The sequence below is a fragment of the Scyliorhinus canicula genome, chromosome 4 (assembly GCF_902713615.1).
Source record: "Scyliorhinus canicula chromosome 4, sScyCan1.1, whole genome shotgun sequence".
Classification (NCBI taxonomy): domain Eukaryota; kingdom Metazoa; phylum Chordata; class Chondrichthyes; order Carcharhiniformes; family Scyliorhinidae; genus Scyliorhinus; species Scyliorhinus canicula.
This window is the reverse complement of record NC_052149.1, coordinates 90,439,305-90,511,393: the sequence shown is the minus strand read 5'-3', so window position 1 is coordinate 90,511,393 and position 72,089 is coordinate 90,439,305. Positions and strand designations below refer to the sequence as shown.

The following is a 72,089-nucleotide window of genomic DNA, read 5'->3' as shown; positions in this document are numbered from 1 at the left end:
GGTCCGCCGGATCCAATGCTGACTTTTTGGCACGCTTGAGGGTGCTCGCCGCCTCATGTGAGTTCGGGCCGCCCTGTCTGAATCACCACTGGATCGCTTCGTCTGTGAACTCCAAGATGCCAACCCCCAGAGGAAACTCCTTATGGAGGTCCACTTAACCCTCCAACGGGCGGTAGACACCGCCATTTCCCGGGAAAGCCTGGAGCATGGTGTCCAAGAGTTGCAGGGCCTGGCAGTCCTGAACCTCGGTCGCCAGAGCGACTGCCAACCGGCTGCAACCAGACCTGAAAGCAGGACCGACCACGGGACCCAAGGCCATCGCCATGATGCACCCAGGTGCAACCGAGGCGACTCCCCTGAGCAGGAATACAAGGATGGCGGCAACAGGCAACAGTCTGGGCATCGCTACCAGGGCCGGGGCGCCAGGCGGCCCATGAATGCGCCATTCCCCGTCAACCCCCCAGGTGTTACTGTCCCCTAGGTGCCAAGCATATTATGTTGAGGACCAGGAGGACACATACCTACAGTTGCATTGTATTACAGCCCCCAGGGTCGGGTCCATCCAGATTGCGTTGAACGTGAATGGACACTCCATTGACATGGAGCTCACCGGATCAACAGTCTCAGTGATCAGCCATGTTCACCATGATCCGGGCCAGTCTCCAGACCTTGGACCTTCGGGACAGGAATGCTTGGTTGGCCATATGCACAGGAGAGCCCTTGGCCATTGAGGGCATGGTAGCATTGCGGTTAGCACTGTTGCTTCACAGCACCAAGCACCTGGGTTCGATTCCCGGCTTAGGTCACTGCCTGTTCGGAGTCTACACGTTCTCCCTGTGACTGCGTGGGTTTCCTCAGGGTGCTCCGGTTTCCTCCCGCAAGTCCCGAAAGACGTGCTTGTTAGGTAAATTGGACATTCTGAATTCTCCCTCAGTGTACCCGAGCAGAAGCTGGCGACGAGGGGCTTTTCACAGTAACTTTTTAAAATAATTTTAGAGTACCCAATTATTTTTTTCCAATTAAGGGGCAATTTAGCATGGCCAATCCACCTAACCTGCATATCTTTGGGTTGTGGGGGTGAAATCCATGAAGACATGGGGAGCATGTGCAAACTCCACACGGACAGTGTTTTCACAGTAACTTCATTGCAGTGTTAATGTAAGCCTACTTGTGACACTAATAAAGATTATTATTATTATGTGACTGACATATGGGGACCAGTTGGCATGTTTGCCCCTGTTGGTAGTCTGTGGTGGAGGAACCAGCTTACAGGGCTGCGACTGACTGTGCCAGTTAAAATTGGATTCCCAACAGGTCATACCTCCACGGCCCAGAAGGAGCACTGGCGAAACTTCCTGGAGTCTTCGCCAAAGGTCTTGGCATGATAAAAGGTGCAGTGGCCAAATTCAGTGTGGATGAAAACGCACAACCATATCATTTCCACACTTGCCCAGTACCATAACGCACTATGCCGCAAGGTTGATGCAGAGCTGGATCGCTTCGGCATCATCTACACCATCCACTTCACTGATTGGGCTGCGCCAGTGGTCCCAGTGTTAAAGCCCGGTGTGTCCGTGCATCTCTGCAGGGACTGCAAGATGACAATGAACCAAATTTCTCGCCTCGACCTTTACCCGGTCGCTCGCGTCGAGAACCTTTACGCCAAACTCAGCAGGGAAACAAAACTCAACATGAGCCATGGTCCTAGATCCAGGCTCCTGGTGGTTCATCACAGTCAACACCCTGGAGGGTTGTACAAATACACCCGGCTGCCATTTGGGGTTTCACCAGCCTGTACGATTTTCCAATGGATAATAGAAAACATCCTGTGGGGCCTATCCAGGGTAGCTGTGTACCTGAATGATGATCTCAGCACCTGGACCTCAGACAAAGAGCATTTGAAGAACATGGCGGAAATCTTCTGGTGGTTTGAACAGGCCAGCATCCACGCAGAGAGAAATGTGTTTTTAACGTCCTCCTAGTCATCTATTTTGGTTACCGGATAGACAGGCACAGCCTTCACTTGACAGAAGCCAAAGTGCGAGCTCTCCAGTAGGCTCCCATCCCTCAAGGTCCGACCGAGATCCGCCCTCATAAATTACTCCGGGAAATTCACCCCCAACTTAGCCACGCTGCTTAGCCTGCTCCACCAATTGTTGAAGAAAGGGCACCAGTGGGAATGGGGCCCCTTGATCCAGAAGGCGTTCCAAGAGGTCAAGTGACAGTTGTCCTCTGAGATGTTACTAACGCACTTCGACCCAGAAAAACCACTTCTCCTCACGTGCGCACTTTTGTTTAGGGCGTGGAGGCCATTGTCGCACACCGGGTGCCAGGTGGGTCAAAGCGATCGATCTCTATCTCGTCTCGCCAACTCGCCAACGCCGAGTGGAACTATACCCAGATTGAGAAGGAGGGCCTGGCTGTCGTTTTTGGCATGCAGACGTTCCACCAATATGTCTATGACCTTGCGTTCAGGATCTATATGGCCATAAACCTCTGCTTGGGCTGCTCAAAGAGGATCAGGTGATTCCCCCGATCACATCTGCCAGGGTTCAGCGGTGGGCGTTACTTTGAACAGCATACAAATGTACATTAGAACACCACCCATGCACCTGGATCCCACAAAGCGACGCATTGAGCCGTCTGCCCCTCTCCACGAGGCTTCTGGCACCCGCCTCGGCTGCAGTAGTAATAGCGACCCTCCATGGACTCCTTGTTGGTCATGGCGGCTGGCATCAAAGAGTTGATCCAGACAGACTGAAATTATGCCAGGTCCAGGACATGGTCCAGTATGGGACCCAACACAGAGTCCAGCTTGTCATGGTGGACGCCGACACAAAGATGCTCGAGGTCCACAAGCTGCACGTGCGGACTGCCCCTGATCACCCGGCCTCAAAGGAATTGGAAAACAGGCAGTCCAACCTTCAAGCAGGTCATGAAGAAGCTGACCACAGAGTCTTGGGAGACACACGTGGCCTGGTTCCCATGTCAGTTACAGAACGAATCCTCACCCCACCACGGGAGTGACACCAGCGGAGTTGCTGATGGGATTTCGGCTCAGGACTTGCCTCAGCCTCGTCATCCAGGACATAAGAACATAAGAACTAGGAGCAGGAGTAGGCCATCTGGCCCCTTGAGCCTGCTCTGCCATTCAATGAGATCATGGCTGATCTTTTGTGGACTCAGCTCTACTTTCTGGCCCGAAAACCATAACCCTTAATCCCTTTATTCTTCAAAAAACTATCTATCTTTACCTTAAAAACATTTAATGAAGGAGCCTCAACTGCTTCACTGGGCAAGGAATTCCATAGATTCACAACCCTTTGGGTGAAGAAGTTCCTCATAAACTCAGTCCTAAATCTACTTCCCCTTATTTTGAGGCTATGCCCCCTAGTTCTGCTTTTACCCGCCAGTGGAAACAAACTGCCCACAATGATCCTATCTATTCCCTTCATAATTTTATATGTTTCTAGAAGATCCCCCTCATCCAAAACTCCATTGCACCTGTAAACCAACTTTCTGTGACTCATGCACTAGCACACCCAGGTGTCTCTGCACAGCAGCATGCTGTACATATGTGCATGGATCCGCCAGCGACAGGACCAATCTGCGAGAGATACTGGTTGGCGCACGCAGCTGCATGACGACAAGCCGGGGGACGCTGTACATGTTCGGAATTTCGGCACCGGTGCCACATGGATCCCAGGCATGGTGCTCAGGACAACTAGTCCAGTTTCCTATTTGATCCAGGCACAGGGACATGGAGCCAACCGTCACCTGGACCAGATCAGCTGTTGCACACAGGAACCTTCAGAGCAGGCCCAGGAAGCGCCAATCTGGGTCCACCCGTGGTCTCCATCACCATCTAGATTGCTCCCTAGAGCACTGCCCAGATCCCCACACCGGTCACCGCACCTTTGCCCATCAAAGACCCAAGAGGCTGCGATGCCCAACGCCTCCTGGCAGAACTGGGGCAGCAGGGTAGCATGGTGGTTAGCATAAATGCTTCACAGCTCCAGGGTCCCAGGTTCGATTCCCGGCTGGGTCACTGTCTGTGTGGAGTCTGCACGTCCTCCCCCTGTGTGCGTGGGTTTCCTCCGGGTGCTCCGGTTTCCTCCCACAGTCCAAAGATGTGCGGGTTAGGTGGATTGGCCATGCTAAATTGCCCGTAGTGTCCTAATAAAAGTAAGGTTAAGGGGGGGGGTTGTTGGGTTACAGGTATAGGGTGGATACGTGGGTTGAGTAGGGTGATCATGGCTCGGCACAACATTGAGGGCCGAAGGGCCTGTTCTGTGCTGTACTGTTCTATGTTCTATGTTCTAACTCTTTTGTTTAAATTAAGGGGCAATTTAGCGTGGCCAATCCACTTACCCTGCACATCTTTGGGTCGTGGTTGTGAGACCCACACAAACACGGGGAGAATGTGCAAACTCCACATGGACATTGACCTGGGGCTGGGATCGAACCGAGTCCTTGGCACCGTATCCTTAGAGAATTCTGACACCAGTTCCGACATAGACACTGGCCCACCGGCCATAATTGTCCAGCTACCTTTAATGCTGGCGCCCTTACTAGCCGCACCACTCCTGACTCAAACCTCCGTGCGAAAATGGCGGTCGCAGTGCGTTATTCAACTCCGGGCTCGCCACATCACACTGAATTGCCGTTAACTCCCCGAGCGAACAAGAGGGCGTCTGTCTCGGCCAGCAGATAAGGATGCTTCTCTGGACAGGGGGGCAAGAGGTATTATGACCCCCTCAGGGGCCAAAGATTATGCTCTATACAATTCCCCCCCTTTCCTCTGAGTATGAACACCCCTGGTAATTGAGGGCGGAGTTTCCTCTTCACAAAGGAGGAACCTGTCAGTAAAAAAATCCCGACCTGAGTGCAGGTTGGGGAGGGTGCCCTTTGGGGAGAGGAGTTGTTGCTTTTGTATTTATTGTACATACTCGAATAAATCTTTGTTCATTCCTGTCCTACCGTGCATTCCTGCACCTCTTCTGTTGGATTCTACACTTATCCCTCAATTAGCTTCACTGAAATAGACTATCTGGTCATTATCATATTGCTATTTGTGGGAGTTTGCTGTGCGTAAACTGGCAGCCACATTTCATGCATGACAACAGTGACTACACTTACAGTATGCTTCATTGGCTCTCAAAGTACTTTGAGCTGTCTGGTTGTCCAGAAAAGTGCTATATGAATGCAATTTCTTTCTGAATTAAACTGTAAGAAATGCATGAACATTGGAAATGAACTATATTTGAATTGTGAAACAAAATAAATCAATGATCACAACAAAGAATTAATTAAATTAAATCTGCCACAGGAGTAAATCAGCTCAACAGATTATGTCAATTTTATGACATAGTTAAGCAACAGATCCTATGTTTTGGTATCGCTTAGATGTGGCAATAACAAAATCAATGATTTTCACATCATGGTTAGGATTCTCTGAACCCACACCGGGTCGGAGAATCGGCGGGAGGACACCAGAATCGTGCTACGCCGCTCTGATGCCGGCCCGCCGATTCCCCGGAGCCGTTTCTCCAGCACCCGCGGGGTCGCTCCGCGCCGGTCGGGGGCCAGTCGCCCCCGGCGATTCTCCACGCCTCAACGGGCCGAGTGCCCGCTGAGTCCCGCCAGCGTGGGTTACGTATGGTCCTACTCGGCGGGACCTCGAAATTCTGGCTGCGGGGTCCGTCCTGGTGGGAGGGCGGGGTGATCCGACTCCGGGGGGGGCCTCCTTGGTGGCCTGGCCCGTGATCGGGGCCTACCGATTAGCGGGCGGGCTAATTCCGTGGGGGGCATATGTTCCTCTGCGCCAGGCCCCTTAGGGCTCCGCGCAGAGACGGGAACCCACGTGCATGCGCAGACTCGCGCCGGCCATGGTGCGCATGCGCGGACTGCGTCGGCCGTGGCAAACGGCTTTTGACCGCCGGAGCAGCGGATACCACTCCGGCGCAATACTAGCCCCCTAGGAAGGGGTGAATACCTGGGCCTGGAGGCCCGTTGACACTGGTGTGGCTCGTGACGCTTTTGACGCCGGCGTCAGAACGTGGCCGCGGGATCGGAGAATCCCGGACCATATTCTTGGAAGCAATGGAATGCTCCGCTCAGATATCAGAAACAGTCACTGAGACTTACACAAGTGTTTTGATAATTGTAAATTCAATCGCATATTTTTGCAGAACATTTGCCTTTTGAATTTAACAGTGAGACAGAAAAACAGGAACAGGTGACTGTTTAAATGTAAACAGCCATTCATAATGTTGGACAGTACCAGTCACCAAATTAAGTTAGTAGTTGGGGATGGTATTTTTGAAGCGAATATGTTCAATGATTTTGAAATATTATTAGATAAACATAGAATCTGTACAGCTATTCAGCACCTGACCAAAAATAATTGAAGTTGCGCAAAAATTTAGATTTACAATTGAATAAAATTAGACATGTCTCAGGGTAGACAGACGAGCTTGTTGTTTTGTGAGTATTTGGAGCGGAAACAAAAGAACCACCAGATGTGTCGTGAGCTCAGACAGGATATTGAGTGCTGTACGTAATCATTTTGAAAGACTTTATCTTCATTTCCTTGTTGCTTCAAAATACAAGAAACAACAATTAGTACACAAACCTACCTTTAATGGACTATTGATGAGACAACAGTTTATTTAATCTACCTCCGGTTTAAGAATAATCTGTGGCATTTATAAATTGTATTTGCTTTCAGACTAACCACACAAGCAAGATACTGCACTTAAAAAGGCATAGAAGCTAATAAGACAATATTGTTATGATCCTTGGCCAAACCCCAGGTCATGAAGGGAGATCTAATTAGGAACTAATAACATTTTTTTCAAAGTAGATAAAGTTTGAGATTCAAAATGTTTACTCAGTGAATAAAACCACATGATTCCATGGGTTTGGAACAAACAAAAATAAAATTTACTACACAAGTTTACAAAGATAGAACTAGCAATATTTATCTTACACTCGAACACTCATGCTAAGAATGAGCTACATGGGAATTAACAAGCAAATTGTGGTTGAACACAACAGAATAGAAGACAAATGTGACCAAACCAGTTCCGTGGATTTTTCAATAACCCACCCAGCTGTTTGTCACATTGTCAGCCAACCAATCTCACAAAACCTTCGGCCGGAATCTTTGCCAAAAAGCACAGAGTGTTAGCTCAGGCATGAAAACCATAGCAAAATGATTTGAGTATAGGAATAGGGATGTTTTACTGCAATTATATAGGGCATTGTTGAGGCCATACCTGGAGTATTGTGGGCAATTTTGGAGTCCTTATCTGAGGAAAGGGGTTCTTGCAGTGGAGGGAGTGCTGTGAACGTTTGCCAGGCTGATCCCTGGGAGGGTGGGACTATCATCTGAGGAGAGATTAAGTCGGTTAGGATTATATTCATTGGAGTTTACAAGAGTGAGAGGGGATCGCATAGAATCTTACAAAATTCTAACAGGAGAATGCCCACATTCTCCAATTTGATTGGGGCAGCATGGTAGCATTGTGGATAGCACAATTGCTTCACAGCTCCAGGGTCCCAGTTTCGATTCCGGCTTGGGTCACTGTCTGTGCGGAGTCTGCACATCCTCCCAGTGTCTGCGTGGGTTTCCTCCGGGTGCTCCGGTTTTCTCCCACAGCCCAAAGATGTGTAGGCTAGGTGGATTGGCCATGATAAATTGCCCTTAGTGTCCAAAATTGCCCTTAGTGTTGGGTGGGGTTACTGGGTTATGGGGATAGGGTGGAGGTGTTGACTTTGGGTAGGGTGCTCTTTCCAAGAGCCGGTGCAGACTCGATGGGCCGAATGGCCTCCTTCTGCACTGTAAATTCTATGATAATCTATGATTGGACCGGATAGATTCAGAAAGAATGTTCCCAATGGTGGGGTGTCCAGAACGAGGGCTTATAGTTTGAGGATAAGGGGTAAACCTTTAGGACTGAGGAGAGGAGAAATTTCTTCACCCAAAGAGTGGTGAATCTGTGGAATTCCCTACCACAAAAAAATAGTTGAGGCGAAAACGTTGTGTAATTTCAAGAAGGAATTAGATATAGCCCGTGGGGGTAAAGGGATCAAGGGATATGGGGGGAAGGTTAGATCAGGATATTGAACTTGATGATCAGCCATAATCATAAGGAATGGTGGAGCAGGCTCGAAGGGCCGAATGGCCGTCTCCTGCTTCTATTTTCTATATATGTTTCTATGTATGAAACTTGCAGTCTTCACAGGCGGCTTTTCTCGCCCTATTGAACAGCACTGTGTGCAATTTCAAAGGGGAAACGAGATTCACACAATCAGCTGGGGAACTGGGGCCTAAGAAAGCTGGCAGTGCCAGGAATCCCAAGTTCAGGGCACTTTTTTAAAAGGGCACTCCAGTCTCCAATTTAAATAAAAGGCACCACTCCCCCCGCCTGGACATCAATACTTCCCATATGGAAGAATAACCTCACCCCCACTCCTATGGAAAGAACAATCCCGCCCCCCAGCACTCAGAAGGGCAACAACCCCTTTGGATAAGGACAACCCTCACTCACATGCAAAAGTGCAACCCCCACCTTGATAAGGGGAACCCCCACATTGGATCTCCCCAGAGGGACCCCTCCCCTGGTAGTGTCCTCGGCACTGCCCCAATCAGGGGGAAGTGACAGGGCAGTGCGAGAGGTCATGCCAGAGTGCCAGGAGCAATGCCGGGGCACGTCTCTCACCACCCAGCATGGTCATCTTGATTGGTTTTTGTTTTTGAAAACCACAAATGATTTGCACCAGTGTGATGTGTTATGCTAGCTGGGTAAGGGCAGAACTACCGGTGTCAAACCTGCTAATGTGATGTTAATTTATGCAAATCAGGCTCTCACCCTTCCTGGACACGAACCTGATTATGTCACCGGCGGGGGGAGGGAAGATCTCATTCTGAGATGTCGCCAGTGCACATCCTATTTTAGACATCTGGCAAGATTTAATGGCTATTACGGGACTTGTGCCCACCGTCAATGGGGCCGCTTGATTGCGACCTTTGTCTTTCCTCTATCCTTTCCATTCTCAACCTTTGAAGATCTTGCTTTGGAATTATCTCCAAATGACACTCCTACCCAGACAGCTTCAACAATGACCGACCTGCAAGTGTTTCAAAGTCACCTTCCAGTCCCAAGTTCGCCAATCTATCCATATAATCAAAGTGTCTCATCCTTGGAACCATTCTCGTAAATTTTTTCTGTATCTTTTCTGAAACCTTCACATCCTCGCTGTTGAGCCTCAATCATTGTTCTGTTAAAATTCATAACTTATTTGCATTTGTACTCTTCTGTCCCTATTTATAAAATCCAGGATAGAGATAATTTATTGACTGCTTTCTCAGCCTTCCCTGCCATTGCCAATGGTTTATGCACATATATACACCCAGGTCTCTCGGCTCCTGCATTAGAACTTTATGTATTATTTTATGTCACCACTCCTTGTTCTTCTGACCACACTGCTCTATATTAAATTTCATCTGCTACTTGTCTGCCCATTCCACCAGCTTGTCTATACTCTCTCGATGTCTATCACTATGTTCCTCACACTTCACATCTCCAAGTCTTGCATCATCTTCAAATTTTGAAATTGTATCCTGTTGTAACTTGCCCGGATCCTATTGGCTGGGGACAATTGGTTACCTCATGAACTTTTTTTAAAAAATGTTTATATTCTCCATTTTCACATTTTCCTCCAAAATTCCCACCCCACCCCCAAACAGTAAATGGTAACAAATACAAAATCAATCCCCTTAACAATAACAACGATCCCATCCTCCCACCACCCCAAACAACGGCCCACCTGTCAATATATGCATCCAATAAAACAAACCTTCCCACGGTGGAAACAAAAAACAAAGGAGAAAAAGAAAAAGGAGTCCGGGTCTACCCATGGTCACCATAGAGTCCACTGCCCACCCCCCCCCAAACTCAATGCCGTCCAACCTCTGAAAGAATACCGTACGTGATACCCAAGAGTTGTAAACCCCCCCCCCCCCCTCCCCCGGGTCCCAACTCCTCCCGTCCATTGCCTCTTGTAAAACCCCTCCCCCCAACCTCGGTTCCTTCCCCCCAACTTTCCACCCAGGCTAGACCACTCGGACCCTGTTCTGCCTGGCTCCAATGGCCGTAGCCCCTCCCCCCACCTCACTCCCGTTCACTGGCTGGTTTAAACCGGCTATCGTGGAGGCCCCCGCCCGGGTCCCTTTCCCCCTTGCCCGGCCCTAGGAAAGCCCAGGAATCCCCTTTTAGCACACACACCCCGCATATGCTCCTACACCCCAAAGAGCCCTCACTTTGAGTGAAAGTCCCATCATTTCCTTTGTCCAAATATGTACAACATTGGCTCCTTTAGCCCATACACTCGCACGCAGTGAAACAAAAAAGAAGAAAATACAGTCCTGAGGTTTTATCGGCACATGGCCATTTCTCAATTTCTCAGTTCTGCCACAGTCCTTCTGCCTTCGCAAACTCCTCCGCTGCTTCCGCCATTCCAAAATAAAAGTCCTTGAGCTTATAAGTCACCCTCAGCTTCGCTGGATATACAATGCCGCACTGCACCTTGCTAATGTACAGTGCCCTCTTCACCCGGTTGAAAGCAGCCCGCCTCCTCACCAGCTCCACCGTAAAGTCCTGGTATACACGTATACCAGCTCCAGCCCACTGCACCACCCGCTTCTGCTTGGCTCAGCACAGGACCTGCTCCTTCACACTGTACCTACGGAAGCACAGAGTCACTACCCTTGGCGGCTCACTCGCCTTTGGTACAGGCCTCCACGACCGATGGACCCGATCCAGTTCATATCGGGAGGGATCCTCCCCCTCCCCCAATAGTTTCACCAGCATCGCAGCAAAATACTCAGTCGGCCTCGGCCCTTCAACTCCTTCAGGCAGCCCCACAATCCTCAAATTCTGTTACCTGGATCTGTTTTCCAGGTCTTCCATTTTCCCTCGCAGATCCTTGTTGACCTCCATCACCTTCCGCATCTCCTTCCCTATTGAGGTAAGTTGATCACCGTGCTGCAACAACGTCTCCTCCACTACCTTCAGCGCCTTCCCTTGCGCCCGCACCTCCGCCATTGTACCCGCCACCGCCGTCGTCACCGGGGAAATCGCCTCCTCCACCAGCACACTCAAAACCTCCCTCATCTCCTTCCTCATCGCCTCCAAGTGTTTTGCAAACTGCCTTTTGAATTCTGCAGCCATCACCTTGGTTATTTCTTCAGCCGTAGGCAATGCGGCCTCCCCTGGTGCTCCAGCCTCCTTTTTCCTTGGTGACCCCGTGATGACCTCTCCACTCCCCGACGGGCCCTCAGCTGTTTTTTTAACGGCCGTTTTCTTGCTGATCCTGGACATCTTCTTCTGCTGTACATCCTCTGTGCCTCCTCCGTGCCTTCTCCCTACCTTTGAAGCCCCGAAAATGCCATTCCCGAACGGGAGCCCTCCGTTGCGCGGCTGCCTCCTGCCCGCTGTCACCGGAAGTCCCTCATGAACTTTAATCGGGTCCAATCAACTAAATATACTCACAGGAACAAATTAAAAGAGGCTGCTCCTGGGAGGGGCACAGCCCAAACAAAACAAAGAGCAACGGAAACTTGACCAACATCAAATCTAAATGTGATTAAATGGGTCGATAAAGCAATCCAACCCCTGTGGGGCCCACCGGGCACGGAAGGTGGGTACACCATGAATCTTGAGAAATATGAGCTCCCCCAATGAGGGGGCAAGGCGAATTGCTAACCTTTCAGATGTATAAGTAGAGCTGGCCAGTGTGGTACCAGCTGGAGAGAGAACCAGTCGTATTGTAAATAAAGTTACTTTCTGTTGGACTCTACAAACTTGTGCTGGATTCTTCGTGGCCCTCAGAAAATACTATTTACACCCAGGTCTAAGTTATTAATATAAATCAAGGAAAACATCTGCATACCATCCAGTGAGAAGTAAGTATGTCATGTTTTGATAGACTTGAATAGATTTGCATTGCATAGAATCATAGAATCCCTACAGTGCAGAAGAAGACCATTCAGCCCATTGAATCTGCGCCAACCCTCTGAAAGAGCACCCAGCTGGGACCCAATCACCCACCCTATCCCCGTAAACCCACCTACGGGCAATTTAGCATAGCCAATCCACCTAATCTGCACATCTTCGGATAGTGGGCGGAAACCGGAGTACCCAGAGGAAACCTATACAGACAATCAGGAAGAATGTGCTTTCTCCACACAGACAGTCACCTGAGGTCTGAATTGAACCTGGGTCCCTGGCCCTGTGAGGCAGCAGCGCTAACCACTATGCAACATGCCAACCCGGATAATTAAATTGGATAATTAAATTTTAGCTATGCTACAGACCCGTGATTCAAAATAACACATGGTTTGAAATAAAATGCCTTGAGCACTAATATTTTTCACTTGAAAAGCATAGTTCCACTAATGTTTGAGGACTCAAATTAGGAACATAGGAAAACAATATAACAGTAGGTTTAGAAACGTAAAGGCCAACACATTTTCTTAGAGCTCCTGCACCTCAAAATGTCACACTAGTTGCTGTGATGCATCTTGTAGATAATACACACTGATGCCTCTGTAGGTTGGTGGTGGAGGGAGTGAATGTTTAATGTGGTGCTGTGTCCTGGATGGTGTCAAAATTCTTGTTTTTTGTTGGAATTGCAGTCATCCAGGTAGGTTGAGAGTATGCCATCAAATTTGTAGCTTTTTGGATGGTGGACAGACTTTGGGTAGTCAAGAGATGAGTTACTCACCTCAGTATTTCCAGCCTCTGAAGTGCTTTTGTAGCCACAGTATTTATATGGCTAGTCCAGTTGAGATTCTGGTCAATACTAACCTCCAGGATGTTGATAGTGGGGATTCAGCGATGGTAATGTCATTGAATGTTAGGGTTAGATTTTATCTTGTTGGAGATGGACATTGCCTGGCACTTGTGTGGTATGAATGTTACCTGCCACTTGTCAGTTCAAGCCTGGATATTGTTCAGTACTTGTTGTGTTTGGACATGGACTGCCCATGAGGACTGCCCATGTATTGAGGAGTCGCAAATGATGCTGAACATTGTGCAATCATCAGTCAACAACCCTTATGATGGAAAGAAGATCATTGATGAAGCAGATGGTTGGGCATAGGACATTTCCCTGAGGAACACCCACAGCGATGTCCTGGAACTGAGATGATTATCCTCCAGCAACCACAGCCATCTTCCTTTGTGCAGGTATGACTCTAACCAACAGAGAGTTTCCCTCCTGATTCCCATTAACTCCAGTTTTGCTGGGGCTCCTCAATTGCGCACTGGATCAAATGCTGCCTTGATGTCGGGCGCAGTCATTCACAACTCACCTCTTTGATGCTTTCTCTAAAATGTTGTTCCAGCTTAGATTAAAATATGTATTGAATGATTTTCGAACTTCATCAAATTTATCTGAGGATTTGTTTATTGCTTGCTTTGCAATAATATCGACCATCAGACCTACTAACTAAACTAATGTATTGACTTGTTTAGCCTCTGTCTTTTTATCTAATTCTGAAGCTTTTCCACCGAAGTCTCCAATGTTGTGTTTGGTCTGGCCCTTGGATCAGTCCATATAGATCTGGTAATACTGATTTGTTGGATATGGCTGTTTAAAGTTCAGGTGAGTACAGCTTTAAATGCTGTGCAGGGTTGAAAGATGGCGCCACAGTAACAGTTTTTTCAAAGAGCCTTCTCGCACTTACTATGTTCTGATAGGCTCCACAGTGATAGCAGCCCTGACCTTTTATCTTTAGTTTTGTGTGGTGATTTACTTAATCAACTATTCCGCAATACCAAAGAATTTCTGGATTTCTTACAGTGGATTCCCAGCTTTAGCAGAAGTCTTAAAATGTTCTGACTCATTGTTTTTTTTTACAATGAGCTCAGCTGCCATGTGCTGATTCTATTTATAATAAAAATAGTAATAATCTTTATTAGTGTCACAAGTAGGCTTACATTAACACTGCAATGAAGGTACTGTGAAAATTCCCTAGTCGCCACATTCCGGCACCTGTTCGGGTACACGGAGGGAGAATTCAGAATGTCCAATTCACCTCACAAGCACGTCTTTCGGAACTTGTGGGAGGAAACCGGAGCTCCCTGAGGAAACCCACGCAGACACAGGGAGAACATGCAGACACCGCACATCTTCTTCTCAACCTGCGGTGGCAATAGTGCTTTTGGAAAGGGCCTAATCTTACTTTTTTGTAGTACTGAAGCTGTTTTTAAAAATGTATTTTGTTACAAACATGTGTAAAACAGCAACAAATAAAATACACACTTCACAGTTTGTACAAGTCTTCCCCTTTTATCCCCTCCTCCCGCGATGAACTGTTCCTCAAACATCATCATGAACAACCCCCACCGTGTCTCAAAGCCCTCTGCTGACCCCCTCAACTCAAACTTAATCTTCTCCAACCAGGAAAGTCGTACAGATCCCTCAGCCAAACCCCCCCGGGCACCTCCGACCTTCAATTTAACAGGTCCTTCGCAATTAGAGAGGCACAAGCCACAACATCGGCCCCCTTTCTTTCCAGGAGCCCCAGCACTTCCCAAACCCAAAAATCGCCACCTTTGGGTCCGGCCTGAACTCCACCCCCACAATTTTAGACAACCTCCCAAACACCGCCTCCCAGTAGTTACTGCGAAAAGCCCCGAGCCGCCACATTCATGCCAGTGTTTGGGGAGACTGGGACGGGAACTGAACCCGCGCTGCTGGCCTTGTTCTGCATTACAAGCCAGCTGTTTAACCCTCAAACCAGCTCTGTTGTTTTTAGTGTACATAAACAATTTGGATGAAAATGTAGCCGGTCTGATTAGTAAGTTTGTGGATGACATCAAGGTTGGTGGAGTGGCAGATAGTGTTGAGGATTGTCAGAAGATACAGCAGGACTTAGATAAGTTGGAGACTTGGTCAGAGAAATGGCAAATGGAGTTTAATCCGGACAAAATGTGAGGTAATGCATTTTGGTAGGTCTAACATAGAGGGGAAATATACTGTAAATGGTAAAACTCTTAGGAATATAGAAAGTTAGAGAGATCTAGGCGTGCAGGTCCACAGATCTTTGAAGGTGGCAACACAAGTGGACAAGGTAGTCAAGAAAGCATGCGGAATGCTTGCCTTCATTGGGCAGGACATCGAGTATGGCAAGTCATGCTACAGTTGTATAGAACCTTGGAATATGGCTCACAATTCCAGTCGCCACACTACCAGAAGGATGTGGAGGCTTTGGAGAGTGTGCAGAGGAGGTTTACCAGGATGGTGCCTGGTCTGGAGGGTGTTAGCTATGCGGAGAGGGTGAATAGACTCGGACTGTTTTCATTAGAAAGATGGAGGTTGAGGGGTGACTTGATAGAGGTCTACAAGATTATGAGGGGCATGGATAGAGTGGATGGGCAGGCACTCTTTCCGAGGGTGGAGGGGTCAGTCACCAGGGGTCATAGGTTTAAGGTCCGTGGAGCAAAGTTTAGAGGAGATGTTGTATTTCTAAGCTCAACTTTCATTAAGAATAAAGATATTAATCCTTTCTGAATTACTATATCATCTGCCTTCTTAACTAGTTGGCTACTCTAATGCCTTCTATCCCTTAGACTCTCTTGCTGATACCAGATGGGAACTAATCTATTTCAAACTATATTTCAAGTTATTATAGGATCCCAAATCTTCAAGGAGGAATTTTAACTCACTTACCACTCAATGTCCTTGAAGAGTCTGGATCTGTTGAGGATGTATAGGTGAGTCTTTTGGGTAAACCACGATTTCAGATTTAGATTTTGAATAAACCACTGTTTCAGGTTTAAATTTGGAATAAACTACACTATTTCAGGTTTAGATTTAAAATAAAACTTATTTTTATTTGCTTTTACAAAATCTTAATAAATGACTTTGTTTTTAAAGATCTCTTTTAGTTGATCAGACTTCAAGAACTCTCTTTAACAATTTTCTTTCCGTCTTGATAGCTTGTGGTTGTTCTTATTCTTCGGTCTTCCAGCGTCTTCTGTTGCCATGAACCGATGAGCTGACTCAAATCAAATTTAAGAATAAATTCGAACCGAATGGGGGTATATGCCACTGGCGACTTTAGACTTTAAATTTGCCTCTCCAGCGCATGTCAATCACAAAAGCATTGTCTCATTTTTCTACTTTATAGATATGTCACATAAAAAAAAAACCCGTTATCTCGCACCTGGCTTAAGACTGCCATACATTTAAAACCACTTATAGCATTTTTCACAAAACAGACACGTCCTGTTCTCAAGATTATCACATTTACAAAACCTCATTTGTTCCCTTTTTCTCAAAGGATTAAAAAAAATGTTAACAACTGCTACGCTTCTTAAACTTATTGACAGCTATATCCTGTCTATTTCAGACACTCGCAGTTTTCTTAAACATCCTTTTCCATGATGTGGAGATGCTGGCGTTGGACTGGGGTGAGCACAGTAAGAAGTCTTACAACACCAGGTTAAAGTCCAACATGTTTGTTTCAAACACTAGCTTTCGGAGCACTGCTCCTTCCTCAGGTGCTCCTTCCTCAGTGATGAGCCATCAATTGCACGAGAGACGAGTTGCTTTACAAAAGTTAGGTGGTTGTTTCCAATAAAATGGACGACCGCCGGGCGCTTTGAATATTTATATTTCGGTAAGGAGGCGTGGTTAACTCAGCCTCTCAACCAATTGGAGAGCAGTCACATGACTGGTCTCAACCAATCGGTCGGGAGGCACATGACCGACCAGGGCCAATGGTAAGCCGGTGTTCAGCACCAATGGCAGACACCTATGCAAATCATATCACCACATTCACCCCTTGCGGAGAAAGAAGCCGGGGGGGGGGGGGGGTATCAACGAGAGCCGGGGGGGGGGGGAGGGGGGGGAGAACTGGTGATATGAGTAGCAGCCGGGAGGACAAAAATTTTCTCTCCTTTTTTTATTAAATTTGGGGGCTTTCCACTGGCCCAGACAATAAGCAATATTACACAAAGTCCCAACAAAGTCCATGGAGCTGTTGAAATTTAGATCGATTCGATCAGTCTTTTCGTGGCCCGTGACGTTCTGGCAGACCGCCGCAGTGGAGGAGGAGACGTCGGTTCAGCCGATGGTGGTGGTTCCGCTGATGTCCTGGAGTCCGGGAGCGATGGTCCTTGAATAGTCTCCGTCACCCGAGCTGGCTGTGGAGACGCCATGGATGGGGAAGGGGTGACCTGAGTGGGGCGCTGGGGGGAAAAAAACAGGGAGGGTCTGTGGTGAAGGGGGGGGAAGGCCGCACGCCAGGTGCCAGGTCCCGGAGAGAGACCGTGTCCTGCCGACCGTCGGGGTACTCCACGTACGCATACTGCGGGTTAGCGTGGAGTAACTGGACTTGTTCCACCAACGGCTCGGACTTGTGCACCCGCACATGCTTCCGGAGCAAGATGGGTCCGGGGGCGGCCAGCCATGTCGGGAGAGGGGATCCGGAGGATGACTTCCTGGGGAAAACAAGAAGACGTTCATGAGGTGTCTGATTTGTTGCGGTAGAGAGGAGTGAGCGGATAGAATGTAGGGCATCGGGGATAACTTCTTGCCATCGGGAAATAGGGAGATCTCTGGACCGGAGGGCCAGTAGTATGGTCTTCCAGATGGTACCATTCTCCCGCTCGACCTGTCCGTTACCCCGGGGTTATAGCTGGTCGTCCTGCTAGAGGCAATGCCCCTGTTGAGCAGGAATTGACGCAGCTCGTCACTCATAAAGGAGGACCCCCGATCGCTGTGTATGTACGTGGGGTAGCCGAACAGGGAGAAGACGGAGAGGAGTGCCTTAATGACGGTCGATGTGGTCATGTCGGGGTAGGGAATGGCGAAGGGGAAGCGGGAGAATTCGCCAATTACCGCCAGGAAGTAAATGTTGTGGTTGTTAGAGGGAAGGGGCCCCTTGAAGTCAATGCTGAGACGTTCAAAGGGGCGGGATGCTTTGATCAGGTGTGCGCGCTCGGGGCGGTAGAAGTGCGGTTTGCACTCGGCGCAGATGTGGCAGTCACGGGTTACTGTCCTGACTTCCGCGATAGAGAAAGGCAGGTTGCGGGCCTTAATGAAATGGTAGAGGCGGGTCACCCCTGGATGGCAGAGGTCCGCGTGGAGGGAGCGGAGGCGGTCTATCTGCGCGCTGGCGCAGGTACCGCGGGATAGGGCATCAGGAGGCTCATTGAGCTTCCCAGGACGATACAAGATCTCATAGTTGTACGTGGACAACTCGATCCGCCACCGTAAGATCTTGTTATTCTTGATCTTGCCCCTTTGTGCATTATCAAACATGAAGGCTACTGACCGTTGGTCTGTGAGGAGGGTAAACCTCCTGCCGGCCAAATAGTGCCTCCAACGTCGCACCGCTTCGACTATGGCCTGGGCTTCCTTTTCCACAGAGGGGTGGCGGAGTTCGGAAGCCTGGAGAGTTCTGGAGAAGAAGGCCACGGGTCTGCCCGCTTGGTTCAGGGTGGCCGCCAGAGCAACTTCTGATGCGTCGTTCTCGACCTGGAAGGGTAGGGACTCATCGATGGCACGCATCGTGGCCTTTGTGATGTCCGCTTTGATGCGGCTAAGCCTGGCAGGCCTCTGTCGACGGCAGGAAGGTCGTGGTTTGAATGAGGGGACGGGCCTTGTCAGCGTAGTTGGGAACCCATTAGGCGTAGTATGTGAAGAAACCCAGGCAGCATTTGAGGGATTTGAGGGTATTGGGGAGAGGGAGTTCCATTAGGGGGCGCATACGTTCGGGGTCGGGGCCTATCACTCCTTTACGTAGGAGTACGTAGCCGAGGATGGCTAGACGGTCGGTGCTAAACACGCACTTATCCTTATTGTATGTGAGGTTAAGGAGTTTTGCGGTTTGGAGGAATTTCTGGAGGTTGGTGTCATGGTCCTGCTGATCGTGGCCGCAGATGGTGACATTATCAAGATACGGGAAGGTAGCCCGCAATCCGTACTTGTCGACCATTCGGTCCATCTCCCGTTGGAAGACCGAGACCCCATTTGTGACACCAAATGGAACCCTAAGGCAGTGGTAGAGACACCCACCTGCCTCAAACACGGTGTATTTGCGGTCACTCGCGTGGAGGGGGAGCTGGTGGTAAGCGGACTTAAGGTCCACAGTGGAGAAGACTTTGTATTTCGCGATATCGTTTACCATGGCGGAAATACAGGGGAGTGGATACGCGTCCAGTTGCACAAACCGGTTGATGGTCTGACTATAGTCGATGACCATCCGGTTTTTCTCCCCAGTCCGGACCACCAGCACTTGGGCTCGCCAGGGACTGTTTCTGGCCTCGATGACCCCTTCCGTCAGCAGCCTCTGGACCTTGGACCTGATGAAGGACCGGTCCTGGGCGCTGTACCGTCTGCTCCGTGTCGCGACGGGTTTGCAATCGGGGATGAGATTAGTAAACAAGGAGGGGGGGGTCCACTTTGAGGGATGCGAGGCTGCAGACAGTGAGGGGGGGTATAGGGCCGCCGAATTGGAAGGTTGCATTGGAAGTCCAGTCCTAGGAGTGCCGGTGCGCAAAGGCCAGGGAGGACAAGTAGTTTGCAGCACCCGGTGATGTGGACGGAGTGCGAACCTGAGGCTAACCCGATTTTGTGTTTTACAGGATGGACAGGGAGTGCGCAGCAGCTTACCATGGCAGGGTGAACGAAGCTTTCCGTGCTCCAGGAGTCCAGCAGGCAGCCCGTCTTGTGGCCGTTGAGGTAGATGAGCGTCGTCGATTTGGCGAGCGTGCGTGGACGTGACTGGTCGAGCTGAATGGCCGCGAGCCGTGGAGAAAATCAGTATTCGTCGTCGTCGTCCGAGTAGATGCTGGAAGAACCTTGCGTGCCAGTCCCGGAAGGTGGTGCCCAGGATCCGCACGTGGAGTCGGTGCCCCAAGATGGCGGCGCCCAGGACCCGCACGTGGAGTCGGCGCCCAAAGATGGCGGCATCCGTGGGGCCCTCGTGGTTGCTGGGGGCAGGGTTAGCGGTGCCGGCTGGCCGATCGGAGCAGCTGGGAGCGGGGGCAGCGAGTCGCGCAGGCCAGGCGCGGGGGCCCGGGGGCGGCGAGCTGAGAGGAGCGCGGTGCGCTGGAGGGGCCCCAGAGGAGAGAGGCGCGCAGGCCAGGCGCGGGGGCCCGGGGTGGGGGGAAGAGTTGCGCGGCGTCTAGGAGGGGACCGGGAGGGCCCGGAGGAGAGAGAGAGGCGCACAGGCCGGGCGCAGAGGCCCGGGGGGAGAGAGTTGTGCTGCGTCTAGGAGGGGACCGGGAGGGCCTGGAGGAGAGAGAGAGGTGCACAGGCCGGTCGCAGGGGTCCGGGGGCGATGGGGGGGGGGGGGGGAACAGTGTTGCGTGGCATCCAGAGGAACCGCAGTGACCGTTTTGGCCTGGCAGGCCGTGGAGAAGTGGCCCTTCTTCCCGCAGCTCTTACAGAGGGCGGAGCGGGCTGGGCAGCGCGGGCGAGGGTGTTTCGCGAACCCGCAAAAGTAGCAGCGGGGTCCCGTGGACTTGTCGGGGCATCCCGCAGCGCAGGCCTGAGGGAGGTCGGGAGCGGCGGATGGCGGTGGGGAAGCGTGCCAGGAGGCCCAGGATGGTGCTGCGCGGCTGGGGACATAGGCGCGGGCGTTTAGATCGATGACTTCCAGGGAGGTGGAGAGAGTCCGTGCCTCAGTTAAGCTGAGGTCGTCTCTCTCCAGCATCCGCTGGCGGATAGCGGGGGACTGCATCCCAGCCACGTAAGCGTCTCTGATCAGTAGTTCCATGTGCTCCGTAGCTGAAACTGCGAGGCAGGAGCAATTCCTCCCCAGGATAGCGAGGGCCTGGTAAAATTGGTCTAATGACTCACCGGGGAGCTGTTGTCTGGTGGCCAGCAGATGTCGGGCGAATACCCTGTTGACTGGTTTAAGGAATTGTCCATTCAGCTTTAGTATGGCTACATTGTAATCCTTTTCCTCCTTGATTATCGCGTAGGCGTCGATACCCACGCTGGAGTGGAGGATGTGCAGCTTCTGTGCCATGGTGGGGGGGCTGGTTGCAGATTCCAGGTATCCTTCGAGACATGTCAACCAATGTTGAAAAGGTTCTGCAGAGTTCGGAGTTTGCGGGCTGATGCGGAGGCATTCGGGCTTGATCTGGAACTCCATCTTCAAAAATCTAGCTTAATAAATTGATGAGCCATCAATTGCACGAGAGACGAGTTGCTTTACAAATGTTAGGCTTTAATAAGCTAGAACTTAGCCCTGCGGTTGTCTACAATAAAATGGACGACTGCCGGGCGCTTCGACTATTTATACTTCGGTAAGGAGGCGTGGTTAACTCAGCCTCTCAACCAATCGGAGAGCAGTCACATGACTGGTCTCAACCAATCGGTCGGGAGGCACATGACCGTCCAGGACCAATGGTAAGCCGGTGTTCTGCACCAATGGCAGACAGCTATGCAAATCATATCACCACACTCAGGTCATTCACCTGAGGAAGGAGCAGTGCTCCGATAGCTAGTGTTTGAAACAAACCTGTTGGACTTTAACCTGGTGTAAGACTTCTTACTATCCTTTTCCATGCCTGCTGTTTTTCTCAAACTTTTAACCTCTTCTGTGCTTGCTAGCTTCAGGCTTTTTAAAAAAACGCACTGACATTCCCTTGTGTATGTTCCTTTACCTATATTTTTATATGTTCTTTTACTCTGTTTATTTTGTTCCAAACTACATTCTCCTTTCCCATTTTCATTTACAATGTGCGAGGCAGGTTTTTTATGCAGAGGGTGGCGAGTGCCTGGAGCACGTTGCCAGTGGAGGTTGTGGAAGCAGATACATTAACGGTGTTCAAAAGGCATCTTGACAAACACATGGATAGGATGGATATAGAGGGATACGGCACAAGGAAGTGCTGAGGGTTTCGGCAAATGTTGGTATCATGACCCGTGCAGGCTTGGAGGGCCGAAGGGCCTGTTCCTGTGCTGTATTGTTCTTTGTTCTATGAACTAACTCCATGCTTGCTTCCACCAAGATCTCTTGCCAGTCCCACATTAACCCTTGCTATGCCGTATACCCTTGTACTACATACATGTCCTGTAACAGTCATATATAGTTCTCACCAAATCCATGACTTCGAGCATATCTCCTAATTTTTTCCTTAGGCATCTGGTCTCTAAGTTGATGAGTCAGCATCTTGTATTGCCTTCTTGATATTTCTCTGTCACTTTCCTATTATGCACAAGGTATATTCTATTGAAATTAGTGCATATGGCTGAAATGGTGTCATCATATATACATGAAGTAACCTCTGCCAGTATAATAAAGCCTTCAGCTGACCAGTGTGCATCGCAGGGTCTGCATATGTGATGGACACAGATAATGCAACAACAGCTTGCAATTATATAGAGCTTTGTGGTGTTTGTCCCCTTTAAGGGTGATCTGCTGAGAGGGTTACATGTAAACAAATCAGGGACCAGTTGTTCATTCCAGGGATCATTCTTGTGAACCTCCTCTGGACTCTTTCCAAGGCCAGCAAATCTTTCCTGAGCTACGGGGCCCAAATGGAGTCTGACCAGAGCCTTATACAGCCTTATAAGTACATCCCTGCTCTTGTATAAGTTCGAATATTTTTTGCTATGACTTAGATAAAATAAAGGGCCTCCAGGCAAAGATCTATGTAGATCTAGAGACAACTCCTCATTTTTTTAGAGCAAGACCTGTACCATACGCCTTGTGAGAAAGGTTGGACACTGAAGTGAAGAGATTTGGAAGAACTGGGTATTATCCAGCCAGTTCAATTTGCAGGAGGGCAGTACCCATACTCCCGATGATAAAGTGTGACAAGACCCTCAGCATCTGTGGAGACTACAAATTAACAGTTAATCAGGCTGACAAGTTAGATAAGTAACCAATCTCCAAGACTGAAGACTTGTATGAAAAGTTGGCTGGAGGTCAGATTTATACAAAGCTAGATAGGAGCTATGCTTATCAGAAACTTGAGTTATACGAGGCTTCCCGTGGTTATATTACAATAAACACGCACAAAGGTTTGTTTCAGTGACTGCGCCTAGCCTTTGGTGTGTTGGTGGCATGTGCTATTTTCCAGAGAACAATGGAAAGTCTACTGCAAGGTCTGCCATGAGTCACAGCACAGTACACTTCCTCAGGTGAGGAAGGAGCAGTGCTCCGAAAGCTCGTGTTTGAAACAAACCTGTTGGACTTTAACCTGGTGTTGTAAGACCTGTTACTGTGCTCACCCTAGTCCAACGCCGGCATCTCCACATCATGGAGTCACAGTATACCGGGATGATGTTTTGATAACTGGATCATCAGAAGGTGAGCACTTAGCTAAATTAAAGGAGGTGCTAAGAATTTTAAGAGGCTGAAGTACGCCTGAAGAAGAAAAATGTATTTTTCAAGCCATCAAAGTAACCTATCTGGGGTTTTGCGTAGATGCATAACGATTACTCATCATGGAAGACAAGGTCAGAACAATAAAGGAGGCACTGGCCCCCAGAAACACATCTGAACTCAAATCATTCTTAGGAAAAGTGAATTACTATGGTGGCTTTCTACCAAATCTGTTGACATTATTGGTTCCTTTGCATAGGTTACTATGATGCACTAGCACTGGGTTTGAAAGAAACCCCAGAAAGAAGCTTTTGACAGAGTAACATAATTACTACATTCACTTTATTGGTGCATTTCGACCCATCTATGGAATAGGATTTAATTTGTGATGCCTCGCTATATGGCGTCACTGCAGTATTGTCCCATAAGATGTACGACGGATCTGAAAGACCTACAGGATATGTCTCAAGTACCCTCTCAAGAGAACGATAAAGGCTAGATTGAAAAAGGCTTGCCAATAATTTAGACAGTAAAGACGCTCCCCCGTATGTATATGGGACGCACTTTACCTTGTTATGGAACACAAATCACTCTTGGGGTCTTTTTAAAGGCCCAAGGTTGGCATTGCCAGGGTGCCAGGTTGGCACTGCCAGGTGCCAGGGCCCAGCCCTGTTCCTGACCCCCGCGGGGGCTCCAATAGTCTCCAAGCCCCCAACTTGTCTAGACCTGGTCTCTCTATGTGGAGTCCAGTATTATTCCGCGCTGGAGTGAGGCCTCGCCGGTATGGTTGGTAACTACTGGGACCTAGAAGAACATGGCCTCAAATGGGCGGCACATATTTGAATGAGCCAATATGATTATTTGAATCATACCCAGCAAGGGCGTGATCCAGATCGCGCTAGGTGCAGCGGGATGGGTGAATCGCGCGCGAACAGCTTAGCTTCTCCCGCTGTGCGCCCAGCACAATGGGATTGGGGCCGGGGTGCTAAAATTGTGTTCCAGGTTTTGGACCAGCAGGGATCCGCTGTTGTCCAAAGCAAGGCACAAGATACTAAGAGGTTGCGCCAAGAGTGCAGCAACCATATTGCAGTGCATTGTAGTTATATGTAAATAAACGTTGCAGTTGTTAATTACCTAACTGGTGAACCGGGAAATATTAAACTCTTTTAACATAATGAAACGTCCCAAGGAGCTCCTGCCAGGCTCAGTTGAATGAACCTGGGTTAAACCCCAATGACGTCACGGGCCGACCTGGCCGGAGCCTGCCGGATCACGTGGCCGGGCGGGGACCAATGGCGGGATCGTGCGATATGACGTCAGCGCGGTTGCGGGGTGATGCTGTCACCATGGCGGCAGCGCGCGGCCCCGGGATGGAGGAGGCATGATGCCCGGCAAGAAGAAGAAGCGGCTTCACCGCAGTATCATGCTGGCCAAGAAGATCATCATTAAGGACGGAGGAACGGTGAGTGAGTGAGAGAGAATAACCCGGGCTGCAGGGGGAAAGAAACACTTCAGATCGGCTTGAGGGAGACACGGGGCCCGGGCTTTCCAGCAGCGGCCGGGGAGGAGCTGTCAGCGGCTTTCAATCCGGCCTCTCCATTCCTGGTTATCCCATTAAAACTAATGGGCCAGCCGCTAACTGGTGGCGGTCGGAAATCGCTCTCATTGTAGCAACTCCTGCCCGAGCCAGAACCCTCCGGACACCATTCCGCCCGGTTGTTCTCCAGCTCTTGCGTGTGCAGAATTGCATCCGGTGGATGTAACGTCCGCCTGCAACCAAAAATTTGGATGTGATTGTTAAATAGAAATTTGCCCGAGTGAAAACTTTACTGAAAACAAATCTTACTTTGGTAACACGTTAATATATCAGAGTCAGGCACAATGCACTTCTATCATCGACATCCAATTTTACTGCGGTTCCTTCTGACCAGCTAGGAATTAAAAAGCACATTCTAGTCTGCAGATTTTCCTCGGCAAAACAAAAATCTAACCTCGCGTCTATGTTTACAAGACTTTGAAAAAACAGACATGTTCGCACACGGCTACAGTTTAACAACAGAATAATCATCCTGCTGCTGTTCGTATGAAGACCATAATTTAATTTCATTATCGTTGCCAAATTCCCAGATTTCTGACCACACTCCAGGTTCATGGTTCAGAGACTGAGTAGGGGCCAAAAGAGATCTGGGGTAGTTGAGAGGAGGTTTACTAGATTGATACTTGGGAATGAGTGGGTTGTTTTATGAGGAAAGATTAGACCGAATGGGCTTGTTTCCACTGGAGTTTAGAAGACTGAGGAGGGGTGACTTGATTGAAGTATACAAGATCCTGAATAGTCTTGAGAAGGTGGGCATGGAAATTATGTTACCTCTTGTGGGGAAGTCCAGAACTAGAAGGTACTGTTTTAAAGTTAGGGGTTTCCCTTTTAGGACAGATGAGGAGAATTCTTTTCTCTGACGCTTATGTGACTTTGTAACTGCCTCAGAAGGCCGTGGAGGCGAGGTCATTGACTTTTTAAGGCCGAAGTAGATAGATTATTGCTAGGCAAAGGAATCAAAGGTTATTGGGTTAGATGGGATTGTTAAACTTGAAATACAAACAGATCAGCCATTATCTTATCAGATGGCAGAGCAGGTTCGTGGGTGTGAATGCCCTACTTCTGCTCCTATCTCGTATGCTCATATGAACTATGGGATGAAAGATTAAGTTGTAAATTAGCTAATATGAAACAATTAAAATGTTCCAAAAGTCCTTCCTGTATTATTGAGTTTAATTTTAGCATTGCTTCTGAGTCAGAAGGATATGGTTACAGTCACACTTAATCTAGGCCAACATCAGTGCAGTGTTAAAGTTACTGCAGCATCATTAGTGTTGTCTTCTTTATGATGAGACATTATTAAACTGTGATCCAGTCTCTCTCCAGGTGGATGTAAAACAAAATCCCTTGAACATTGTATATTCAAAAGTAACTTCTGACAATAGAGCACTTTGCAGAATTTTAAGAATGAAAGATGCCATATAAATAGAGGTTTGCCGTCCTACCTTATTTTACCATATCTGCTACATATGCAAGTCAGAAAGTTTATTGATGACACAGCAACTGTTCTGACTAACTGTCGTAACTTGTATTGCAAAAATACCCCAAGTATATATCGGCATGAAAGTTGCTTATGGTTTTTGACATTTTCTCTCTGTTGCAATTTAATTTGCTTGGGTGGGGTAGTTTGTAGTGGAGGACTTAGTGAGGTAAATGTTAGCATAGGTGCCAGAAAGATTGCAAGGGGGCTGTGCATTAAATTCAAACGCTTGCCTCTGGTCTGTATTGGATTAGCTGTTTTAGTTTGTGATTTATTTTTTCCCCCTTGAAGGTAGGAATACGTTTGTAAAATATCAAATTAATAGGCGATGACCAATTGCTTGAACAGAAGGCAAAAATTGAAGCTGTTGAAGTTGTAGAGGGAAAATTGTGATGGTTGCATTGCGTCCTCAATTAAATAGACCATCTGGCCATCACTACATGTAGCCAAAGTCAGTGCATTCAGAAAGTTCTTTGCAGCTTTGTCCTATTCAGGCCTTATTGTCTAGCCCTACAATTCCCTCTTAATAACAGATGTTTGTGTGGGATCTATTGCTCGAATGCATAAGGTAAAGTTTGTTGACACAAGACTGGTTACAATATATTTCCAACAACAGAATTAATAGTTGTTAAATTGCAATTGATTGAGAGGAAATGTTTTAAGGTGGATAATTCAGATCTGATTATTTTGATATGTTGTTTGTTTTACCCTTGTTCAGAAATTTGGTAAAACGTGCTTCTTTATTCTTGCACAGTGTGCCATTTTACCAAGTTTAAAACATTACTAACATTTTCTGAGAAGCGCTTTATGTAATGGTATTTTCCTGGAATTTTGCAATTTTCTTGCTGCATTTTCTTAATCCAACGAACAAAGCTCAGTTGGTAGCACTCTTGCCTTTGGCTCTGAAGGTTATAGTTTCAAGTCCCCACTCCAGGACATGAGCATAAAATCTGGTCTGATGTTCCAGTATAATATCGAGACATTGTTGAAGGTGCCATTTTTTCAGGTGAGATAGAAAACTCAGGCACCATCTTCTTCCTCCGTGGGTATAAAAAATCCCATGGCACTCTATATTAAAGAAGAACAGGGGCATTATCCCTGGTATCCTGGCCAGCATCACAAAATGATTTTTTGGTCATTTTCATAGGGCTGGATGCACCATGGGCGAGATGCTGACAATGGAAAAATCAATTGACCTCGGGCGGGATTCTCCGGTCGCTGGGTGAATATGGCCGGAAAATCCCACCCATAGTGTTCTTTGTGGGAGTTGCCTGTGGGCGGGTTAGCTGCCGCATTTCCAACTTTGCACCAGTGACTTCACTTTTAAAAGTTCTTCATTAGCTATAAAAACAACTTTGGGACAGCTGTATGAATGCAAGCCTTTGAGGTAAAGTTGCTAGCACACCCAGGGTTATATTAGAAAAGAAACAAAATGTTTAATCAATACATTTTTCTGCTTTTGTTTTCTTCAACTAAAAATTTGAACGTCAGATAGTGATTTTCAGATTGTCTGTATTTGTGGGAGAAAGTATTTGCAGTTGTTTGCAGGTATAGTGTGGAGATCACACCAGGCCATTGATTGCGAATGTTTTGAATATTTTTGTAGCTTTGAAAACCAACCAAGCATGTGTATCGCGCTGGCAGTTGAAACCGCTGATTCCAGGAAGCTCAGTGGCTTCCTTGTTAAAAGCGATGTTTCTTTGGTTATCTCTGCCCTGAATGACTGGAGCTTGGTTGCATTTAGTACATTACAAACTTGGTAGAATAGTCAAGAAATAAAATATGATAATGCTGTTACTTGATCTGGTTTAGTTATCATAGCAGAAAAATAATTGAACGGTGTGCATTAAAGGAGCTCATCATTTTTTTTGCTGATGTTTTACATATGTAAATCCATTTTGACTTAATTTGTTTATTTTAAACTACTTGCTTTTTTGAAATAAATTTAGAGTACTGAATTCATTTTGTCCAATTAAGGGGCAATTTAGCGTGGCCAATCCACCTAGCATCTTTGGGTTGTGGGGGCAAAACCCACGCAAACACGGGGAGAATGTGCAAAACCCAGACGGATAGTGACCTAGAGCCGGGATCGAACCTGGGACCTCGGCGCCGTGAGGCAGCAGCGCTAATCCACTGCGCCACCTTGTTGCCCGCAAACTACTTGCTTTTGAAGAAATGTTTTGAAGGAACTGTATGATTATGTCCCCATAAGCATCCTGTACGATGAAAAAAATTGAAAACTGCTCATTCACTACCTTGTCAGGGCTGCATGAGGAAGGACTGGCACTCCATGTTCCCATTACCTGCACTGTACATTTTGCTGTTCTATAAGTTAGTGTGTGGCGCAGACTGACTTTGTTTTGAAGTAAAATGGAACCAGCAGCATTACAAGATTGATTGCACAGTAATTTTAAACTTGATAGTTCATGTGAATTGTTTTCTGACTAAGTTAGAATAATTTGTGGACTCAGCACCTTTTTACCCAGTCTCCTCTGATTCCGTGGAAGGTCCTCTAATTAGGCAAGAAATGTTATCCAACTTGATGGTTGTTTCAATCTGTTCTGAAGATCACAATGTAAGTTCTCCTTTGCTGCATTGTTCAACATTGCAGTAAGAGTTTGACATGGCAATTAATGCCTCACGTCATCTGCTGAATATCCCGGTGTTATATTCTTGATCAGGTGCATAATTTTGCAAATTCCATAAATGAACAAATTTTACTTCTGTATATTCCATTCTTCTAAATTCTTATGCCTCCTGTAAGTTTTGGAGTCATGGGTTACCCAAAAAGGTGGTTGAGAACGCAGGTGATTTTAAAGTTGTTGATTGAAAATAAATGGCTTAAAATGATGCACAAGACCATGACAGGTGAGAGCTGTTTACCGATCCCAGAAAAATGAATGAGCAAATATAGTCACTCCCTGCAGCTGGAAGTGGCAATCCTCGTCTGTTTGCTGGCAGCTGTGTTCTCGTTTGGTGCTTTGTCTTCTCAAGCTGGCTGAGGTGTTAGATCACTCTGTGTCTTCTGCTAGGCGAGGACCGTGCCCTCAATTCTGAGCACCCATTAATGTACTTTATTTCTAGGGGCCAGTGGTTACTGAGTTAATTTGTGAACTCTGTCAGACACTTATGGTTAATAGTGTACAAGATGCTACCATGTTCACTCTGGAAGTCTGTATCAGGAGGTGGATAAAAGAATGAAATGAAATGAAAATCGTTTATTGTCACAAGTAGGCTTCAAATAAAGTTACTGTGAAAAGATAGAAGATTAACAGCATTCAATTTGTGGATCCCTGGATCAGTACTAGCATGTAGGATGACACATCAGTGCAGTGCTTAGGGGGTGTCAAGTTGGCAGTGGCCTGTCTTTGTTAGGAAAACAAAAGTAGTTTAAAGGGATTTATATTTCTATTGGTAAACATTAGAAATAAGGTACAGTTTGAAGTGTATTTAACATCAACTGGGATTGTAACATCTTCGTGACGAGATGCTGACCGAGACCCCGTCTCAGAAATTGGCATGTAGCAGGAGGGATCGAATTCAAAAGAGATTTAAGAGGGGACCGACTTCAAGATTCTCTTAAGGTTAAAGTGCAGGTTCAGTTGGCAATTAAGAAGGCAAATGCAGTGCTAACATTCATGTCGAGAGGGCGAGAGTACAAGAGCAGAAATGTACTGCTGAGGCTGTATACAATCCTGGTCAGATGCCATTTGGATTATTGTGAGCAGTTCTGGGCCCCTTATCTAAGGAAAGATGTGCTGGCCTTGGACAGGGTCCAGAGGAGGTTCACAAGAATGATCCCTGGAATGAAGAGCTTGTCGTATGAGGAGCAGTTGAGGACTTTGGGTCTGTACTTGTTGAAGTTTAGAAGGATGAGGGGGGAGAATCTTATTGAGACTTGCAGGATACTGCGAGGCCTAGATACAGTGGACGCGTAGAATATGTTTCCACGAGTAGGAAAAACTAGAACCTGAGGGCACAGCCTCAGACTGAAGGGACAATCCTTTAAAACTGAGATGAGCAGGAATTTCTTCAGCCAGAGGGTGGTGAATATGGGATTCTTTGCCGCAGAAGGCTGTGGAGGCCAAATCACTGAGTGTCTTTAAGACAGAGATAGATAGGTTCTTGATTAATAAGGGGATCAGGGATTATGGGGAGAAGGCAAGAGAATGGGATGAGAAACATATCAGCTATGATTGAATGGTGGAGCAGACTCGATGGGCCAAATAACCTAATTCTACTCCTAAATCTTATGGTCTTATTATCTCTAACTGAGGAAGGAGCAGTGCTCCGAAAGCTAGTGTTTGAAACAAACATGTTGGACTTTAACCTGGTGTTGTAAGACTTCTTACTGTGCTCACCCCAGTCCAATGCCGGCATCTCCACATCATTTCTCTAACTAGATAGAGAAGCCTTGAGGATGTGGTTACAAATGAAACTTCCACTATCCACGTGCAATTCATGTGGCTGTGAATGGTGTGAACAGGTTCTCCTATTTTCCTCAATCAGTGGTAGGTGTTTAATATCCATAACACATCCAGATCAGGAGCTCCTACCCTGTACGTACAGCAAAGGGGAGTTTTCGAAATGTAATAACCATACTTAGCTTCTCAGGTTATTAACAAAGTACTGGAACATATTGTCAGCTCTGAAGGAATTATGTTTCTCAAAATAATTTTTTAAGATTGGAAATGAGAACTCGTTGATTGATTGCATATCATTTGGAAACTTTGCAGAGGACGCAGTGAGAATGTGTGCAATAAATATTTCCAGACTGCAACTTTTCATTGCACGAATGATTGCTTGTCTGAATGTTGATTGGGGAAGTTTTTTCCAAGACTCCAAGTAGATACAGTGATTTAACTCAAACACTTATTTTTAAATGCTACATGTTTTTCTTTTACAGTCTCAAGGAATAGGTGCACCAAGTATATATCATGCTGTGATAGTAATATTTCTGGAGTTCTTTGCTTGGGGTCTGCTGACTGCACCAACACTAGTGGTAAGTTATATCCCATCATGTTGTCCTGTTCAATTGAGGCTACAATACGTCTACAAAATACAATTAAATTTATTTAAGTTACTTCACAAATATAATTTGGTATGTCCTTGAAAGCTCCATCACTAAAAGTATCTGGTGAATCACTTTATTGTTTAATAATAATAACAATCTTTAGTATTGTCACAAGAAGGCTTACATTAACACTGTAATGAAGTTACTGTGAAAATCCCCTAGTCGCCACACTCCATTTCGGGAGTGAAGGGAATGAAACAGGGTGGAGTTAAGATCCTCACTGACCTCATTTGATTATGTAGTTGGTCTGCTTCCACACCATTCTAGTGTGAATTATTCAATATTATTAATTAAGTACATGTGTCCTGCCACAAGCCAGTACCATTCCTGATGTAAAAACAGATGGTCAACATTCATATCCATGCTGGACAATAACTAATTGGCCTTGATTCCCTTGACCAAGGTCACTATGCATGTACTTCCCTTTTTTTGATGTTCCAGATTTTGCAGAGGAGGTTTTGTATGTTTATGAATGAATAAAAAGCTGACCTTGATCCCAAGTAAGGGAAAAGGACTTAAAAATTGTTATATGGAGTTAATGAATCTTTAGAATTTAGAATTTAGAACAGTACAGCACAGAACAGGCCCTTCGGCCCTCGATGTTGTGCCGAGCAATGATCACCCTACTTAAACCCACGTAACCCGTATACCCGTAACCCAACAATCCCCCCCATTAACCTTACACTACGGGCAATTTAGCATGGCCAATCCACCTAACCCGCACATCTTTGGACTGTGGGAGGAAACCGGAGCACCCGGAGGAAACCCACGCACACACGGGGAGGACGTGCAGACTCCACACAGACAGTGACCCAGCCGGGAATCGAACCTGGGACCCTGGAGCTGTGAAGCATTGATGCTAACCACCATGCTACCGTGAGGCCCCTCAAAGAGAATCTTCTATAACTTTTATTCAGAATCATCCAAAAGGCTATGTCATGACATTTATCCTAATCTCAAAGGAAGCAGAACTATTGAGAAATATATAATATTAAAAGAGATTTGTGTGTGGAGAATTACAATACAGAAGAGCAATCCTGGGATCCCCTGACACTGTTGAAGTTTGATGAATATTGCCTTGTAATCAGTGCACCATCTTTGAGCTGTATGGAGAGAAATAATTTTTCTTTTAATTTGAGCTCAAGGTGAGCACAGAAGATTTGGGAGCAGAATTAGGCCATTGGTGCTAGATAATGATACATCTTCCATTTCAGGCATTCTTCATCAGTGTCAAATACTCATAGACCAGGTAATGAACTGTCAAGTGCAGGGCAAAGTTCTCTCTAATCCGCCACATACTCCAAAGAGCACTAATGTGGCATTTGTTACATTTTCTCCACAAACCATCCTTGGCTTGATCTAAATAACATTACCAATAAATTCCAAATTAGGGGCGCATATAGACTGTCCAATTTCAACTTGCATATTATTGCTGATATGGAGACTTTAATCCTGTCCTGTATCTGAACCGAGGACCCAGAGCTGAAATGTTAGTATATAGAAAGAGAAAATGCTGGAAAATCTCAGCAGGTCTGGCAGCATCTGAAGGGAGAGAAAAGAGCTAACGTTTCGAACCCAATGACTCTGTCAAAGCCATTGGACTCGAAATGTTAGCTCTTTTCTCTCCCTACAGATGCTGCCAGACCTGCTGAGATTTTCCAGCATTTTGTCTTACGTTTCAGATTCCAGCATCCGCAGTAATTTGCTTTTATCCAATGTTAGTGTATAACCCACTGTTTCACTCAGTTCTTATAAACAAGTATTTTTGAAAGAGCTGCAAAACAGGATTTCTCTCCTATTACATTTTTAAAAGTTATTTTATGGGATGTGGGCATCACTGGCAGACCAACAATTGTTACCCATCCCTGATTACCCTTGAGAAGGTGAGTCACTTTCTTGAATTTGATTTGCTGAATCTCACAAACAGGACTATACTTTGGATTAGGTTAGCCTGCATCTGTTGCACATTAGTTAATTATAAATTTCAATTTGTGGTTCCAGACTCATCTTTGGTAGGCTGTTGGACCGAACAAGTTGTCATATTGCTGCCATGTAGAATATTATGTAATAGTGAAGTTTGGCTCTAACATCTCTGGTTGTTTTTATTTACACTGACTGACTCTTGCACTGAGGTCAGTTGTAATGTACCTAAGTTGCTACCGTGACTGGGCTTCCTAACTCAGCACATGCAAGGGTTTGTTTGCATCTGGCATTGGTTGCTCTGTTGATGCACAAAGTCAATTAGAAAAAATAAGGAAGATGCACCCAATGTAGTTTGAAGGCTTATAATCTGTAGGGCTAAAGTAAACCTATTGCAAATTTTGGACTTGATTGTAAAGGCAACTTATTTTATTTCCTAGGTCTTGCACGAGACATTTCCCAAGCATACATTTTTGATGAATGGTTTGATTCAGGGAGTAAAGGTGAGTCTGGAATTCAGGTACATTTTTCAGTGTGAATAGGAGTTTCACACCTATTCGACGATAATATTCCTCACTCCCCAACTGACCAGACGACACTTAGATTTCCCAGTCCAAGAACTACATTCCAGCTGTAGCAGGGGAGCTAAGCATCCACTAGGTGGCTTGCCAGCTCGCCGATCATAGAAAATAAAGAGCAATTATACTTTTGTGTATCTCCCAAGTAATTAACATACACCAATTAAAAGAGTAGATTTGTTTAAAAGTTATCTATGTCCATTCACAACTAACAATTAGGATCACCTAATGTAAAGGGCAGCATGGTGGTGCAGTGGTTAGCACTGCTGCCTCACGGCGGCGAGGTCCCAGGTTCGATCCCGGCCCTGGGTCACTGTCTGTGTGGAGTTTGCACATTCTCCCCACGTTTGCATGGGTTTCACCCCCACAACCCAAAGGTGGATCGGTCATGCTAAGTTGTCCCTTAATTGGAAAAAAAGGAATTGGGTACCCTAGAAACTTTTAAAAAAAATTATCACCTAATGTATTACATATGAGTATAATTACCAATCATAATCAAGGCACGTATGTATTATAATATCTGTTATAATATTATAATATCTGTTAACTGCCTCGGGGAGGCGGTGGCGTAGTTGTATTGTCGCTGGACTAGTAATCCAGAGACCCAGGATAATGATCTGGGGACCCGGGTTTGAATCCCACCGCGGCAGGTAGTGGAATTTAAAGTTAATAAAATATCTGGAATTAAAAGTCTAATGATGACCCTGAAACCATTGTTGATAGTCGTAAAATCCCTTCTATTTCACTAACGTCCTTTAAGGAAGGAAATCTTCCAACCTTACCTGGTCTGGCCTACATGTGACTCCAGACCCGCAGCTATGTGGTTGACTCTTAAATGGCTTAACAAGCCACTCAGTTGTATTCAACTACTACGAAAACACAAATAAGAAATGAAACCGGACAAACCACCCGGCATCGATCCAGGCACCGGAAACGACAACGTCAAACCCATCCCCGTCGACCCTGCAAAGTCCTTCTTTCTTACATTTTGGGCTTGTGCCAAAGTTGGGAGAGATGTCTCACAGACGAGTCAAGCAACAGCTTGACATAGTCATGTTCACCGAAACGTATCTTACAGACAATGTCCCAGACACCACTGTCACCATTCCTGGGTTTGTCTTGTCTTACCGGCAGGACAGATCCAGCAGAGATGGCGGCACAGTGGTATGGAGTCGGGAGAGAGTTCTCAACATCGACTCTGGGCCCCATGAAGTTCCATGGCTTCAGGCTGATTGTGGGCAAGGAAACCGCCTGCTGATTATCACATACTGGCCACAATCAACTGATGAATCTGTACTTCTCCATGTTAAACACCACTTAGAGGAAGCACTGAGGGTGGCAAGGGCTCAGAAAACACTGGGCGGGGGACCTCAATGTCCATCACCAAGAAAGGCTCAGTAATACCACCACAGACATAGCTGGCAGAGTCCTAAAGGACATAGTTGCTATACTGGGACTGCGGCAGGTGGTGAGTGAACCACCAAGAAGGAAAAAAATACTTGACCTCATCCTCATCAATCTGCCTGCTGCAGATGCATCTGTCCATGACAGTATCGGTAGAAGTGACCACCGCATAGTCCTTGTGGAGACAAAGTCCTGTCTTCACATTGAAGATACCTTCCATTGTGTTGTATGGCACTAGCACCATGCTGAATGGGATAGACTTCGAACAGATCTAGCAATTCAAGACTGGGCATCCATGAGGCGCTGTGCGCTATCAACAGCAGAATTGTATTCAGCTACAATCTCCAACCTCATGGCCTGGCATATCCTCCACTCTACCATTACCAACAAGAAGGGGATATGCCCTGGTTCAATGAAGAGTGCAGGAGAGCATGCCAGGAGCAACATCAGGCGTACCAAAAAATGAGGTGTCAACTTAGTGAAGCTATAAGGACTACTTGTGTGACAAACAGCATAAGCAGCAAGTACTAGGCAGAGCTAAGCGATTCCACAATGAATGCATAATATCTAAGCTCTGCAGTCCTGCCACACCCAGCCGTGAATGGTGGTGGACAATTAAACAACTCACTGAAAGAGGAGGCTCCACAAATAGCTCCATCGTCAATGATGGAAGAGCCCAGTAGAAATGTGCAAAACACAAGGCTGAGGCATTCATAATAATCTTCAGCCAGAAGTGCCAAGTGGATGATCCATCTCGGTCTCAAAGAACAAAACAAACAAAGAACATTACAGCACAGAAACGGGTCCTTCGGCCCACCAAGCCTGCTCCGATCCAGATTCCTTAGTTAGACCTACTACTTATTGCCCAAATGATCTGTATCCCTCCATTCCCCGCCCATTCATGTGTCTATCAAGATACATCTTAAACTTTGCTATTGTGCCTGCCTCCACTGGCGACGTGTCCCAGGCACCCACCATCCTCTGCTTGAAAAACTTTTCCCCCCTCACCTTGAATCTGTGCCCCCTTGTAATTGAGTCTTCTACCCTGGAAAAAAGCTTCTGACTATTCACCCTTTCTATACGTCTCGTAATTTTGTACTCAATCAGGTCTCCCCTCAGCCTCCATCTTTCCAACAAAACCAATCCGAGTTTATTCAACCTTTACTCCTAGCTAACACCCTCCAGACCAGGCAACATCCTGGTAAACCTTCTTTGCATTCTCTCATGAGCATCCACGTTCTTCTGGTAGTGTGGTGACCAGAACTGCACACAATATTCAATATGTGGCCTAACTAAAGTTTTATACAACTGTAATATGACCTGCCAACTCTTGTACTCAATGTCCCGACCAATGAAGGCCAGCATGCCTTCTTGACCACCTTATCCACCTACATTGCCACTTGCATAGAACTATGGACCAGAACGCCCAGATCCCTCTGCTGTCAATGCTACTAAGGATTCTGCCATTTACTGCATAATTCACACCTGAATTTGATCTTCTAAAATGCATCACTTTGCATTTGTCGGGATTGAACTCCATCTGCCATTTGTCTGCCCAACTCTTTAATCTATCTACATTCCGCTGTATTCTCTGACAGTCCCCTTCAGTATCTGCAACTCCACCTATCTTAATGTAATCTGCAAACTTGTTAATCAGACCATCTACATGTTCCTCCAGATCAGCAGTGGTCCCAGCACTGATCCCCTGTGGAACACCACTGGTTACAGATCTCCATTCTGAAAAACTCCCTTCCACTGTTACTCTCTGTCTCCTGTTGCCAAGTCAGTTCTCTATCCATCTAGCTAGCACACCCCAAATCACATGCAACTTTACCTTTTGTACTAGTCTGCCATGAGGGATCTTGTCAAATGCCTTACTGAAGTCCATGCAGAAGACATCCACAGCTTTCCTTCATCAATTAATTTTGACATCTCCTCAAAAAAATTCTATCAAGTTGGTGAGGCATGACCTTCCCCGCATAAAATCATGTTGCCTATCACTAACAAGTCCATTCGCTTCCAAATGTGAATACATGCTGTCCCTCAGTATTCTCTCCAACAGCTTCCCCGTCACTGTCGTCTGCCTCACCAGCCTAGAATTACCTGGATTATCCCTGCTTCCGTACTTAAACAAAGGGACACCATTGGCTATTCTCCAGTCCTCTGGAACCTCACCTGTGGTCAAAGATGATGCAAAGATATTTCTTAAGGCCCCTAGCTATTTCCTCTCTTGCCTCCCACAGTAACCTGGGATATATCCTATCCAGCCCAGGAGACTTGTCTACCGTAATGCGTTTTAAGATATCCAACACTTCCTCCTTCATAATGCTGACATGTCCTAGAGTATTCACACATCCATCCCTAACCTGAACATCCGTCATGTCCCTCTCCTTGGTGAACTCCGAATCAAAGTACTTATTAAGGATCTCACCCACTTCCTCTGCCTCCACACATAACTTCTTCCTTTGTCCTTAAGTGGGCCTACTCTTTCCATAGCTACCCTCTTGCTCCTTATAAATGTATAAAAGGCCGTGGGATTTTCCTTGACCCTGTTTGCCAGTGACATTTCCTGGCCTCTTTTAGCCCTTCTAACTCCTGGTTGGAGATTGTTCCTACTTTTCTTATACTCTTCAAAAGCTTTGAATGTTTTTAGTTGCCTAGACCTTGTGAATTCTTCCTTTTTCTTTTTGATTAGTCTCACAATTTCTCCTATCATCCATGGTTCCCTAATCCTGCCATTCCTGTCCTTCATAGGGACATGCCTGTCCTGCGCACTAATCAACTGGTCTTTAAAGAACTTCCACATATCAAATGTGGATTTACCCTCGAACAGTCGCTCCCAATACACATTCTCCAGCTCATGCCGCATTCTGTTGTAGTTGGCTTCCCCCAATTTAGCACCCTCACTCGACGACCACTCTTGTCCTTATCCATGAGTACTCAAAAATATACGGAATTATGATCACTATTCCCAATATGTTTCCCTACTGAAACTTTGGTCACCTGGCCGGGCTCATTACACAAAACTAGGTCTAGTAAGGTCCCTCCCTGGTTGGACTATCAACATACTGTTTCAAAAAACCCTCTTGGACACACCTAACAAATTGCTCTCCATCCAAACCTCTGGCACTCAGGAAGTCCCAGTCAATATGTGGGAAATTAAAATCACCCACCACAACTCTGCTATTTTCACATCTTTCCAGAATCTGACTACATATCTGTTCCTGTGTACCCTGCTGGCTGTTGGGAGGCCTATAATACAACACCAGCATTGTGATTGCACCCTTCCTATTCATAACCTGTACCCACAATCCCTCACTGCAGGATACCTCCAAGACATCCTCCCTCATCACAACTGTTCCTTAACCAGTAATGCAACTCCCCATACTTTCTGCTACCCCCTCTGTCTTGTCTAAAACATCGATATCCCAGAATGTTACTCCTGAAAAACCCCTGCACTGACCCCCTTAGGGCATATTTCACCCTCTCCAATTTAATAAACCCCGCCATATTGTTGACCCAGGCCTCCACGGGGGCCTTGCATCCTTCCACTGAAGAAGAATCCTCCGCTGGGCTACTAGGGACGCAAAGGCCAGAACACCGGCCTCTTTCGCCTCCTGCACTCCCGGCTCCACTGAAACCCCAAATATTGGGAGTCCCCAGCCTGGATTGACCCTGGATCCTACCACCCTCGATACCGTCCTTGCTACACCCTTCCAAAATTCCCCCAGCGCTGGGCATGCCCAGAACATGTGGACATGGTTTGCTGGGCTCCCTGAGCACCTAATACACCTGTCCTCGGTCCCAAAAAACCGGTTCATCCTTGTCCCGGTCATATGAGCCCTATGCAGTACCTTAAACTGTATGAGGCTAAGCCTCGCACACGAAGAGGAGGAGTTCACCCTTTCTAGGGCAGCCGCCCACGTCCCCCCCTCAATCTCCTCACCCAGCTCCTCCTCCCATTTATCTTTCAGCTCCTCCACCGAGGCCTCGTCTACCTCCTGCATCACCTGGTACGCTTCCGAGATCCTCCCCTCTCCAACCCACACCCCTGAGAGCACCCTGTCCTGAACCCCACGCGGCGGCAGCAGGGGGAAACCCGCCACCTGCCGCCTGACAAACGCCCTTGCATGTACCTAAAGTTGTTCCCCGGGGGGAGCCTGAACTTCCCTTCCAGCTCACCCAGGCTCGCAAACTTCCCATCTATGAACAGGGATTCCCCACGTATTCAAGCTCTAAGTTTATCTGTCTTACCTGTTATACTTCTTGCATTGAAGCAAACTTCAGACTTCCAGACCCACTGAGATCAGCAACTTCCCTCTGCCTGCTCCCCCTTTTTGATACATTTGTCTTAGTCTCAAGCTCTCCCCCAGTCCCTACACTTGCTGAGCAGCTGCTCCAGTTCCCATCCCCCTGCCATACTAGTTTAAACTCTCCCGAACATTAACAAACCACACGTCCAGGATATTGGTGCCCCTACAGTGCAATGCGTCCTGCTTGTATAGGTCCCACCTTCCCTGGAAGTCATCCCATTGATCCACATATCTGAAGCTCCCCCCCCCCCCCCCCCCCCTACACGAGCTCTTTAGCCACGTGTTCAACTGTAGTATCTTGGTTCCTAGCCTCACTAGCATAGGGTGTAACCCTGAAATGACTACCCTAGAGGTCCTGCTTTTTAACTAACTCCCTGTATTTGCCTTTGCAGGACCGTGCTGCACTTCATGCCTATGTAATTTGTACCAATGTGGACAATGACATCTGCCTGTTTGCCTTCCCTGTCAGGATATCCTATACCTGCTTAGAGACATCCATGACCCTGGCACCAGGGAGGCAACACACCATCCTCCTGAGGTCCCCAGCATCACAGATGTCAGTCTTCAGCCAATATGATTCACTTCACGTGATATCACGAAACGGCTGGAGGCACTGGATACTGTAAAGGCTCTGGGCCCTGACAATATTCTGGCAATAGTACTGAAGACCTGTACTCCAGAACGTGCTGCACCCCTAGCCAAGCTGTTCTAATATAACACTGGCATCTACCAGGCAATGTGGAAAATTGCCCAGGTATGTCTTGTATACAGGAAACAGGACAAATCCAACCCAGCCAATTACCGCCCTATCTGTCTGCTCTCCATCATCAGCAAAGTGGTGGAAGGAGTCATCATCACTGCTATCAAGCAGCACTTACTCAGCAATAACCTGTTCACGGATATTCAGTTTGGGTTCTGCAAGGATCCCTCGGCTCCTGACCTCATTATAGCCTTGCTTCAAATATGGGCAAAATGCCAGAGGTAAGGTGATAGTGACTGCACTTGACACCAAGGCAGCATTTGATGTCAAGGGAATTAAGGAGCCCTAGCAAAACTGAAGTCAATGGGAATCGGAAGGAAAACTCTCCGCTGGCTGGAGTCATACCTGGCACAAAGGAAGATGGTTGTGGTGGTTGAGAGTCAATCATCTCAGCTCCAGGACATCACTGCAGGAGTTCCTTGGCCCAACCATCTACAGCTGCTTTGTCAATGACCTCCCTTCCATCACAAGGTCAGAAGTGGGGATGTTTGCGGATGACTGCACAATGTTCAGCACCATTCGCAACTCCTCAGATATTGAAGCAGTCCATGTCCAAATGCAGCAAGACCTGGACAATATCCAGACATGAGCTGACGAGTGGCAAGTTACATTCGTGCCACATAAGTGCCAGACATTACCATCTCCTACAATAGAGGAGATGGTCATGATCCCATGACATCCAATGACATTACCATCGCTGAATCCCCCACAATCAACAACCTGGGGTTACCATTGATCAGAAACTGAGCTAGACTAGCCATATTAATACTGTGGCTATCAGGACAGGTCAAAGGCTAGGAATCCTATGGCAGATAACTTACCTCCTGCCACCCCCACCCCACCCTCCACCATCTACAAGGTACAAGTCTAGAGTGTAATACTCTCTACTTGTCTGGATGAGTGCAGATCCACAACACTCAAGAATCCTGACACCATCTGGGACTAAACACGCTTGATTGCTCCTCCTTCCACAGACGAACAGTGGCAGTAGTGTGGTACCACCTACAAGATGCACTGCAGTAGATCGCCAACGTTCCTTCGACAATACCTTCCAAACCCACAACCACTACCATCTAGAAGGACAAGAGTAGCAGATAACACCATAAGACATGGAGCAGAATTAGGCTATTCGGCTCATCGAGTCTGCTTTGCCATTCAATCATGACTGATATTTTTCTCATCCCCATTCTCCTGTCTTCTTCCCATAACCCCTGATCCCCTTATTAATCAAGAACCTATCTATCTCTGTCTTAAAGGCACACAGATGGCAGCACGGTGGTGCAGTGGTTAGCATTGCTGCCTCACGGCGTCGAAGCCCAGGTTCGATCCCAGCTCTGGGTCACTGTCCGTGCGGAGTTTGCACATTCTTCCCGTGATTGCGTGGGTTTTGCCCCCAAAACCCAAAGATATGCACGTTAGGAGGATTGGCCATGCTAAATTGCCCCATGATTGGAAAAAATCAATTAGTTACTCTAAATTTATAAAAGAAAATTAAAGGCACTCGGTGATTTGGCCTCCACAGCCTTCTGGGGCAAAGAGTTCCACAGGTTAACCACCCTCTGGCTGAAGAAATTCCTGCTCATCTCAGTTTTAAAGGATCGTCCCTTTAATCTGAGTTTGTGTCCTCTGGTTCTAGTTTTTCCTACAAGTGGAAACATCATCTCCACGTCCCGTCTATCCAGGCCTTGCAGTATCCTTCAAGTTTCAATAAGCTCTCCCCTTGTCCTTCTAAACTCCAATAAATACAGACCCAGAGTCCTGAACCGTTCCTCATACGACAAGCTCTTAATTCCAGGGATCATTCTTGTGAACCTCCTCTGGACCCTTTCCAAGGCCAGCACATCCTTCCTTAGATACGGGGCCCAAAACTGCACACAATACTCCAAATGGGGTATGACCAAAGCCTCAGAAGTACATCCCTACTCTTGTATTGTAGCCCTCTCGACATGAATGCTAACATTGCATTGCCTTCCTAACTGCCGACTGAACCTGCATGTTAACCTTAAGAGAATCTTGAAGAAGAACTCCCAAGCCCCTTTGTACTTCTGCTTTCCTAAGCATTTCCCCATTCAGAAAATAGTCTATGCCTCTATTCCTCCTTCCAAAGTGCATAACCTCACACTTTTCCATATTGTATTCCATCTGCCACTTCTTTGCCCACTGTCCTAGCCTGTTCAAGTCCTTCTGCAGCCCCCTGCTTCTCAATACTACCTGTCCCTCTACAGATCTTTGTATCATCTTCAAACTTAGCAACAGTGCCTTAAAGGTCCTTCTTCCACGTCGTTAATGTATATTGTGAAAAGTTGTGGTCCCAGCACCGACCCCTGAGGCACACAAGCTGCCATCCTGAAAAAGACCCCAATCTCTGCCTTCCGCCAGTCAGCCAATCCTCTATCCATGCCAGGATCTTGCCCTTAACACCATGGGCCCTTAACTTATTTAACAGTCTCCTGTGCGGCACCTTATCAAAGGCCTTCTGGAAATCTAAATAAATCACGTCCACTGGTTCTCCTTTGTCTAACGTCTTTGTTACCTCCTCAAAGAACTCTAACAGATTTTTCAGACATGACCTCCCTTTGACAAAGCCATGCTGACTCAGTCCTATTTTATCATACACGTCCAAGTATTCCGCGATCTAAAATCTTACCAATGACCCAAAATTTCCCGTCTTTTGCCTCCCTCCTTAAACAGCGGTGTTACATCAGCTACTTTCCAGATACCTGTTAACCCGCCACCTGGAGGTTCCCCTCCAAGTCACTCACTATCCTGACTTGGAAATATATCGCCATTCCTTCACTATTGGTGGGCAAATTCCTGGAACTCCCTCCTTAATAATGCAGTGGGTGTACCTACACCGAGGATCTGCAGCAGTTCAAGAAAGCAACTCACCACCACCATCTGAAGGGCAACTGGGGATGGGCAATAAATACTGGCCTAACCAGCGACGCCCAGAATACTTTCTGTAAACGGTCTGCACCGTAGCAACTGGTTTCTCATTACTTTTTTCTGTCTGTGGGAATTCACCAACTAGCAAGCAGCAGCCTGTGTAAGCTTGTTAGGTTTTATTTAAACCTGTATGATTTTCAACCCTTTCACAGTCAATGGTTAAAATGTTCCAAGAAATGTTTTTAAAACTATAGTTGTAGACTTATTTCATTTTTCATCCATCTTCTTGTTTCATATGGAGCGGAGACCCAAACACCAATAACACACAAAACTGACAGGCAGGAAGAAATCGGCTGGTCTATTAAACCCGTCCCACACGACAATGGCTGTTGCATCATGACTGGACACTTCATTATCACCTCCAGTCTAAAATCCAATATTTTAATCTCTTGACCCTGTTCTCTCCAATCTGTTAAACTGGAATAATCTATCAGGAGGGACAATATCAGTTCTTTTATTGTTTTATAGACCTCTATGAGATCATCTCTATGTCTGCACTGCTCTAATGTAAATGGACTAAGGTCCTTAAGCATATCGTGTGTAGGTGAGGTATTTTTAAACTAGGAACATTCTTGAAGCTCCATTAACCATAAACCAAAAATGCATGCAGTACATGTGGTCTGACCAGCATCTATACAAGAGACAATCTGATACCTTTGATTTACACTGAAGGATTACATTAATATAACTTAATTCCCAGTTAGCTTTGGCTATAGGTTTCTCTACATTGGTCACGAACATTCATTGGTCTGTGCATAATAACACCATTTTTCTTCCCCCTTTCAGCCCCTTTCAGTATTGTTCCAGCAATTTTTCTAAAAATGACTTGTTAATTAATTGTGTTGCGAATCTGGGTCAAGGGGGTCTGGAATTAACCATGCCATAGCCCAGGGTGTTGTAACAACCACCATTCGTTAACTAGAACTTTTTGGATGTGTAACTACAGCCAATTTTAAAAATTTGTTCTTGGGATGTGAGTGTCGCTGCCTGGGCCAGCATTTGTTGCCTATCTCTAATTACCCTTGAACCGAGTGGCTTGCTGGGCCATTTCAGTGGGGGGCAGTTAAGAGTCAACCGCATCACTGTGTGGGTCTGGAGTCTCATGTAGGCCAGACCGGGTAAGGACTACAGATTTCCTTCCCTGATGGACATTAGTGAACCTGCTGGGTTTTTACAACAATCGACAATGGTTTTGTGGTCACCATTAATTCCAGATATTTATTGGATTCAGTTTCCACCATCAGCCACGGTGGGATTCAAACCCAGGACCTCGAAGCATTACCCTGGGTCTCTGAATTATTAGTCCAGTGACAATACCACTCCACCACCGCCTCCCCCTAATCCAGTGTATTAAATTCCTAACAACACAATTTTGTCCATTATGAGGTTACATTTCCAAGCTTTCTGAAAGTCCAGGGAGGTGATGTCAACTGAATTACCCTCCTGTACCCCCGTGACTTCTCAAAAAATTGTATCAAATTTGCATTGCTGAATTATTCCTGAATTATTCCTATTATTCCTGAAGCCATGTTGTTCATTTTTAATGCTGTCCCAGTGATCTTAAAAGTATTTAATATGGTCACTTCTAGCATGATAATGGAGGTTAAACAGATAGATCTGTAATTCCCTGGCACTGATTTGTTTCTTTTTTTTGTAATTGAGAACTATATGAGCGAGCTTCCAGGGGGTTAAGAACTACTCCCCGACTCAATGAACTATTTATATTCATGCATACATACTGAAGGTCGAGGCAAGATTCTTTTATCTCCCTCCTTTTTTCCACTTTGATGCACAATTCAATTAGGAATATTATCACCTAAATTTACATTAAGATTAACTCCAGAAAGTTCCCTGACACTTGGTTCATGCCTAATGAGCCTGAAGCTTTTATATTTTGGTTGTTTTTTGAAGTGGATCGGCTTCTTGGCAGTCCCCTCCAGTGAGGAACTCTGTGACAGAAACTTTAAAAAAGAGGCATGGAGTTGCAAAATGCCTTTCATGTCTCTTAGAAACCTTTCAAAGCACATCATGTACAATAAATTATATTGATATGTAGTGACTGCTTTGCAGTGTGATTGCTGTGGCAGCACTCTCAATTCTGTATCACAAGATCTCAAGTTCAAGTCCCACGCAAGGACTTGAGCACAAAAATCAAGAATGACACTGCAGAGGGAGCATTTAGAGTCATAGATGTTTACAGCATGGAAACAGGCCATCTGCCCTGCTTGTCCATGCTGCCCAGTTTCTACCACTAAGCTCGTCCCACTTGCCCGCATTTGGCCCATATCCCTCTATACCCACCCTGCCCATGTAACTGTCTAACTGCTTGTTAAAGGACAAAATTGTACCCGGCTCTACCACTGCCTCTGGCAGTCCGTTCCAGATGCTCACTACCCTCTGTGTGAAAAACCTTCCCCTCTGGTCTCTTTTGTACCTCTCTCTTCTCATCTTAAACCTATGCCCTCTAGTTCTAGACTCCTCTACCTTTGGGAAAAGATTGTTTGCTTCCTTACACTTAGCCCCCAACTCCCACACCATCCCAACCAGAGCTATTTACTTGCAGGTGGAGGTTGAATTGTATTTCAAGAATGAAATTATGCCATAAATTATGTCCTGGATTATACCACACAGCAATTGTAAATGCAAATTTGTTCTAATTTTTTGGTTACCATCTTTGAAGTAATAATTTCAAATGAAGCAGAGAGTCATTGCAGTGCAGTGGCAAAAGTTGGGTGCAATTTAATTTGCAAAATGCATCTACTTGAATGGAATAAAGTTGAACAAGTAATTTCTACCTTTTTCTACTCCAGGGTTTGCTGTCATTCCTGAGTGCACCGTTGATAGGTGCCCTTTCAGATGTGTGGGGACGGAAGTCTTTTCTGTTGCTAACAGTCTTTTTCACCTGCGCTCCAATTCCTTTGATGAAGATTAGTCCATGGTAGGTATTATGTATAATAAACATATATATTTGTTTATGTGCAGTGAGAAAAATAATAGCTGTCCAGCTGAAAGGTAGCTGTGTAACTATCTAGTTCAAAGGTCTTGGTCACTTTTAACTCTAGATCAGTCTTCAGTTTCATGGTCAAGAAATGCTGTAAGATATTCTGAATTGAAGGAAGTTAATTTTGATTTGTATATGGAGTAACATAAGCAAATGTTTACAATGCAAGCCATTTATCTTATTGTGAATACCACTTTTGTGCTTTTCTTCCTGAACAAATTAGCTCAATTAAAATATTAATAAAAAGGCACTTCTGATATCTATTGATGTATGGTTTTCTACTTCACATGGTGCTTAGGACAAAGAAACAAGCATTTAACCTGAAAAAGCATTTTTTTAAATGTTCAAGACATTGCTTTTCAGACTAGTCTTTTGTAAAGGCTTTGCAAGATTTGGGAAAATACCATGCATTTTTAGCTTACTGAGTGCCTAGGATGCCTTGGAAGACATCCCTAAATGCTTATAGGAAATTGTAAGTAATGGAAGTTAATCTGGAGAAAGAATTAACACAAGAATTCATACTGGTTCTAAAGCAGTTTCTAAATAAAGTAGTCAGGAATAATTAACTATGGTCATCTACCTCTCTCAGATTAAACTCAACTCCTTTATGGTTGTTGGAAGACATGTTTGATGGGTGAATGAATCCATGGCATAATTTCATGGAATCAAAAAGGTTATCAACCCACTGAGCCCAATGCTAGCTCTTCACCTGAATCTAACTACTCTTCTCTCCTTCCATTTCCTTGTATCCTTTTAAAATATTTATTCTATTTCCTCTTCAATAATATTTTAGTCTCTGCCTGAATAGCCACTTGTGGTAAAGCATTCTATACTCTAATAATACTCCTGTGACTTCAAAACTTATCAAAAAATACAAATCATATTTTTCCTCAGGTGGTATTTTGCAGTTATCTCTGTGTCCGGGGTGTTTGCTGTGACCTTCTCTGTAGTATTTGCTTATGTGGCTGACATAACCCAGGAGCATGAAAGAAGTATGGCCTATGGACTGGTAAGTGGAACCATGATGTTTCATACTTTCTCTCTTGACTTTTTCTCAAGTTACGTGAGGTCGCCACAGTGCTGTCAGATTAACCATAATTTTTGGATTTGGCAGGTGGTTTTACAGCAGGATGCCTTTCCTGCCACTAACCCTCCCTATTTACCTGGGCTGTGACCAGTACCAATATACACTGGCTTACCTGCACCAGTGGCTGGATTTTGCCATGACCAACAAGTCCTGGAGCACAGCTCAAACTTCCAGCATTCTGTCTTAGAGACAGGTGTGCACAGCCTGAGTTACAGACAAGTCTTCACCCTGCTGTTTTATACTGTTCCAAACTAATTTAATTCAGGACACTTTAATGAAAACTGGAAAAGTAATCTGAATGTACCTTTTGTGGAAAAACTGAAAATTTTGTTCAGATTATTAATTAATGCGATCTACATGGAAGCTCTGATGTCTTTCATTGGTGTGACAACATTTCCACTTGGAATGTATTGCACGTACCTATGAAACTGTGTCGTCTACTATTAGTCATGTGATATAATGCTTTTAAAAAATTAATTTATAGTACCCAATTATTTTTTTCCAATTAAGGGATAATTTAGTATGGCCAATCTACCTACTCTGCAACATCTTGGGGTTGTGGGGGTGAAACCCATGCAGACACGGGGAGAATGTGCAAACTCCACATGGACAGTGACCCAGGGCCGGGATTGAACCTGCGTCCTCTGTGCCGTAGACAGCAGTGATAACCACTGCGCCACCGTGGCTCCCTATATTGCTTTAATATTTAATTACATTACTTCTAACTACCACTCTTCCTGTTTTACAAAATCCTCAAAAGTATTGATTCCTTCTAAATAGTTGCCCACCTTTCCGACAAGTCACTGTCTCAATAATTTTCTGGCCTGTCCCATTGAACAAAAGGCCTGAACATATGACATCCACTCCTACTGTGACCATCGTGCATTATCCTCACTACTCCCCATCCCCACCAGCCGGGTTCCTCGACCTGTATGCGATCATCGATATGGTCCACCACAATGTCGTCCTGCAACATTATCCCCATTGCTCAGCTCATTGGCGCACTTCTGTTTGGTTGAACAAAGAACAAAGAAAAGTACAGCACAGGAACAGGCCCTTCGGCTCTCCAAGTCTATGCCGATCAAGAGGCCCTAACTTTAAAAGAAAAACCCTTCTGCCCTTAGTCGGTCCGTGTTCCTCTATTTCCTCCCTATTCACGTACAATTCCAGATGCCTCTTAAATGTTGCTAATGTGCCCGCTTCCACCACATCCTCTGGCAGAGCGTTCCAGGCATCGCCCACATTGTGTGAAAAACCTGTCCTGCACACCTCCCTTAAACTTTCCCCCTCCCACCTTGAACCTGTGCGCCCTTGAAATTGACACTTCCACCCTGTCTATGCCTCTCATAATTTTGTAAACTTCTATCAGGTCTCCCCATAGCCTTCCTCTTTCCAGTGAAAACACTCCTAGTTTATTCAACCTCGCCTCATAGCCAACACCTTCGAGACCAGGCAACATCCTGGCGAACCTTCTTTGCACTCTCTCTAAAGCTTTCACATCCTTTTGGTAATGTGGTGACCAGAACTGCATGCAGTACTCCAGATGTGGCCTAACCAAGGTTTTATACAGCTGCAACATGATTTCCCACTCAATGCCACGGCTAATGAAGGCAAACATTCCATATGTCTTCTTAATCCCCCGTGTTGCCACTTTTAGGGAACTGTAGATCTCCATGCCCAGATCCCTCTATGTTAATGTTCCTAAGGGTTCTGCCATTTACTTTATAATTCATACCTAGATTTGATCCTCCAAAATGCATCAACTCGCATTTGTCCAGATTAAACTCCATCTACCATTTCTGTGCCCAAGTCTCCAATCTGTCTATATCTTGTATCCTCTGACAAACCTTGGCACTATCAGCAACTCTGCCAATCTTTGTCTCATCTGCAAACTTACTAATCAGACCACCTACATTTTCTTCCAGATCATTTATATATACTACAAACTACAGAGGTCCAGCACTGATCCTTACAGAACACCACTAGCTACTGATCCCCATTTTAAAAAACACACTTCCACCGCTACTCTCTGTCTTATATAACTAAGCCAGTTCTGTATCCATCTAGCCAACTCACTCCGAATCCCATGTGATTTTAATTTTTGTACCATCTGCCATGTGGGACCGTGTCAAACACCGTACTAAAGTCCATATAAACTATATCCACAGCCCTTCCCTCATTAATTGTCTTTGTCACCTCTTTAAAAAGAACCCGTTGGTGAGACATGACCTTCCCTGAACAAAATCATGCTGCCCGTCACTAACTACTCCATTTTCTTCCAAATGTGCATCTATCCTGTCCCTCAGTAGCTTTTCCAAAAGCTTCCCCATCGCTGATGCTAAGCTCACCGGCCTATAATTTGCTGGATTGTCCGTGCTTCGTTTCTTAAACAAGGGAACAACATTGGCAATTCTCCAGTCCTCTGGAACCTCACCTGGGATCAAAGAGGATGTGAAGATATCTGTTAAGGCCCGAGCTATTTCCCAGACAGGCATGTCCACGCAAAAATCATCACTTCCTCCTTTGATACATTGACATTCTCAAGAGCATTCACACATCTATTCCTGACCTCAACACGCATAATGTCCTGCTCCATGGTGAATATTGATACAAAGTACTCATTAAGGATTTCACCCACATCCTGTAGTTCCACGCATAACTTCCCTCCATTGTCCTTGAGTGGGCCTACTCTTTCTCTTCCTACCCTGTTGCTCTTAATGGGCCTCTCCTCGACCATGTTTGCTAAAGACATTTCATGACCCTTTTAGCCCTCCTAATTCCATGTTAAGTTCTTTCCTACTTTCACTGTAAGGGCTTTGTCAATTTTTAGATGCCTAGACCTATCGTATGCTTCCTTTTTCCTTTTGACTAAGCTTACAATTTCCCGTGACATCTATGGCTCCCGAATCCTGCCACTTCTATCCTTCATTTTTGCGGGGACATGCCTGTCCTGCACTTCAATCAACTGGCTTTTAAAAGCCTCCCATATGCCAGGCGTGGATTTGCCCTCAAATAGCTGCTCCCAACCCACATTCCCCAGTTCCTGTCTAATTCGGATGTAGTTGGCCCTCGCCCAATTAAGCACCCTCATCCATCGGCCACTTTGTCCTTATCCATGACTACTCTAAATCTTATGGAATTATGGTTACTAGGTCCAAAACGCTCCTCCACTGAAACATCAATCACCTGTACCATTGGTCCTTATCTGGCCATAGGCAGAGAACCTCCAGCAACAACTCCTCTTCCCTCTCCTGCACCGTTTCCCATTGCTCCTTCCTTGGCACCTTTCTTTTCCTCATCTACATATTGGTGCTTCTTGAAATCATCCGTAGACACCAAGTGTCAGTTTCTAAACACACGCACTGATGATGCCCAGCTCTATTGCTCAACCATTTCCCTTGACACATCCACTGTTTATTTGACATCCAGTCTTAAATGTAAGTCTATTTCCTGTAACTAAACATTGGGAAGACTGAAACTATCCTTTTAAGCCCTGCCACAAACTCTGTGCTCTGGCCACTAACTCCACCTCCCAACCAAGAGCACCCACTCAGACTGAATCAGGTTGTTCACAAGCCTGATAATGGGCGGCATGGTAGCACAATGGTTAGCACTGTTGCTTCACAGCGCCAGTTTGATTCCCGGCTTGGTCACTGTCTGTGCGGAGTCTGCACGGTTTCCCTGTGGATTTCCTCTGGACGCTCCAGTTTCCTCCCACAAGTCCCGAAAGACATGTTTGTTAGGTGAATTAGACATTCTGAATTCTCCCTCAGTGTACCCGAACAGATGCTGGGTGAGACCACACCTGGAGTATTGTGCACAGTTTTGGTCCCCTTATTTGAGGGGAGATGTAGTGGCATAGGAGGCAGTTCAGAAGAGATTCACTAGATTGATTCCAGAGATTAGGGGTTTGTTGGATGCAGAGAGATTGAACAGTTTAGGCCCTAGAGTTTAGAAGAATGAGGGGAGATCAAATCGAGGTATACAAGATGCTATGGATAAAATCGACGTGGAGCTAATGCTTCCTCTTGTGGAGCATTCTAAAACGTGAGGTCATAATCTTAGAATAAGAGGTGGCAAATTTAAAACAGATTTGAGGAAAAACTACTTCTCCCAAAGGGTTGTGAATCTGTGGAATTCGCTACCCCCAGATTGTGGTGGATGCAGGGACAGTGAGTAAATTTAAGGAGGAGTTAGACAGATTTTTAATTGGTAATGGGTTGAAGGGTTATGGCGAACGGGCCGGATGGTGGAGTTGAGACCAGGATGGGATCAGCCGTGGTCATATTGAAGGTGTTAGGCTCGGGAGGCTAAATTGCCTACTCCTGCTCCTAGGTCATGTGTTCTAGGGAGGAGATGCTCTGGCTGATTTCGCAATCCAACTCTTGGTCTGTAACATTGTAAGTTGCAGATGAGGAAAATATCAGCCATGATAGAATGGTGGAGCAGACTCGATGAGCCGAATGGCCTAATTCTGTTCCTATATCTTATGATTTATGGACTCATCAATTTTCACAGCAACTTCATTGCTGTGTTATGCAAGCCAATTTGCGACACTAATAAAAGATTATTATATCCTATTTGTCCTGTGCTATGCATCATCTCATGTATTTTTTTCATCACCGTGATGTTTTCAGATTTGAGTTTTATTTTGGAACAATGTCCTATTTTCCAACAATCAGTATCTCAACAAGTTAGAACAAACTTTATGCAGAGAGAAAAGAATTGAAGTTTCAAGTTAGTTATGTGTTTTGTCAAAACTGGAAGTAGTGAGAGATCATAGAATTTACAGTGCAAGAGGTGGCCATTCAGCCCACTGAGTCTGCACCAGCCCTTGGAAGGAACACCAAACCCAAGCCCACACCTGGGGCGAAATTCTCCGACCCCACGCAGGGTCGGAGAATAGGCGGGAAGCGGCGTTATTTCCGCTCCCGCAGGTTTTTCAATTCTCCCGCCGGTCATAAACCGGCGTTGTGCAAATCCCGCCGGCAGCCTGTGAAAACAGCTGGCGCCGGCAGGATTTCATTTTAAAAAAAAACTTACCTCAAATCTCCGGCCCGGATGGGCCCAAGTCCCGCCGCTGGGAGGCCTTCTCCCGCCGCCGAGGTTTAAACCACCTTGGTGGCGGCGGGCTCAGCAGCGCGAGCAGGCCCCCGGGGTCCTGGGGGGGCAGGGGGCGATCGGACCCGGGGGGGTGCCCCCACGGAGGCCTGGCCCGCGATCGGGGCCCCCCGCTCACTCTGCGGGGCAGTGCCGTGGGGGCACTCTTTCTCCTTCCGCTCCGCCACGGCCTCCGCCATGGCGGACGCGGAGGAGAACCCCGCTTCGCGCATGCGCCGGCAGTGACGTCAGCGGCCAGCTGCCGCTGACGTCACTGCCGGCGCATGCGCCGACCGCCGAAAGCCTTTCGGCCAGCCCCGCTTCCGACGGCGCCGGGTGTTTGCGCCAGTCTTCTGGTGCAAACTGCTCCGGCGCGGGGCTGGCCCCCAAAGGTGGGGAGAATTCCCCACCTTTGGGGAGGCGCGACCCCTGAGTGGTTGGCGCCACTCCCCTACGCCGGCACCCTCCGTCACGCCGGGTAGGGGAGAATCCAGCCCCTCCACCTTATCCCCGTAACCCAGTAACCTCACCGAATCTTTTTGGACACTAAGGGCAATTTATCATGTCCAATTCACCTAACCTGCACATCTTTGGACTGGGGGGGGTAAACTGGAGCACCCGGAGGAAACTCACGCAGACACGGGGAGAAAGTGCAAACGCCACACAGAGTGACCCAAACCGGGAATCGAACCTGGGACCCTGGAGCTGTGAAGCAACAGTGCTAACCGCTGTGCTACCGTGCTGCCCACATATCAAATTGTAAGAGATGTATCAGGTTTTAAGCAAGGAAAGTGGAAGAAGAAGAACAAAAAGGGAAGGCCTGTGATAGAATGGAAGGCAGGAGCGATTAAATAACCAAAGGGCTGATGGTAAGAGAACGTCTAAAGAAACAAAATATGAATAGAAAGGTGTGAATGGTTATGCAAATCATCACAGTTGCTGTCCCAAAAAGAAGGGGTGGGTGGAATTCTCCATCTCACTCCCACTCTGACCTCTCTGTCTTCAGCCTGCAACACTGAATGTAAGCTCGAGGAATAGCATTTCATCTTTCGATTAGACATTTTACATCCGTCAGATTTAATCCTTCCGGTTGGCTGTTGTGGATAATTCTGACCTGCTGAGTATTTCGAACGTTGACTGCTTTCATTTTAAAATTTCCAGCATCCATATTATTTTGTATTTGTTTCCCTGTGTTTTAATCCTCTGAATAATAGGTTACATACCAAGGAAAACAATCTTCCAGTTCTAGTTTTATGTTAGGACTAAAATAGCGTTGAAAAATTCCAAGGTTTGCAGTTCTCGGTACTTACAAGACATTAACCTTTTCACTATAGTAATTATTATTTTCTTCATGCTTACTAGGTTTCAGCCACATTTGCTGCAAGCTTGGTTACCAGCCCAGCAATTGGTGCATATCTTGGTCGAATTTATGGGGACAGTCTCGTGGTTATTCTTGCTACAGCAATTGCTCTTCTGGATATTTGCTTTATATTGGTGGCTTTACCAGAATCTCTTCCTGAAAAAATGCGACCAGCCTCTTGGGGAGCTCCCATCTCTTGGGAGCAAGCTGACCCATTTGCAGTAAGTGCGGCATGGACTTTGCATTATAAGTTCAAGGTTTTTGAATGTGTGTGGACATTTCAAACATATCCTAATATTGAATCTTTAACTTCTCGCACAATAAACTTTTCATAGAATCATAGAATTTACAGTGCAGGAGGCGGCTATTCGACCCTTCGAGTCTGCACCAGCCCTTGGAAAGAGCACCCTACACAAGCCCACACCTCCACCCTATCCCCATAAAACAGTAACCCCACCTAATATTTTTTGGACACTGAGGGCAATTTGACATGGCCAACCCACCTAACCTGCACATCTTTGGACTGTGGGAGGAAACGGGAGTACCCGGAGGAAACCCACACAGACACAGGGAGAACGTATTGACTCTGCACAGACAGTGACCCAAGCCGGGAATCGAACCTGGGACCCTGGAGCTGTGAAGCAACTGTGCTAACCACTCTGCTACCATGTCACCCATTTTATTGGGTTTCTTGATTGTATTCACACACAACTTTAACTGTAACCTCAACCACTTACTTTTCTCTATGTGAAACCATTTGTTTGATTATCTTTGTTGCCTGGTGTCAAACATCTGCTGAATATTAACTTTGTTAAATTGACCATCTTCAGGTCTGTTAATCGAACTGTTGAGAGTTCTGCATAGTCAATAGAATCTCTTTGAGCTTTATTTATAACTTGATCTGTAAACCAAAAGTATGAAATAGTATTGCTGAAAGGCCTTTTTCTGGAATATTGAAGTAATCGTTTTCATTTGTTCCAGCTACATGTATAATCCAAATTAATAAGTTTTCAAATTCAGAAGCAAAATAAAAGTGGCTTCTTTAATCTCAATGAACCTCTGGTGCTCACACGAAAATATTTGTTTTACCCACAGTCCCTCAAGAAGGTTGGCCAAGATTCAACAGTTCTACTTATCTGCATTACGGTTTTCCTTTCCTACCTACCAGAGGCGGGCCAGTATTCCAGTTTTTTTCTTTACCTCAGACAGGTATGACTAGCATTTTGGAAACCTCATTGTTTTCTGAAATTTGAAGAAACTGTCAGATAAGCTTGATAGTAGCTTCATTAAAACTATTTTGTGCATCTTGTATTTAGAGCAGGCAGCTAACCCAGTTGAAGATTACTTTGGTAAAAATAATAAATTATTCCAATACGTGTCTGCTGTGTGTGTAGAGCTGGAATTTTGAAATACAACTTGAAATTAAATATGGCACGAACTATCTGTCTGACGTTATTCGAGCAGTCTTCAGTGTGTTCTAAATAAATTTAAATTTTGTACTAAAAATTTTGTGCATGCTTTTGATTATGTTTGATTTGTTACTAGAACGTATTTTTGTTAAATTCACAAAATTCTATAGCAAGTGAATAGTTTTATTTAATTAAAAAGATTAGCAACTGTGCCATTTTATAACTTTAACAAATTGTAGTTAAAATAGCATTTAGATTTATCTGATTGAAAACAACAGTACATTTAATTATTTTGCTGCCTTGATAGGTCATGAAATTCTCTGCAGAAAGTGTAACAGCCTTTATAGCTGTCCTCGGAATCCTATCCATTATTGCACAAGTAAGTATTTGCTTACAACCTCATATGGTACTTGAAGAACCCCTATACCATGACAATCCCTTCCTTTACTTCACATACTATGGGTAACCATGCTGCATTTATCTCAGACTGGCTCTTGTAAAATATTGATTCAATTTCCTTTTCATGTTTACAGTGAAAGGAAGTTTACACAAGTCTTATGATCTGAAATATACGCCTTCATACATGCTATAAAATGGGAGTAATTAATACCATTTCCCAAAGTCTTTTGTGTGGACATGGCACTGTCCCCTCCATACTTGCAGCTTGTTCTAGCTAAAACTTTATCATATTTCTTGTGAGTAAATTTGATTACTGATTAATATAGCAAGAGTCTTACCAATACGACTATTTAGAAACAAAGATTCAGTTGGAGCACAATACTTTAAATATTCTTCTTCTGAGAGTATTTCTTACTGTGTGTAATAATCTGCGAGGCTACTGAAGAACACAGACTTGCACATACCAACAGGTATGTTGATGTGTAGACTGTTATGGATATCCATGTAAACAGAATTAACAACATAGCAAATATCTCATGCAATTACAATATAGCACACAAGATAAAGGCGTTCTCAATTTGACAGGAAGGAATATTATTAATTTCGCTATTTTGAGTGAATGCAGCATCTATAAGCAGTTGGTTTCATTTTCTTTTAACACTTTTTGATTCTATGAATAGCTCCAGAATGTTGATCAGAATCTACCAATTTTGCAAATTGGTTTCAACTTTCACAGACTTAAGTTACCATCTCAAGCAGACTTGTTTTGATTAGAAACTAATCAGACAGTGCAACTATGACTTGTAATCCTTGTAGCTAATAGCTATCTCTAGATTAATATTAGCGCAATGTCATTCCAAAAAGACTTTTAAAAAAAAAAAGCATTTTAAAGTATCCAGCCAACAGATGTTTACTTTAAACTCACAATATGTTGGACTGTCTAAAAATATCATGAACAACACTGAACTTTGCTTTGCTTCTGTCATCTCACCATCACTGGATAGTTTCCCCATTTTGACAATAGGTTGCAATTCAGCAATTCGTAGCCAGGCAAGGAAGCCTTCCTTCACCTCCCCTTGCAGTCTCTGTTAATGAGGTAGTCCCTAGGAAATGAGTAAAAGTGGAGGTTAAATTCCCTTATCCTTCTTGAAGGAACAAACCTCTTTGGATTGGAACCTTGGATACTAGATTTTATTCTCTCGCTACTGGCTTAGAGTGTATATAGATATATATAGTCTCATTGAACCATCTTTCACATTTAATATTTCCAGTACCATTCTGAACTCAACCTTCCTGCCCACAATTTATGCACATAGGTGCTTTCCAACCACTACTTTTTTTTTTCTTTCATTCATTCACAGGATGTGGCTAATCCCTCACTGCTCGAGAAAGTTGTGGTGAACTGCACTTTTGAATACAACTAAGTGGCTTGCTGGGCCATTTCAGGGGGCAGTTCGGTGTCAGCCACATACATATAATCATACAGTTAGGAGCAAGAGTAGGCCATTTTGCCCTCGAGCCTGCTCCGACTTTGAATAAGATCATGGCTGACCTGATTGTAACCTCCCACCTATCTCCTGCAGTGCTGTGGTTCTGAAGTCACATGCAGACCAGATCCGGTAAGGACAGCAGATTTTCTTCCCTTAAGGACATAAGTAAACCAGCTGGGGCTTTTACAAAAATCCAGTAGCTTTGTGGTAACTATTACTGATACTTGTTTTTTACTTCAGATTTATTTATTCAATTGAATTAAAATTCTTTAACTGCTGTAGTGGATTTCAATTTCTGCCTCAGGAACTTTAATCAAGGGCTCTAATAATTCTGGAATACTAGCTCAATTAACAATCACTATGCTTATGTACCCTCAAATACTGGTTCCCAAGCCATGGCAAATTGGCCTCAAGATTCCCGCCATTATTTTGAAATTACCCTATGCCTCACATAACCTCCTCCCATTGTACAATAGCAATCTGCTGCAGTCATATGTTCCTGTATGCATAGTTGTTGTTCTGATATTGGGATACCCCTTGTTTCCCAGTCCTGCAATACTGGGACCCTGGCTTCAATTCCTTTTGTCTTGCCACCTCTTTACTTCCAGAATCTCTGAAAAACACTTCTCTCTTCAACAATGCCATTATTTTCTCCCCATCCTTATTCAGGAGCAGAAGAGTGCAAATGGATAATCTCTAATGTTTTCCTGTGCTTGAGAAGTATTCAAAAAATGAAATGTGTTGAAACAGTTGACCCAACTAACATTCTGAAAGCTAACTGTACATCTTTTTCAGACAGCAGTCTTGAGTTTGCTGATGAGATCCATTGGGAACAAAAACACTATTCTACTTGGATTGGGATTCCAGATGTTGCAGTTGGCGTGGTATGGCTTTGGCTCTGAGCCATGGTATGTCATTTGAATCTTTCAGATTTACTTATCCTTTATATATCCTGTATATGGACCTGAATGTTATGTTGATATTAATGTTTTTAGATTTTTTTAAAACAATGTTAAAATGGAAATTCATTATGATTTAAGATCATCTGAAGCTGATCTTAAAGTTATTATTCTATTTCAAGCAGTGTTAATTTATTTTTCTATTATGCATTTGTTGTTATTTACATAGTGATAATACAATTTGTAATTTGTATTTTCTTTCTGGTGTGTCCTGTACAATTATCTTCAGGGTTCATGTGTAACTTTTTAGTTGATCCAGTCAACAGTACTAGATGTGTAAAATGTTTAAAATGATAGAAATCAATAGTGTTAGTTTTGTACAATAGAATTAAATTTTTATTGTGGAAATTACAGTATGGAAATAGTCTGTTCAATCCAGTCAGTGTTTACCCTGGGAAATCAGGGTGAGTAACTCCTGGTGAAAAATTTATGGGGCACTTTGGCATGGGCATGGGCCTAGGAGCAATCGGCGGAGGGCTGGGTGCGTGCTGCTATAGCTTTAGGAGCAGGAGGGAGGTGTACCTGTCGCTGGCCCTCCCTGGGAACAGGACAGCAAACCACCGCTGAAAGGGGATCACTTAACAAAATTCTCTGGTGCAGAATACGGGACAAACAGTCATCCTGGATGGAAGGTGATGCAGGACGACCCGGCCTAATATTGTATGGGATGGTTGGTCACCCTATGGGAAATAGTCCTAATCCCAAGTGCCCGATCTGTTCTCGTATCCTTTTATCCTCTTTCCTTCAATACGGTTGAGCCTAACTATGTAACATTAATGTGCATTGACTAGGATGATGTGGGCAGCAGGAGCAGTGGCAGCCATGTCCAGCATTACTTTCCCAGCTGTGAGTGCATTGGTGTCGAGGAATGCTGATCCAGATCAACAAGGTAAAGTTTTTCCTGTCCTAAACTCAAGGGGCCGACGCCCTACTCCTGTTCCTATTTCTTGTGGTCTTTGGAATCAGTGCTGCCGAATTAGAGAGAGAAAAAAGTATTGATTGTTCCAATTTGTGTTTGATATGTGCATTTTTTCCCTTGATCACGCAACAACATTGCACATTTAGTTACAATGCAAATGCTTTGACTTTCAATTGATATTGGCTCAGATTACAAGCAGCTTTATTTATCTGGACTTCCATAGGGAATTGTTCAGCAATGGTGCTAATATGTGGCTCATGTTAATCTGTAATATAGCTATTAAGGGAAACAATCTTTTCGTTTATAATCAAGAGATAATGTTCCTTTTGAAATACTAAGTTTGAACATGAAACTAAAATGTACAATTGTTTACAGGTGTTGTTCAAGGAATGGTCACAGGAATCCGAGGGCTCTGTAATGGCCTAGGGCCAGCACTCTATGGATTTATATTCTATATTTTTCACGTGGAACTAAATGAAATATCAGAGAATGATGCTGGGTCACCTAAAAGTAGGAAGGGAGATAGTCATTCTCAACAGGTACAGTGTGGGTATTTATACCAGGTATTTACTTGGTAATTTGCTTTACAGTGCAAATTCTGTAATGCTAAAACTGTGATCATCTGTGGTTAACGCTTACATTCTGACCCAGTGAGCAATGTTAAATTGCATGAAAGGATGGAAGAGGCACTCTTCCTTATTTATACTACCGAGTGTTACAGCGATATAATACTTTATTTTTCTTTACTTATATGCACAGGAGGAGGATGGACAGTTCAAACAACTCTGCTCTAAATAAGAGTGAGAGCATAAATTTACACATGGCACTTAGGTCAGTGCCTCTAAACGTGCTGACCTGCAGTGAACCTTTTTGAGCAATTTGTAAATTGGCAGTGGTAATTGGAGATGGTATTTCCTTATATTGGGTCTTCTCTGAACTCCACTAGGATTTCATTTGGAGTTTCTGAATGGCCATTGTAAGAATTTAGCAAACTTGTTATTGGAACAAAACATCTCAATTTTACGTTTACTTGATCAGAATAGGGAGTTCCTGCAACATTTACTCATCAAGCAGCCGCCCTTTCATTCAGCATTGTGTCAAACATTTTACACTTTGCGATTGGTGCTGGTTTGCAGCAACCAAGCATTTTACTAATTGCTTTTCTAAGATAAAAAACATGTTCAAAGAATATCAGTTCCAGGTGATTCCAGAGGCCATCCGGTTTCTGTATTTCCCTGGTTTATGTGTTACTTATATTGTTGGGTATTCAAAATTTCTTTTGGCTGGCTGATGCTGTCAGAAGTTAGAGCAGAAGATCCCTGGGAACTAAGTATTCAGAGAGGGGGTTTTTCACACTGAGAATTTTAAAATTATTGGATTAAATATTTTTTTTAAAGTAAATTTGTATAAGTAACTTTTTTTTTTAGTGTTTATATTGTGGTGTTAAATATTTTAACATTGTTTTCCTTTTTTTTAAAATCAGGGTTCAATAATTCCTGGACCACCATTTTTATTTGGAGCATGCTCAGTATTGCTGGCTTTGCTGGTTGCCTTGTTTATCCCAGAATATAGAAACATGTCTGCAAGATCTAGCAACTGGAAGAAACACACAAGTAGCCATGGCCATCCACACAGTCCACAGGTCCCTTCTGACGCCAAAGAACCTCTACTTCAGGACACAAGTGTATGACGACGCGATGTAGTTTGTTCCAGTACCCACAGTGACACCTGAAGAACACTGAAAACTGTACTGGGTACAGTCTTGGGTCTCAGATTGTGGTGTTGACCTATAAAATAATCCAGGAATCTGGGCATTGCCACTCAGGATTGTGTTGATCCCTTCAAGATGACAAACTTGTTGCAGAAATGCAATTATAGCAGGAGTTCTACATAGTAGAATTGAACAAACATTCAAGAAACAGATTTAAGTATTTACTAAAAAGCTTCCCAGGGATTGGTTTATTGTGGATTTCTGATGTGATGGTACTCATGTTACCTGTGACATGGCGAAAAGTGCATTTTGTGCCACATAAAGAAAAATTATTCAACACTTAGTGTAGTTCTGCTTTATTTAAAGATATAATCAATATTAGCAACTGATCTAGATCTGAAACTGTGGTCACTCCATACTCCTATGCTGGAGGTGTTTTGCTATATATGGGTGTAGACCTATCCTATTCCCAGTGGAACAGATGGTAATTTGTACAGCATCCATTTTAAGCATTCCTTTGGAAGCCAGGGTGGTTAGATACTTAAGCCTTAAATGTTGTAGAAGTACTTGAACACAAATTGAAAGCTGGTTGCCAGTTTATTTGCAAGAAAAAGTATTCAAGGCAGCAGCATGATAATTAAGATGTAAAATCAAAACATTGCATGTGGTATTTTCTTTCCAGTATTTACACAAGATGTCACATCAAACTAATTTTTAAGCTAGCTTTGAGAGTTCAGCTATTTCAATCCGCCACTTCATCTCAAGTATCATGTTAATGAGAATATTTCAGACTGAGATTGGTGCTGGAATGCCTTACTGTCATAGAGTGAAATGGTACTCCATTTCAACTTTCTCAGCAAACTAGTCTAAAAGGCAGTTTGTCTTAAAAATGCAGTTTTGAATGTTTACCAGGAGCACTGTTACTGATGGGGTTTCCATTTAAATACAAACATTTTTAATACCACCCTTTCTATGCCTTTTGAAGTTTTGTTTTCTATACTTTTTATAGCTGTTGTAATGAGTGATATTTATTTAACTTCAAACCAAGTGATCAAAATATTAACTAAACATACAGCCTTGAAAATGACATTGTTTTGTATGTTAAAATGTCCTCTTAATTTAGTGGCCTTTTTAGCAAATGATCCATTTTGTGGTAAATAAAAGTTAATCACAGTACCAAATTTGCAACATTGGCAGACATCAACTTTCTTAAATTGCCTGAGTGGTTATTTGAAATGTAACAAAAACATTGTATTGCTTTGTATAAAATGTCAATACATTTATAAAGTAACTCCTGAAAAATCCACTATTTCATTATGTGGTGTTATTTTGCTTAATGCCTTGTTTATGGCCGTAAGAAAAATAAGCTCAAACAATGTAAATATGTCATTGTCATTTAGTTTAATAAAGCTAAATATTTTAAATTATGAATTTGTCATTGTTTCTAACTTTACCTTGGGCAATTGATAAAACTTTAAAACGTCAACTGGTACCCCGAAAAAGCTATTTTAAAACTTGTGAATCTTTTCTAAATTATATTGCATCTTATATTTCCTAAATGAAAGCTGCTCACCAGCTCACTGCTCTGTCATGCTCCACCATTGTTTAGATTTAATGCCATACTCGGTGAAACGGTTTGTGGTTCTGTGGCATTTGCTCTAATACTTGAGATTTGTACCGGTAAATTCAACATCTTTTCAGTCATTCTGTATAAACTTTCCAAAAGTCATGGAAATTGCTGTTTATTGAAGCTACCAATCATGGTAATCATATCTCTGTTACCCAGCTGAATCTTTGCACTTGCACACTTTAGTCATCTCAAGTTGTATTTTTCTTTTTTTTTTTTTTATTTATTTATTAATTTTTTTATTGGAATTTTTTGCAGAAAATATAACAAAAAGTATAGCAAAAAGCAGTAATATGCAACTAACAGCCCCATAACACCCACAATTCCCCCCATACCGTAACATCACATGTATCACATTCCCCCACCCCCCCCCCAAACAAGAGAACTTAACCATAAATTAAAATTAGATAAATCAAATTTAAATAAAATAAGCTAACATAATCAACGCCCCCCCCCCCCTCCCCCCCAACCCCCCCAACCCCCCCCCCCCCCCCGGGTTGCTGCTGCTACTGTCCCAGTACCCTATCGTTGAGCCAGAAAGTCGAGGAAAGGTTGCCACCGTTTAAAGAACCCTTGCACCGATCCTCTCAGGGCGAATTTAACCTTCTCAAGCTTAATAAAGCCCGCCATGTCATTGATCCAGGTCTCCACGCTTGCAAGTTGTATTTTTCTTACTGGCATTACACCCTACTCCAAATCTTTGTAAATGGCTTCTGGTATTTTGAAACTTGGGCAACAGCAATCACCTCTTATACTCTAGTCCCCCACTTGGCACACGGTTTTGAAAGTTTTGAGCCAACAGCAGTGAAAATTGATCTTTCACCACTTCTGCAGAATATGACATGCTATATTCAGTGCTTTGGTTGTACAAGCTCCACTAGTATGCACCTGTTCAGTGGAAAATAGTTCAGGAGCTCTAGTATTTTTCAGCTTTCAATGCCCCCATGGTAATCATTTATAAGCCAGGAGTTGTGGGTTCAAATCCCATTTTACCATATGATGTAGGTTGACACTTGGACAGCACTGAAGTGTTACATTTCAGATGATGTGAGGTCTCATCACCTTCTCAAGTGGGTTTAAAAAATCCCAAGACACTTTTCAAAGAGCAGGGCAGTTCTGGCCAAAATGTATCCATAAATAAATGTCAAGTAATTATTGGGACTTTACTGCAGGCTACTTGCTGTTTGTTTTTAAAATATTTTTTTATTTATTTAAAGAATTTGTTTTTTAGAATACCCAATTCATTTTTTCCAATTAAGGGGCAATCTAGCATGGCCAATCCACCTAGCTTGCACATTTTTGGGATGTGGAGGTGAAACCCACGCAAACACGGGGAGAATGTGCAAACTCCACACGGACAGTGACCCAGAGCCGGGATCGAACCTAGGACCTCGGCGCTGTGAGGCCACAGTGCTAATGCACTGTGCCACCATGCTGCCACCTACTTGCTGTTGTTTATCTACATTTCAAAAGTAACTGCTGGCTATACATTAGATATTCCGTGAACATCAAAGATTTCATGTTGTGTGAATGATTTAGGATTTCTGACAAACCAAAAGTACTGCACAGGAACATGCTGCTCGGTCCTCCAAGCCTGTGCCAATCATGATGCCCAAACTAAAAATAAAACCTTAAAGAACAAAGAAAGGTACAGTACAGACTGTCTGCTAACCAGCTTTCTATACATCTCAAGACACTACCCGTAATCCCATATGGATTAGGGGCTGGTTTAGCTCACAAGGCTAAATTGCTGGCTTTTAAAGCAGACCAAGCAGGCCAGTAGCACGGTTCAATTCCCGTACCAGCCTCCCCGGACAGGCGCCGGAATGTGGCGACTAGGGGCTTTTCACAGTAACTTCATTGAAGCCTACTCGTGACAATAAGCGATTTTCATATGCTTTAACTTTACACAAGAGTAGCACGGTTCCAGGGTCCCGAGTTTGATCCTGGCCTTGGGTCACTGTCGGTGTCTGCGTGGGTCTCACCTCTACAGGAGAGGTGGATTGACCACACTAAATTGCCCCTTAATTGGAAAAAAGAATTGGGCACTTTAAATAAAAAAAACTTTACATATTAATCTATCTGAGACCTTGTTGAAAGCCTTATGAAAGTCTAAATAAACCACATCCATTGGTTCTCCCTGGTGAGCACCATTAGTTACATCTTCATAGAATTCTAGTAGATTTGTCATGGCATATGTACCCATGGGAATCCACTTGGGAGCCGTGAGGTGCTCACATCACCAGAATTGCCAATTCCCCATTAGCAGTAGCCTTCAGCTGTGTGGCCAGCGGCTGCTACGGTTAGTGGGACTTAAAGTGACCTTCACCAGATTATCACGGCTGGGGCCCTATACAGGGGTGTTCGGTGGGATGGACAGACAGCAGCTGGAGCTGCCCCCGTTATGGGTATATACAATCTGGAGGGTAGCGCCCCCGTGACCGCTCATTGGGAAACTGGTTGGATCACAGGATGCCGCTCGATAGGGCATCCTTCTCATTAGCGGGATGGAGATTCTTAATTGGTGATTATTGGTTTCTCGCCATGAAGCGACAGCTCCGGATCTCACCAACAAGAGTGGGCCGGTTAGATTGGAAACCGATCGGCGCCTGGCATGATTCGTGATTTCGGTCTCTGCCACTATCTAACCGGCCCACTCATTTTTTGCGCCCGATGCACCGGTAGATCGTGTCCTCAATCTCTGAACAACAGTTAAGCTATGAGTATCCGTAAGGATTGCAAGGTGTTTGAACAGGCGGCACGGTGGCACAGCAGTCAACACTGCTGCCTCAAAGTGCCAGGGACCCAGGTTCAATTCCAGCCTTGGGTGACTGGAGTTTGCACTTTCTCCCCGTGTCTGCGTGGGTTTCCTCCGGTGCTCCAGTTTCCTGCCACAGTCCAAAGATGTGCAGGTTAGGTGGCTCGGCCATACTAAGTTGCCACTTAGTGTCCAAAAGATTAGATTGGATACAGGGATTAAGGTGGAGGGGGGGCTTGGGTAGCGGGGCTTGGGTGGCAGCCTCCTTCCTACCCTGGGAGAACAGGGTGGTCCACCTCTCGTCCACGGCGTCCAGCAGGATCCCGAACTCTGTGTCTGCAAACCGGGATACCGTTCTTTGTGTTGGCATCTTGTAGACTGGTATGAGCGTGTGTGGAGTGGAGTGCTATGGGCTGCAGCTTGTCAGCCTCAAGTGGCAATCCTGATCCCGTCGAATATGACACTGTTTTTCATTGAAACCTACCAAATTCCACGTGGCGCCAGTGCTAGCCTATTAATGGATCATGAATTGCTCCGGGACCGGTGGCAATTTAGTTGTCGTAGAAGTCTACTGATTCAGTCAACACTTTGTTTCAGAAACGGAGAATTCCGTCCATTATGTTTGAAACTTAAGGTTAAGCAATAGTATTACACAGACAGAAGGATCTTTCTCTTCAAGCAGTTTTTCCAAATATCTCTTTGCTTGCAAACTTTATTTATAAGTGGCTTTTGACCTGTGATGGAATTTGCTTAATTGGAGGCAAAGAAGGTATTAGTTAGTAGTAAACAGGGTTTCTTTTTGTTGTTAAGAATTGTTGTACTGTTAATTAACTTTTAAGTATAAGGTATTTCTTTTATGATTTTCTTTTAATACTGTGGTAATAATGTTTGTTTTAATACACCATATCCCTATTTATGTATGAATTACTCCTGGAGCAAAGTATTCTTTTCCTCACAGTTTTACAAATGAAAGACAATTGTTGAAGCCTCGTCCGGTTTCCTAATGTAAATTGGGGTTTGGTCCAGGATCGTAATAGTGGACAGTTAGAGGAGCTTTAACAGTTCCTGAATGATGATGATAATGAATGTCTGTAGTAGTAACGATAATTCAGATTTTAAAAAAAGGATGGTGGTAGTTTAGAATGTTAGGCAGCTGTGTAAATGGCATTGTTTTAATATTCCTTTTGATCTGCATGTTAATCTGTGGATTTCTAATTAATGTGACCATCAGCAATACAAATAGCCGCTGTCGCCGTTTTTGAGGGAGCAGAGGTGCTATAGTAGTTGTGGGAGAATCAGATGTGATGACAGCAATACTGTGTGGGGACAGTTTGAACAAGATAGATGGTGAAACATATGGCTGAGTGGGATAGCTTTGGTGAAGGGAAGGGAAGGAGATCCTGCCTGTAAACCTTGTAAGGGCTGGAATATTAATAAATGTATCCTTTGTGAGAAAACGGGCTTCTTTGAGTGTGTATTGGAGTGGGGCGGTGGTCGGGGATTTGGTAGGTCAGAAAGGAATTAGTGGTATCATTTTAGCAAGGCAAATGCTACTAACCTCTCTGCAGTAAGTTCAACAGCAAAGTTGACAGTCTCTGTTATTTTTAAAATACATTTTAGCCTGTGACTTTAACGCTTCAGCTGATTTAAATCCATCCACTATGGAAAGGAGAGGAACAACCACAATCCAGTACAAATCCACAAACTTGTCCATAAAACTAGCACTTCCGGTAAATTGGTATTACTTCAAAATGGAATTTATCTGTAACACTAAATGCAAATAGTTTCATTGTGCCAACGATACAGATTTTCAAAGCATTGTTAATAAAAGTAAAAAGAACCAATAGTCAATACAAATATAAAAATCTTTATTTAATTCTGCTTCAGCATCACTGGGCACAGATTCAATGCCATTTTGTAAGAAATAAAAAATCTTTGTTTAAAATATATACATTCTTTATACATTTTTATAGCGGCAAACATTTTTACTTTATAACATGTCATAAATGCCGAACATAGTACTAGCTGTGCAAATTTTACACCAAATGTGAAAACAGTATATACAGGTCAGATAGGTGATGCTGTATTAGAACACAGAACATAGAAAAATACAGCACAGAACAGGCCCTTTGGCCCACGATGTTGTGCCGAACTTTTGTCCTAGATTAAGAACAAATTAATCTACACCCCATCATTCTACCGTAATCCATGTACCTATCCAATAGCCCCTTGAAGGTTCCTAATGTTTCCGACTCAACTACTTCCACAGGCAGTGCATTCCATGCCCCCACTACTCTCTGGGTAAAGAACCTACCTCTGACATTCCCGCTATATCTTCCACCATTCACCTTAAATTTATGTCCTCTTGTAATGGTTTGTTCCACCCGGGGAAAAAGTCTCTGACTGTCTATCTATTCCCCTGATCATCTTATAAACCTCTATCAAGTCACCCCTCATCCTTCTCCGTTCTAATGAGAAAAGGCAGAGCACCCTCAACCTTTCCTCGTAAGACCTACTCTCCATTCCAGGCAACATCCTGGTAAATCTCCTTTGCACCTTTTCCAAAGCTTCCACATCCTTCCTAAAATGAGGCGATCAGAACTGCACACTACTCCAAATATGGCCTTAAATGAATGAAATGAAAAATTAAAATTAAAAATTAAATGAAAATCACTTATTGTCACAAGTAGGCTTCAAATGAAGTTACTGTAAAAAGCCCCTAGTCGCCACATTCCGGCGCCTGTTCGGGGAGGCTGGTACGGGAATTGAACCATGCTGCTGGCTTGCCTTGGTCTGCTTTCAAAGCCAGCGATTTAACCCTGTGCTAAACAGCCCCTTACCAAGGTTTTGTATAGCTGCATCATCACCTCACGGCTCTTAAATTCAATCCCTCTGCTAATGAACGCTAGCACACCATAGGCCTTCTTCACAGCTCTAGCCACTTGAGTGGCAACTTTCAAAGATCTATGAACCTAGACCCCAAGATCTCTCTGCTCCTCCACATTGCGAAGAACCCTACCGTTAGCCCTGTATTCCACATTCATATTTGGCCTTCCAAAATGGACAACCTCACACTTTTCAGGGTTAAACTCCATCTGCCACTTCTCAGCCCAGCTCTGCTTCCTATTTATGTCTCTTTGCAGCCGACAACAACCCTCCTCACTATCCACAACTCCACCAATCTTCGTATTGTCTGCAAATCTACTGACCCACCCTTCAACTCCCTCATCCAAGTCATTAATGAAAATCACAAACAGCAGAGGACCCAGAACTGATCCCTGCGGTACGCCACTGGTAACTGGGCTCCAGGCTGAATATTTGCCATCCACCACCACTCTCGGACTTCAACTGGCCAAATTTCCCACTATCCCATGCCTCCTTACTTTCTGGATAAGCCTACCATGGGGAACCTTATCAAATGCCTTACTAAAATCCATGTACACCACATCCTTTACTTTCATCCACGTGCTTGGTCACCTCCTCAAAGAATTCAATAAGACTTGTGAGGCAAGACCTACCCCATATAAATCCATGCTGACTATCCCTAATCAAGCAGTGTCTTTCCAGATGCTCCGAAATCCTATCCCTCAGTACCCTTTCCATTACTTTGCCTACCACTGAAGTAAGACTAACTGGCTTGTAATTCCCAGGGTTATCCCTATTCCCTTTTTAAATCAAACATTGCATTTTTGATGGGACTTTTGACCAAAAGAAATTATTTTCAAGGTCTCTCCTTGCTTTTTTGACCCAAAGTATATAGATTACAATCAAGGTCAGATAAATGAGAAAGTTAATTTACATTCAAAATCTAATCCCCAAGGTTATGTTTTTCATATGCGACTAAGATCATCTATCTCATCTCTCGGTCTATCCTTTTCCACCATCAAACATACATTTTGGAACCTGAACACTTACCCTGATTGGTTGAGAGTGGGAGGTTGTGGGGCAGAGGTGGGAGAAGGAAAGAAAGCCAACATCAGTATTATGCTTTTCCTCCCCACAGACATAGAGAAAAGACCATCATCAGACATTTTACCAGCCTCTACCGTAAGCATTCACTCCTTCCATCACCAATGCATAGTAGCAGTAATATGTACCACCTACATTACAAGATGCTTTGCAGCAACACACCAAAGCTCCTTTGACAACATCTTCCAAACCTGCAACTTCTACTACCTGGAAGGACAAGGGCAGCAGATGAATGGGAACATTACCACCTGCAAGCCCCCACCCTCATCCCCACCCAGTCACACACAATCCTGACTTGGAACTAGGTTGTTGTTCCTTCACTATGCAGCAGTTCAAGAAGGTGGTTCACCACCAGCTTCTCATGGGCAATAATGCAAAACCAACATCCCACAAACTAATAAAAAAAGTGAGAAAAGGCTGAGAGAAACAAGTGCTAACGAGCACTTGAGGAATCTTGTTCCATAGTACCAACAGCACTGAATTCCCCACCATTAAAATTCTGGTTGATCAGAAACTTAACTGGACTAGTCATATAGATACTGTAGCTACAAGAGCATGACAGAGGCCTGGAACTCACCTCCTGGCCCCCCAAAGTCTGTCTACCATCAACAAGATACCATCTGCAAAGCACAAGTCAGGAGTGTGATGAAGCCGCACTCATCCAGGCAACTGGAGAATATTCCAAAAACACCGAAGAAACCCAAACAGCATCCAGGAAAAGCAGCTGCTTAATTGGCACCTCAGCTACCGCCTTAAACATTCACACCTTTCACCACCAACACACAGTGGCAGCAGTGTATACCCATATACAAGATGAACATACAAACATATGCATTAGCAGTAGAAGCAAGATGGCACGGTGGTGCAGTGGTTAGCCCTGCTGCCTACGGCGCTGAGGACCCTGGTTCGATCCCGGGTCACTATCCGTGTGGAGTTTGCACATTCTCCCCGTGTTTGCGTGGATTTCACCCACAACCCAAAGATGTGCTGGATAGGTGGATTGGCCACGCTAAATTGCCCCTTAATTAGAAAAAAATAATTGGGTACTCTAAATGTATATAAAAAAGGAGTGAGAGTAGGGCATTTGGCATCAAGCCTGCTCTACCATTCAGTAGGATCATAGCTGATCTGATTGTAATTTCAACCCCACATTCTTGCCCAACTCCAATAACCTTTCACCCCCTTGTTAATCAAGAGTCATTCTAGCTCTGCCTTAAAAATATTCATTTCTTCCACCGAACGCCTGTTGAGGAAGAGTTCCAAAGAAACATGGGCCTCGGGAAATAATTTCTTCTCACCTTTGCTTAAATGAGCAACCCTTTATTTTTAAACAGTGACTACTAGTTCTACATCCTCTCCATATCCATCCTGTCAATACACCTTAGGATCTTAAAGGTTTCAACTAAGCCACCTCCTATTCTTTTAACCGACAGTGGATCCAAGCCTAACCTGTCCACCCATCGCGGAGTCTAGTAAACCTTCTCTGAATTGCTTCTAATGCATTTATATCTTTAAAAAAAAGACCAATACTGTACACTACTGTAGATGTGGTCTCACCAGTACTCTGTACAACTGGAGCATAACTCCCTTATTTTTGTAATCAATTCCCCTCACAATAAACAACATGGGCAGCACGGTAGCACAGTGGATAGCACAGTTGCTTCCCAGCTCCAGGGTCCCAGTTTTGATTCCTGGCTTGGGCCAGAGTCTGCACTTTCGGAGACTGCACGTTCTGCTGACTGTGCAGAGTCTGCACGTTCTCCCCTGTTAGGGTGGAGGCGTGGGCTTGAGTAGGGTTCTCTTTCCAAGGGCCGGTGCAGACTTGATGGGCCGAATGGCCTCCTTCTGTATTGTAAATTCTATGATTCTATGAACATTCTATTAGCTTTCCTAATTACTTGCTGTACCTGTATACTAAGCTTTTGTGATTCATGCACTGGAACACCCAGATCCCTCTGAATCTCAGAGCTCGGCAATCTCTCACCATTTTTTATTCTTCCTTCCAAAATGGACCATTTCACATTTGCCCACATTATATCCATTTGCCATTTATTTTCCCACTCACTTGACCTATCTATGTCCCTTTGTAGCAACTCGCCAACATTTTCCAGATTCATTACCTCTAACACCCAAAGTACAAGGGACAGCAGTCACATGGGACAAAACCCACCCCCAGGTTCTCCTCCAAGCTTGGAAATATATCACTGTTCCTTCACTGACATTGGATCAAAACCATGGAACTCCCCAAATACACTGGGGTGCCCCTACACAAAATGGACTGCAGCAGCTCAAGAATACAGCTCACCACCACCCTCTCATGGGTAACTAGAGATGAGTAACAGATGCTTGCCTTGCCAGCGACAGCCACATTCCATGAATGCATAAAAAAAGATCTTGTGCCCCAGGTCCCTCGATACCTACACAATCTTCAGAGCTGTGTCATTAAGGCTATATTATCTCTCCCTCCCTCTTCGAACAAAATGCATGGTCTCACTTCCCTGTATTAAATTCCACCTGCCACTTGTCTGCCCATCCTGCCAGCTTACGTTCTATTACAGTTGGTTAGTATCACCGACAAATTTTAAAACGTTGCACTGTATACCAAGAGCCAAGTCAATTATATATGCTATATATATATTCTATATATGCATATATAATACAAGACCTTTCCTTGGCATGAGCCGATGACAATTCATTCCTCATGGGTTTCTCCATAACTGTCAAGTATATTCTTCTTTGATCGCATGTGTAAAACAGTTACAGCTTGCAGTAATAGCTTAAATCATCATTAGCTTTGAAGAAATTGACCATTACAATTCCAATCAATCCAAATGTTAGATTGTCCAAATTGTGTCTCAATACT

At 44.9% G+C, this 72,089-nt stretch overlaps 2 protein-coding genes across 2 annotated transcripts in view; one reads left to right on the top strand and one right to left on the bottom strand.

The window, feature by feature from the left end:
• Nucleotides 1-24,667: 24,667 nt before the first annotated feature.
• Nucleotides 24,668-62,299, top strand: mfsd14a1 (major facilitator superfamily domain containing 14A 1). The gene is made up of 12 exons (XM_038794771.1): nt 24,668-24,827; nt 31,349-31,444; nt 33,877-33,939; nt 46,248-46,375; nt 47,333-47,447; nt 53,988-54,206; nt 55,081-55,194; nt 55,702-55,773; nt 58,079-58,191; nt 59,034-59,131; nt 59,537-59,700; nt 60,645-62,299. The coding sequence occupies exons 1-12, from the start codon at nt 24,747-24,749 to the stop codon at nt 60,849-60,851; spliced, it is 1,470 nt and encodes a 489-aa protein (XP_038650699.1). The 5' UTR covers nt 24,668-24,746; the 3' UTR covers nt 60,852-62,299.
• An 8,959-nt stretch (nt 62,300-71,258) lies between these two features.
• The window catches only part of sass6 (SAS-6 centriolar assembly protein), a 107,903-nt gene continuing 107,072 nt past the window's right edge, over nt 71,259-72,089 (bottom strand). Inside the window, exon 17 of the mRNA XM_038794770.1 lies at nt 71,259-72,089. This exon is cut by the window's right edge and continues 148 nt beyond it. The gene's annotated coding sequence lies outside the window, so the exon portion shown is untranslated.

What these genes read in the sequence shown, in the direction of transcription:
- mfsd14a1 (XM_038794771.1), top strand. Translation starts at nt 24,747, where the DNA reads ATGATGCCCGGCAAGAAGAAGAAGCGGCTTCACCGCAGTATCATGCTG. An exon ending in TCATTAAGGACGGAGGAACG is followed by an intron (nt 24,828 to 31,348) that starts GTGAGTGAGTGA and finishes TTTCTTTTACAG; the next exon opens with TCTCAAGGAATAGGTGCACC. An exon ending in GAAGTATGGCCTATGGACTG is followed by an intron (nt 47,448 to 53,987) that starts GTAAGTGGAACC and finishes CATGCTTACTAG; the next exon opens with GTTTCAGCCACATTTGCTGC.